At 40.0% G+C, this 71,114-nt stretch overlaps 2 protein-coding genes and 1 long non-coding RNA gene across 8 annotated transcripts in view; 2 read left to right on the plus strand and 1 right to left on the minus strand.

Moving 5' to 3' along the window:
• Positions 1–10,032: 10,032 nt before the first annotated feature.
• INTU (inturned planar cell polarity protein) lies at positions 10,033–49,432 on the plus strand. 4 transcript variants are annotated; one of them, XM_039551057.1, is made up of 16 exons: positions 10,033–10,173; positions 18,202–18,788; positions 27,590–27,675; positions 32,913–33,116; positions 36,820–36,938; positions 37,236–37,325; positions 37,721–37,798; positions 38,591–38,780; positions 41,138–41,191; positions 42,318–42,380; positions 43,388–43,609; positions 43,985–44,407; positions 44,909–45,006; positions 45,603–45,792; positions 47,540–47,694; positions 48,548–49,432. In XM_039551057.1, the coding sequence occupies exons 1-16, from the start codon at positions 10,085–10,087 to the stop codon at positions 48,657–48,659; spliced, it is 2,760 nt and encodes a 919-aa protein (XP_039406991.1). In that variant the 5' UTR covers positions 10,033–10,084; the 3' UTR covers positions 48,660–49,432. The 4 variants fall into 4 exon arrangements, with proteins under 4 accessions (XP_039406991.1, XP_039406990.1, XP_039406993.1 ...); XM_039551056.1 differs by lacking the exon at positions 10,033–10,173 and adding an exon at positions 14,429–14,574; XM_039551059.1 differs by lacking the exons at positions 10,033–10,173; positions 42,318–42,380 and adding an exon at positions 14,429–14,574.
• On the minus strand, positions 12,180–14,332 carry LOC104693697. The gene is made up of 3 exons (XR_752599.4): positions 14,043–14,332; positions 13,708–13,954; positions 12,180–12,269 (listed from the first exon to the last, which is right to left on the minus strand). It is a non-coding gene; the product is annotated as an uncharacterized LOC104693697 (long non-coding RNA).
• An 8,061-nt stretch (positions 49,433–57,493) lies between the features above and the next one.
• HSPA4L (heat shock protein family A (Hsp70) member 4 like) overlaps positions 57,494–71,114 on the plus strand; it is a 24,094-nt gene continuing 10,473 nt past the window's right edge. For 2 of the 3 annotated variants that reach the window (XM_039550493.1, XM_039550494.1), the window contains exons 1-12: positions 57,494–57,740; positions 61,110–61,167; positions 61,786–61,926; positions 62,839–62,961; positions 64,369–64,468; positions 65,351–65,484; positions 66,100–66,344; positions 66,430–66,506; positions 67,650–67,801; positions 68,298–68,404; positions 68,802–68,935; positions 70,162–70,364. In XM_039550493.1, coding sequence (XP_039406427.1) covers positions 57,634–57,740; positions 61,110–61,167; positions 61,786–61,926; positions 62,839–62,961; positions 64,369–64,468; positions 65,351–65,484; positions 66,100–66,344; positions 66,430–66,506; positions 67,650–67,801; positions 68,298–68,404; positions 68,802–68,935; positions 70,162–70,364 — 1,581 coding nt within the window. In that variant the 5' untranslated portion in view covers positions 57,494–57,633. The remainder of the gene's footprint in view (positions 57,741–61,109; positions 61,168–61,785; positions 61,927–62,838; positions 62,962–64,368; positions 64,469–65,350; positions 65,485–66,099; positions 66,345–66,429; positions 66,507–67,649; positions 67,802–68,297; positions 68,405–68,801; positions 68,936–70,161; positions 70,365–71,114) is intronic. The other variant, XM_039550492.1, reaches the window with a different exon arrangement.

The raw sequence follows: 71,114 nt of genomic DNA on the forward strand, positions 1-71,114 counted from the left end.
GACAGAGTGTGCCAGGGAGAGTAGATAGTAGATATTAAAGTTTATGTTGTTTGGAACCTGAAAGTTGCAGATTAATGTATGGATTGCTGTGGCAAGTTCACCACCAAAGAAGCTGAAATAATTTTCTGACTAGCCATAGATAGAAAAAAGTTATTCTATGATTTCCCACTACCTGGAATGGATGACAAGTAGGCACAGATGAACTGTGCAAGTTCTTAACTACAGCTGATTACAAACAGAAAAAATATTTGAGGGATAAAGAAAACAAGCTTTAAAGATGAATACAATGCCAAAACACAAGGTATTTCTGGTGCAGAAGGTGCAGACGCTGTACTTGAGTTCCTGAAGACCTCTCATTTAGTAACTTTCATCTCATCAAGGATGGGCTTTAGCTGATCTGCCAGCACCTAAATTCCCTGTCATAACAGCTGCTACCAAACAGCAGAATCCATGGCATTTGACACTGAACAGAAACACTGTCAAATCTTACAGTGCAATTGTTCTGGTGAAAACTAGAGCCAGTGGCCACTCCAGCAGTTTTTCATAACAAGAAAGAAAGCAATTCACAAAAGCCTGAACTGTCAAACACAAATCTGATGCTGCTCCACTGGAAAACACTACGGGACTTCTGGTCCTCAATGGGAAGCTTCCACTGCAGATTTTCTGTAATTTCCAAACATTTCTGTGTGACCTCAAGCCTCACAGATTTTTTATTGACAACTTGTGAAGAATGCAATAAGATGTCTGTTATTTTTGTAAGCCCCAGGGCTTACGACAGGTAGAGAGAGTCCATTTGATGTTTTCCCTTGCTGAAAGTTGTTCCTTATTCCTGTTGTTAGCAAATAAATATACAATATACTATAACCTTGCCACCAGTGTTCTCAGAGGTGATCACATTTCAGTTCTTGTTTATCTTGAATTACCAGACTTTTTGAAAGTGAACTTGAAACACTAATCCAGTGATGAAAAAAACTTCATTTCCCTTTCTTTATCCCTGAAAAACATACTTTTTTGAAAGGATCATCTGTATTGTAGTCATAGTGCAAAATTCAGATCCTCAAGTAATGTATTTTCTATTTGTGAAAGCATGACTTTAGTCACCATTACTTTATCTGCAAATCAAATGCTACATTCTACTCTGGATTTTGCATAAAAGCTTTACTCAAAAGAGAAGTGTTGTCTGCTTGTTGTCCTACTGCAGAACTTCCTAGGATTCCTCCCTATGTGTCCTCATTCTCTAATGGCAATATGCCTCTGCTGAGACTGGTTTAAAGTCATGGGAGGCAAGTTTCAGAGGAGTTGGCTTTCTGATTTTCTGATATCCCTGATAATGACATCAGTGTCTGTAGTATTCTAGTTCTCCATCTCCTGTGATTTTTCCAAACAAGAAAACTTGGTTAGGAAAATTAGTAATGTCCTTTTCTTCATATGAAATCTACAACATTCCTACGAACAGTTCAGTTGTGACAGATGCTGTTAAAGAGCTACATGGGCTGGGTAAGTTACCAATATGCAAAACAACTAAGGAAAAACATCCAGGCTTTATCATTTTTAGTTAAATAATAAAGCCTGTGACAGTGCACAGCTCTGTGCAGGTTTGCCAAGCAGATGGGAATCAGGGAAGCAGGAAGAGGCTGCCTTTCATTGCACCACTTTGGATCATTCCCTCGCCTCCAACACTGGGGCACCATTTGCACTTTCCCAAAAAAGCAAAACAAAACAAAGCAAAGCAAAATAAACAAACAAAAAAAAAAACCCAAAAAAAAAAACCAAAACAAAACAAAAACAAACAAAAAACCCAAAACAAAACAAAGCAAACCAACCAAAAAAAATCCCTAGAAAAACCCACAAAACCAAAAGACAAAACAAAACAAAACAAAAAAAGAAACAAAGAAAAATCCAAAAACCACCAAAAAACCAAACACAAACCTCTTTGAAGTCTGACACATGCAGACACAAACAGGCATCTAAAACAGATAAAGAGATAAGGGAGACTAAGAAACTTTTCTCCTCACAGGAAGACATTCCTCTGTGCATCCCATATGAGCAGTTCTGTCTCAAGAACTCTTTGCGTCCTTGGAATTCTTCCTGCACTCCTATTTCCGGGAAGAACAATCAGTGACATTTTATAGGGCACAGAAGCTTGAATTTTTGGCAGCAGAATCAAAGAACAGTCTTGCAAATTCTACTCCCATCACTGACTTCCAAACTATACCTAAAATCTCCCCTTTGTACATTCTGTCTGTACTTTTCTTCTCTTTATAAAAACACATGCGCAGCTTTGAACTCAGTTAAAACTGACCGTAGTGAAATTATCAGTATTTCTGTTAAATTTCAAACAGAATTTGTACAATGCATACGGGGGAAAAAAATATTCTACTTTTCAGACCAGAGATGGCTTGGAATATGTAACTCTGCCAGCTGCCAGTCACAAGTTACACAATTCTATTTGCAGAAATGGATGTACTTAACACAGTTTTGCTTCCATTTTCAGAGAAATCCATGTGCAGCTTCACATTAGATTGGTTTTGATGGTGGGTGCTGCGTGTGCTTGCTGACCAAAGCAAACACTGTATTTGTCATTTAAGTCCCACAAGTTTTTCTGCAGTCTGCAAATGGTCTCCACAGCTTTTTCCATCACGTTAGGGAGCTTTTATTAGTTAATCTGAGTTATTTATTAGTTAAGTGAGAAGACTGCTGTTACAGTAGAGCACTGCGGAGTTACCACACGGATGAGCACAGAACTTGCAATGCCCTCTAGTGTTTCTTGCCTGGAAATTAAAATGTATAGGGAAATTTCGTTAGCAAGCTTGGTTAGTTGTGCTCCTAAGTCCCTCCGTGGATACTGAAAACAAACCCATTGTAAATACAGCCACACCACAAAACACAGATCCTCGATAAGATGGAAGGCAAAGAAATAGCTGGAACTGCAGAGAGCAGAAGAAATTAAAGTTGCACTGCAGTTTGATTAGAAGTGAGTTATGTCAGAGACAGGGAGCGCACCCCATCCTAAACCACTCCATGATGGCCCTGAATTTTATGTGTGTACACAGTGAGAAACAGTCCCGATGCTGGAAGACAACAATCAAGCCAAGACATGACACAATGTATTTACAAAGTTCTCTCCCAAAACGGCAGAAATTATAAAAGCTACACTAACATCAGGATTTTGTCATCTACCTAGCAACTATCTAAGAAACAACAATTATTTTTGGAGCAGTGGCTGCTTTGATTTGACATGCAGCACAGCAGCAGCAATGTATCATTACAGCACTGTGCCCAAGCTAAACAGCTTTGATCGTTCTTTTATGTCCAAGCAACTCCCTCATACAGTATCACCCTTGTTCTGCAAGTTTCTGGCATGGTAGTTGAGATCACCCTCCTGCTGTGTGCACTCAGGAAGATATGTCTCTCATATCTCTTACTCCCAGTCAGCAATTTCTGTGTGTAAGTACTTAGTTCTTCTTCATTTATCTGAAGAAAGTTCCATTTTTAGTTGGTTTTCATACTTCAGACACTTCAAAATAGAACAGAATAAAAGTTCCAAGACAATGTTGTGACAAACTCCCAAGCTATCCCCTACTCATTTGTGAGAGTGTACCTAGTTATTGGTTAGTTTATTTTATGAACACACTGATGTTTATTCCAGGAATGTGTTGGCTTCATAATTTTTTTACTTCACAAGAAATGATGTGCAAATAATGTTTTAAAAGTAACATCAGCAAAACAGTGACACACAAAGTGGTGTTTGTGGGACAAAGTGATCATAATGTTACCATCAGTCGCTGAGGAGGAATGAATGGGGAACTTTTTTTTTGCAGATATAAATATTTAATGCTTAGAAATTTAATTCTTAGAGATTCATCCTCAGGCACTTAACTTCCCATTGATTTTGACAGGTCTTAGGCAGCTGAAGTCCTTTCAGGATATAGGGTTAGGGTTAGCATAACCTCAATTATGCTTTTATTTCCGAGCACCACGAAGACGTCCAGAAATAATTACAAGCAAAGAAAAAGAGTGGTGAAGTTCACTTTTAGCTGTAGTTTCTCATCATCCTCAAATCTAAACCAGCTGAAGAAAAGCCTAGAAATCATATTTTAATCAATGACTCTTTACACATATCCAGAACGTTTAAGCTAAAAGAAGAACTTTTTTTAGAAGTCCCTAAAAACTAGTAAATAATGGATAAAGATTTTGGGGTGGGGGGTGTGGAAAGGTCTATAAGAAAAGAAGCCAAGGCATTAAAAATAGAAATAGTGATAAGGTTATTTCTTTATCTGACCTCAGATTGATATTGTGAAAGCCAGTGGTTTATATGTACAGCAATAACCTCAAATTAAGAGATTGGAACTGATCGTAAAAACTTTGATCAGCACCAGGTGGTGCTATTTTGCTTTTTTAAAATCTTGTAACTTAGTAAAATATTTACATTTTTAAAGAATAACCTCTGATGAAAGCTAAATGAGTGAAAAGAGTATCTATTTTCTCATGCTGTAGGTCAGTTGTGATTGCTTTTGGTGTTATGCATTTATATATTTAAGAAGCAAAGGATTCCCAGCACACCTGATAGGAAAATTTTAGAAGTCTTTAGCCTTCAAAATAATCCTACTTCTCTCACGATTAAACCAGCTTTATAAATTGTTTAATTCATAAAAATTCTACATATGCATCTCTCAGATTCTCACACAAAAATAGAAAATTCATATTAATCCAAAAGTGCTGTTTTGTGAGGTGGCACATATAAAGTACGTGTATTTGTAAATTTTTTAATTACAGACAGGCAGTTCCAAAGCAATGCACCAAAGTCTGTGCCTCCAGAAACTCAGACAAGTCCAGAAGCTGGGGCTAAGAGGGAGAGAGAGCCTTGAAATCAATCCTAGAAAATAAATCTAGGGTCAAAATTCAAAGATTTTTTTTTTTATTATTTAGCATGTTTGCCACTTATACTTTGCCCAGATGTTTGTATAAAACACAAGTTGCGCCTTTTTATGGTTCTGATCTATTTCTCACAAGACCACATGACCACAAACTGTATTTATAGACAAGTTTACAAGAACTTTATCAGCTTCAGATTAACAAAATCTACTTCTGTTTTATCAGTCTTTGCAATATATCAGACATGCAATAATTTTTAGGGTGGCTTTTTCAGTTAGGTTTAGGTTTCTCATTGGTACAAAAACTGTCTTAGAGGAAGTAATAAGAATCCAGCAAGTCCTTTTAAAGGCCATGAAGTAGCCACGTGTTGCCAACCTATCCCCACTGTTCTGCAAAACAAAGAGTCTTTGGAGAACTGAAAGATTGATCTGAAATGAGTGACATCATCCTATGCTGCTCTTCAGCTTATCACTTACTCCTTGGATTAATGGCTTCCTCACAGACTATAAATTCGTATTTCCAGGGTTCCTGTACTGCTGACTTCACCAGTTCGACAAAAGCATTGCCTTTGTGGCTGCTTTTGAAGAGACCCCAGAGCCGTAGGAGATTTGTTTGACAATAAACGGGGCTTTCTCTCTTGCTGCTGGAAGGCTGGACTGAAGGCAGACCCTGGAATGCACAGAATGCTTAGTGCCCCTGCACTCTGAGAAGAGGAGATCACTAAACTCAGTGTAGCAGAGCTGTTCCTTCTGCTCCCTGCAGTGCAGTGCTGGTGTAACACAAGGAAGGTACCAGGACAGCTTGGGGAACCCAGCTGCCTCCATACAGACACAAAAGAAGGAGCTATTCTTTAAGTGATGCAGTAACACCAAAATCTCTGCATGCTTGGGTTTTTTCATATGCAATTAGCCTCAATTACAATAAAAACAAATCCAGAGGTGGATATCCATATTTGATTGTGTCAGAAGTGAAAACTAGAGTTTTCACTTTCCTCTGCCCCTTAGAATCTTGACAGCTGTTTGTAGACAAGAGACAGAGCCTGGGAACAGCTCCTTGGAAAAATACCCACCCATCCCACTCCTCAGTCTTTTAAACATGACAACAGACAGGCAGCAGCAGCCTGAGGATTCATCTTCTGGTGAGGGACAACCTACTCTGTTGTCCAAGAACAACAATACCCACTCCACAGAAGTGCCATCACTATCCACTGTTAATCAGCAGAAGATCAAGTCATACCAGAAATAAGCCACTACCGATCTGAGGAATGTCAACACTGAATGGCAGAACAGGAAAGTAACCTTGTACCCTAACAACCATTTCCCACGGCCCTTGCTTTGGGAACTGAAAACAGTAAGGTACAGTGTCCCTTAGTCACAGGTATGATCAAACAGAAAAAACAATAAGGATGTTTTTCCTTCAGTTGAACAAATGAAGCCTCTCCCAAAACATTCCAACTCTCCCCATGTGCCGATACCTCATGACTCGTGACATAAATGACACGTCATACATATGAAATAATAAGCTGATTTCCACCTTGTGCAGTCCATAAATGCTGGTTAATCTTTGATCCCTGGGCACGCTAAAACCCACCAGACAAGTCAAGGAGATCAAAAGTATTCAAATACAGCAAAAGTAGTTTTACTACCCCTTTTAGTCTTTCCCGAAAGGGGATTATGACTCAAAAATTTCTGACCATGTCAGCATAGGAAATAGCTGCATAATCTATTAGAGCCTAACATCTGCTGGAGAAAAAAACACAGTATAATTTCAGAAAGAGGAGTATGTCATAAACACAGCATCAGAGTATTTTGCTTTTTTTTTCTTTTACATCAGCAAGACCAGAATTGTTCTGTAACAAAGCAGACGGGTTTTCATAAGGCAGTTCAGCTGGCAGCAAAAGTGCCACAAACAGAAGGGGAACCCAGGCATGCTATAGTTATTTCGTAGGCAGGGTGTCTCTTAAAATTCTCTGTTGTTGTCATTTCTGTGTGTTTCAACTGGTTGGATTTCCTCCTTCCCCAATCCCTAGTGGTTTCGTTTTCTCGGCATTGCAGAATTTTATAATCTTTCTCCAACTGTACGTATTTCATTGGATTCAGGACAATGTTCTGTAGTACCATGTTCTCATTCATGTACAAATACATGAGCTGACAAACTTCAAATGGAATAGTGACCTTCCCTTTTTCGTGGCCTAAAACCTTGCAGAAAATACAATGAAATTGCACTTTGTATTTTAGTGAAACTTCAATCTATAAAACTCAATAAAGTAATTCCTGTAAATGTCAAAGGCTGGGGTATCTGCAGAAGTTGTTACAGGATTAATGCTAGCTCAGACCCCTGGCTCTTAACTTTAGAAACTTATGTGCAACTAAGGTAATGTAAACATATTCAGGAAAAAATACAGGTCTCTGAAAGTATACACTGTATCACTTTTGACTTTCTGCTCCTCTTTCATTTTCCAGTTGCATCACCCATAAGTACCGAGTCTAGGCACACTAAATATGGTAGAAGTTGTAACTCATAATTAGGAAAACATTCTATTTGATTTTAAAATTAGTAATTCAGCCTGCTTATCAGCAGTGTGGTGCTTCAGGAGCTGCCATTTCATAAGCTACACAAAATCTAAGTCACCTTCTCTCATTTTGGCACAGTTCGAGGGTCTCTATACTTATATTTACATGTTCCAGTTTTGCTGAGTTGGAAGCAATTCTAATGAAGAACTTCACAATCAATTTTAAACCCATGTAAAAGTAAAATACTACTAGCAGATGATATTACCATTAAATTCAGTATTAGGTCAGTAGTTTAAGAAGCACACAAAAAATGGTCCCCCAGTGAGAAGGAACCCAGGGAAAAAGAAAAGCTCACAAGGATCTTGGAAAGGCCTTCTGGACACACAGGGTGATTTCGATGGTAATGTTTGGGGGTTTTGCTGTTTTCTACCATCAAATTCCAGGCCCAGATGTGGGGTTTGTGTTGTCCTAAGTGAATTGGGAAAACACACCCCTGTTGTGTACAAATTAAACATCTCTGCTCCCTCAGGGCATAAAAATGGTACAAAGGATGAAAAAAAATACGGTAAAGTCTCTGCAGCCTTTTGCTCTGCTGCTGTTGCATAATGTTATTCTGAAAACCACACTGTACTGGACCAATGGGAACCTAGCAGGCCAGATAAGCTGCCCAAGTTCCAGATCTACATGACATTCTAGCCTAAAATGTACAGCCTCAGTATGCATATGTAGGGACTCTTGCCTCTGATTTGCTTGAGGAAAATACAGTGCTCTGCTTCCTAATCATGCTGCTGTCATATGATCAGCTGCCAAAAGCTGATTACATCAAAGAGGAAGTACCCATATTTTTTGATTGATCAGTGCTACCTTAAGCATCCTCAGCAATCTCTGCCTCTTTTAAATTTTAATTCAGCTTGTAGACAAGAGTGAACAAATTGCTTAAAATGACCTGTCTTGTCTCTCCCCCACATTTTCAGGGCTCGTTTACCATAGCAGACACACTGGGAAGAAAAGAAGCTATAGCTGTGAACAGGAGAAAAAATTCTCACCTTGTCATCGGATGTGTACCTCCAGGAACCTTTCTACATGAAATATTGTAAGCTTCAGATCACACATTGCTCGCTGGTGCAGTCACCTAGAAATACAGATGGTGCCTGAGTGTTTTTCTAAGGCAATGGTGACATAACCACCATGAATTTTCCATCAGCTTCCTGAAATCAAGATGTGGGTATTGCAAAAAGCTCTTTGCTCAGTGCCCACTGTGGAAGCATTATGCTGATTTTGATACTGTACATATCAAACTCCTCCAGTCACTGCTACTTAGACACAAAATTCTGGTGTACCTTCAGCTTCCCTGGCACCCTGGTGTCAAAAATCATGACAAAGGTTTTATGGTCATAATTGTTACTCATGCTGCTGTTGCTCACCTCAATGGATGACGGTGGTTCCTCATCTTTTACAGGAGTAGGATTCAGAGGGGATTGTCCTTCTCTTAAAATTTCATGATGGTATCAAAGAAAAAAAGAAAACAAAATTTTAAGAAAAGGAAAAATGTTAAGACACCTAAATATTCGAGTTACACTACTTGGTGAGAATCCTAGCCACAGACTCACGGTAATTCTGCACTCACCCTCTCCAAACTGAGCTGTTGCCACCATCTACTCAAGCCAAAATCTTCAAAAAAGCTGAAACTTTTGCTCCATGTAGTGGCCACCATCCCACGGAGTTGGGTGCTAAAATATTCAGTGGTTTCCAGTTTGCTATCCATTGTGTATCATGCCAGTGGTCCTCCTGTTATGGTCTTTCTGGGAGACTACTGCATTGCTGTGCTGCTATAATTACCTCAGGCACAATGTCTGAGGGAAACTAAAGCTGGTGCTTTTAATAACAGATTTCAAGACTTTATTAGCTGTTGCTCTTATGTCACCCTTCGGAGAGAACCTGAAGGAGAGGACCACGTCTTGAAAAATTCTCATCATTAGAGAAAACCGATCTCATAAAAGGGAGCAGAGAAAATAAATTATGGCAGTTCATGAGTAAGAAATAAAAACGGTGAAGATATGGGTCACGTCCCTTTTATACATCCATATCGCTCTTCATTCAATATACTGCATCAGAATTTTGCAGATAGGAACCCAGTAAGGAGTCCTGTGATCATCTGGAGCGCCCTGTAACTATTGTTTTGTGAAAGAGGGAACCAAACCGGATTGGATTTTGTGGGATTGGCAATTATTCATATTATTACTTAAGGAAAGAGGATCAACTGGGCAATGCATTATCTTGGCCAGCAGGAAAATGCATGGGGGAAAACTATTGTCTCACATAGCGGGAGCTCTGGGGGAAAGAAAAAAATAAATAAAATCTGCGGCTGCAGATAGGAAAGACTTTGCTGCATTTATCCGAAACTTGGGTTTTCACGGTTCGCAAGTCCCTGAGAGAAACACCACCGTGTAAGAGCGCAATCCCCGCAAGCCCAGCCGCGCTCTCCCGGCTGCGCAGGGCGCGCTTCCCCCGCGCCCCGCGGCGCGGCGCCGCTGGGCCCCAGCAGCGGGCGGGCGGGCGAGCGGGCGGGCAACGCGGCGGGGCCGGGCGGGCTGAGGGGCTGAGGGGCCGAGGGGCTCCCACCTGCCCGCGGCCGCCCGCAGTCCCGCTGCCGCGGGCCGGGCGATGCGGGGGTCGCGGCCGCCCGGCCGCCCGCGATGTTCGGGGCGGGCAGGTACAGCATCCCGCGGCCCGTCACCAGGAACCTGGAGGACCTGGACTCGGTGCAGAGCGTCCTGCTGCACAGGTCAGTGGCGGGGACGGCGAGCGGCTGCTGCGGCGGGGGGCGGCTGCCTGAGATCGCTTCCCGACATCGGGAGGCTCCGGGCGCCCTGGGAGACGCGGGGCAGGACCCGCGGGGCGGAGGGACAGCGGAGCTCCCCTTTCGCCGTGGCGGCAGGAAGGGCGAGGGGCCGCGTCCTGCCGCCCGGGCAGGGGCCGGCGGGAGCCGGGGCTGCCCCGGTGTGCATGGCAGGGGAAGGGAAGGGGCGGCTGCCGGCGGGTTTCCTCCCCTCCTTCCTGGAGAAGGGGAGGACGTGCAGGTGAGGGAAGCTACGGCGCTACGCCTGGGACTCCTACATGTGCAGAGAAACGTGCTGATACACTTTGGTACGAATTGATGCTGTTGCATCCATGCCATAAGTGTTTTGAACCCTTCTTTAAGGGGAGGGAAAAATGTATTCTAACTCGCACAGATCCAAGAGGGATGGGAAAAAATTCTTCAGTGGATGTACAGGAGGCACATTGTACGAGAAGCAGCTGCTTTTCCTCCTGCATTCATCATCCCTAACGTGCGATTTTCCACAGTATCCCCCCACAAAGACATCTCGACAATAAAATCTTGCCCAATAGGCCCGTGCAGGACTTTGAACGTCACCCTTAATGGCTTTTTCCATATGCTAGCTGAGAGCCGCAGAAACTTTACAAAGAAAAACGCATCCCATTCAGCAGAATCCAAGAGAAGCTCATCTCCAGTTCTGTTAAGTGTCCGCTTCCTGTTTCTCAGCCACGCTGGTTTATTTCCAGCTGCACAGAAAAAGCACACGGGCACTTCCAGTGCCAGCTCCAAGCAGCTCTTGCTATGGAAACTAACAAGTGATTAACTCCAGCTCAAGGCGTCAGACGGAACAGCCGTGTGAAATCCATTCCTGTGAGCACTGGGGAGGAAAACACAGAGCACAGCAAGGAGGGCACGCTGGGATCAGCCTGCTCCGGCATGGCACTCTGAGGCTGCTTTATGCACAGTAAATGTGCTCACATGCAGACAGACCCTCTGAAACCCTGCCCATGGACTTTCAGTGACTTAACAGAAAATTTCAGAGCCGGATTAAAACATGCTGCCCCATGGTCTTGCTTATATTAATATATTCTAAGTGGAATAAGGCTACTCATGCTTGAAACATTTGCATGTTGCCTGACTGCAAATAATAGTTTTCTTTCATGCCTGACATGCCTGCTATGTATAGCAGGTGATCCTAAAAAAATAGTATTTAAAAGATTTAAGGTGAAGTAAAAGCAGTAGAAAATAAATTGAAAATTACAGCTGCTTTTCATTCTAGAGAGAACTCTTAACTCTTACAGAGTGTTGTTCAAAAGGATGAGATGGATTGTACTGCTCTTCCCAGATTCTTCACGGCTGTCTTCCTGTTGGTTTTGTGTTCTTCTAAAATACCTTCTGTGATCAGAGTTGATAAAGAAAGCGTAAGAAGTCAGAAAGAACAGTCTATTTTATTTATTGAGGACTGGAGAGTTTGCTCACAAAATTTCTGTTCCTTTGGTCCCAGAGGTAGCCTTCATCCTCCGTGGATGTCTATATGTAAATATCCCAATTAAACTGACAGCCCAGTGTCACTCTTCAAGTCACGCTGCTTTGCTGTGGATAGTCTCTACGCAGTCCTGTCAGAGAAGTTGTGAACAGAAGGTTCTGTAACCACAGTCTTAAACGGTTTTATAGAAACCTTGTAATCAAAAAATCTTAACTATTAAGGAATCCTTGTGAAATATGTATTTTGTCCTTTAAGAAAGACTTTACAGGGCAGGGGCAAGTTGTGTTGTTGTCATTATTCCTTAAAAAAGAGGGAATTATTTCTGACATATTTTGCTCATGCTGTGCACTGGAGGAATTTTAAAAAATAGGAATCAATAGATGAAATATAATGTCACTCATATTTTTTGTTACGTTTTTCTTTCAGTAAAACAGGTGTTAACAAGAAACAGAACTGATAAACAAAGATGAAACAATTTTCCGCTTAGTTTTATCTGTAACGTATCATGTTTTATTTGCAGTGTATCATTTATGTCTGTCCAGTTGTTGGTAGAGCCTTCCTGGAAATATTAACTGATCTGAAAACAAGCAGAAAGGAAAAAATGAAACAATAACAAGTCACTTAGGGCCTTCTTGCCTCTTTATTACTAATGAAGAGCTGTAATTTGAAGTATGGAACCAGTATGTCCTATACCCTGTCTTCTTTTAACTTCAGTCGACTTCTGAATGGATCGAGGCAGACTGTTATTTTTAAAGCACAGCAGCTTTTGAAACAGGTTAAGCCAAAAAAAGGTAACAAGAAACTCCTGTTCAGGAAATAAATTTCCACACGTGGATTTAGTTCTTTGCAGGAACAGCTAATCAGAACAACCTTCAGGCTTTAATTATCCACTCCTAAGTGCTCATTAACCAGTTGTCCAGTGAGGGTGAGCAGTGCTATTGATACCAGTGATGCCCCCTGGCAGAGTTTTCCCATCTGCATGTTAAAACCAGCAATTTAGCATAGAAAGCTCATGGATTCCTTAGTGAGGAGCATCAGCCCCAGCTACTTGGACTAAGTGTAAAGTGTCTGCCAGAAGACAAATTATTTCAAGTCTCTTCCTAACATTTATGCCCAAGAAATGAGAGGCTTTCCTCTCAAGAGGGATTGTGTGGGAAAATCTGTGTCTTCACTAAAATAAGATCCTGCTGTGTGAGATACATGCTGCAATCTTTAATTGTTCTCACAGCAGCAAAAATTCCACATTCTTTTCAGCAAAGCATTTAGGTGGCTCCCAGCTACTCCTCTCTGAGGACCACAACCTTCCATCATCCTTCCATTCATGATATGTTACTCCTATAAAATAGCAAGTGGTGTAAGACCACTGCCTCCTTGAGAGAGAGTCTGTATTTCTCACTTAGTGAGCAAACAACTGGAACCAATTAACCAACTCTTGAACTCAGTGAAATTTAACTAACACAGCACCATCTGGCATTGACTATCACTTCTCTACAGAAACACTTCACTGTGGTGCTCGGTGTATTAAAAGTGCTTGCAAATGTAAGCATAATTAGGAAGGGCAGGACAGTGTATCTCACCTACTTCTAAATGAAACCACAGTAGAACAAACTTTTTCTCTTTAGATAGGAAATGGTTCTATCTCCCCCTCTGGATAGGTTTGTATTCTGTGCAACAGTAATTCATCTGTAAAATCAGGAGGTCTTGTACAGGGACTTCAGAATGGCCACAGTTTTTAACATAGGTATTTTTACTCCAGTTGAAGCCTTAATCACATGGATGTGAGTCCAAAACATTTCTGTCTGTTAATTCACTTTAAATCACACTTACTAATAAACGCTTCCCTAAAGCAGTTTCAAGTACAGGAATTTCATACCAGGATTCTGTCACCCCTACATAGCGTTCCAGCACTATAAAACCTCACTGCTGAAGCTATGCAAATATCCCACTGAGCAGAGATTAAATCCAGCACATTAAACATGTTCCAACAATTACTCTCCATCCCTTTCCCCACTCACCATGTGTGTCCTGATGGGTTTACTGACACAGCTACACAGCAAGTTGTCTGCAGGGCTGCCATAGGTCTTGTTTTTCACGGATACGAATAATTTAAATCCTGAAAACCGAGTAGGGGTTTGGGGTTTTTTTTGTCTCTCTCGACTGAGCGTGATTTTACACGTGTAGACTGCATAGGCTATTTTAAGGTACTTCTTCGGGTCTGTCACATCCTTGCTTCTCCTGAACCACACCGCTCTTCTGACAAACCTACAGAGAAGCTACTTTTATTTCTCACAGCTCATTAAATTTACATAATAGCACATAAAATAAAGCACAGAGGCATCCCATTGCTTACCAGTTGACCCGAGAATCACTTTTTACCTCGTCTTTCCCCTTCCGGATCAGTGTTTGCTTACATTGCTCTGAGCCTCACCGCAGGACACTCGAGTTCCACTAACGGTGTCTTTTATGGGACTGGTACTGGGACCTTGCAGTCAGACAACTCAGTAAAGTCTGGTTCTGCATGATGCGTCCCTGTTAGGCCACAGAAGGCCGTTCGAGGGACGGGCGAGGCTGGGCACAGGGAAATGCCCATTGCAGAGCGCGCTCTGCCCCCAGCGCGGCGGGACCGCGGCGCAGCCGCTCACGGCCGGGCCCTCGCGCTTCCCGCCGTCTCCATGGCGCGCGGGGCCCCGGCCAATGGAGGGCTCGGCGCGCGTCACGTGCGCCGCCGGGCGCGCGGCTGTCATGGCGTCCGCGGGGCCCGGCGGGAGCGGCGCTGCTGACGGGATGGAGCCGGGCAGCGGAGAAGGCGCTGAGCCCGCGGGCACCGGCAGCGAGAGCGGCTCCTGCGGCTCCTCCGGCTCCTCGCTGTCTGCGAGCTCCGAGTAAGGGCGGGGCCGCGGTGTCTTGCGGTGGATGCCGCGCTGCGGGGCTGGCTGTAGGAGCAGTGAACGGTGTGAGCTTTCTGACAGAGTCTCTCTGCAGAGCCCTGACGGTGACGCGGCGTGGGTTCAGTTGCGGGCAGTCCTTGCACTGAGTCCTGTATCCCAGCGGGACACGAGCTGGGAAGCAGAGGGGAAGGAGGGACTTGGCACATGCTTTAGCAAGAAAGGTGTAGTCTTTTAGTGTCCTGTCTTTTGGGAAATACTGCGTCAGAAGATAATTCTGTAATACTAATACGTCATTTTAAAGTTACAAATGCAATCTCCAGGGTTTTAACATATGTACATGTTGTTTTAATTTGGGTGAAATTAAAACTTACTAAACTTTAAAAATTTACTTGGTTCCGTGCATTAAAACAGCTCTGCTTGACACTTAAAATGTGTGTTTCAGGGTCTAATCAATGACATTTCATTCGGCGTGTTCTTTTCATCATGCTGTGCAGTGGAGGACAAAAAATATTCAAATGGGAGAATTTAGAAGTGTGTTCAAGTGTACTTTAGTTTGTAGTAGCCCTGTAACTCTGGCTCAGGGACAAAGCTGTTGTATGTACATCTATCTTACTTTATTCCTATATTTGTAAGTCAGAAGACAACTGTAGCATTTCAGCCTGAAGCCATGTGGTTTTGTGTTTTGTGTGTTTGGGATTTTTCCTTTCCCAAGTCTTTCATCTAAAATGCCTCTTTAGTGGCATTCTTTATATACATTCAGGGAATAAAGCTGTCTTCCACAGTTTCCAGCACAGAACACATGTCTAATACTCGTAATAATGTGTGTAATACTTTTAATAATTTATCTGCATTTATCCAGCAGAACTTGGATCCTTTCTTTCTAATATATCTTTCTTCCATAAATGGAAAATTTCAATCAGCCCAGTTTTTCAGACATTTGTTCCGAAGTGGAAATACCTGTGTGGGATCAGTGAAACTACTCTTAGGGAAGTGCAGGCCTTCAAGTTTTTTAGCTCCCTTGACTGAAACTTCCAGTCCTAGAGGCAAGTTGAGGTTATTGTGTAAGCACTTGTTTCAACACAGGGGAAAAGAGATAAAAATGAGATTTTTCTTTCTTCTTTTCTTTTTTTCTTTCCTTTCTTGGTTTAAATCTATTGTGACACTACAGCATTAGGGGGAAAAAAGCCTCTCATCCTAGGTGCAGACTTCTTGTTTCAGGCTTTGCTTTTTCAGATATCTGTATGGATCTTTATTGGGAAAGTGACAGTTTCTTTACACTATAGTTCCTTCTTGACTTCTCTCTGGCATTGTTCTCTTTGGGTAACCAGAGTAAACACATGCCCACACCATTTTTTTTCCCCTTGGTCCATATTGTTCTAATAAAAACAGACAACAAAGCTGGAGAACATGAGTGTATAAACTGACATCCAGGCTGAAATTTTGACATCTACCCCAGAGAAGAAGCAGCTTTTCCAAAAATCACAGTCTCTTTTAAAGAGGGAATAAAAATGCTATCATACATCACAGGAGTTTCTGCTAATTCAAATGTTATTTCTTTGTAAATTTCTTGTGTTTCCTTTTTTGTTTGGGTTTTTTTAGGGGCGGGGGGAGAGTACTGGTGTTGGTTGGCTTGGGGGGGTTGTGGGGGTGGGGTTGTTTGATGTTTTGGTTTTGCCTGATTTTGCTCACGTATGCCAGAATGTAGTACACCTTAAAAAATAAACCAAGGAAAAACTCTTGTCATGTTATTTCTTGCCTACCACCTTCTGAGAGATGTTGGATCAGATAATGTGTGGCCTTGACAGCCTTTAGGTTTTGTTAGCATTCTGATACTTTCTTGAGTAAGAACTCAAGATTCCCTGTAAGACTCGGCAGAAATTGCACACTTGGGTTTATCCCGGACCATCAGGTATAGCCAGATCATCACAAGTGGTGGTTCTTCTTTTAAACTATCTGTTTGGGCAAAAAAGCTAATAAATGGAGAGGAGGTAGGTGATGCTTTTTCCTGTCTGCAACATCCATAGACTTCTCTCAGTAGCTGGGCCTCCAGAAAGAGAGTAATGCCAGTGTTCTCTGTATTGTTAGTCCAGCCAGATCCTCTCATTGAGCCTTGAAGGTGCTCTGGTGCAGTGTCTTTTTATAATGTTCTCTGTTCAGCTACATTTTGAAGCTTTATCATTTATCTGTGTTTTCAATGTAATGCTCTATTTGAATTATTTAGTGCTAGCTTTAAACAAAATCATCACTCTTTATTCAGTAAAATTACTTCTAGTGTAAAATGTATGAATGCGTGTTAACTTTAAACAATTATAGTAATTATGATTTAAATCTCCGTTCTCGTTTTTCCTTTTATGATTTTTATGAAACAGCAAGACCTTTGTCATCTAGTCAGGAAGAATTAATTGGTCTTGTCTGTTCCTGAAAATCTTCCATACAGAACATCCCAGATAATTAAACCTCTGAGTACCCTCTTACTTTGGCCATTATTGGTCCTCATCCATCTGGAGTAACATTCTAAACTTCACCTTGAGGTTCATTTGGTCTGTTGCCTCTCAGCAGGCACTTTTTGGTTGTTTTTTTTTTTCTCAGCCAAAAGAGTATGATTCCTTCAGTCTCCTTCCCTTTAAAATGTGTTTATAGGCTACTTAGTATTTGTCTCTTTGCTCTGGCTATGTTCCAGTTATTACATCTTTCTTAAAACTCATTACCCAAAACTGGACGTAGCTGACACATCAGCGTTGCCAAATTAGGACAAAGAATTTTTTGCACTGTGCTGATGATGCTTCTGTTAACACATCCTGGAGCTGCTTTGCCTTTGCTTTGCAGCAGTGTCTTGCTCTTGCCTTTGGGTGATCCACTCCAGCTGCCAGATCTGTTTCTGTAGCAGTGGTGCCTCTTTACATTTTTAGTGTGTATTTCTGCCTGGAAGCTGGCATGTGCTATGTGGAACTTGGCGTTTAAAAACTGTTACCTAGATTTCATCTTAGATTATTTGGGGGTTTTTTTAATGTTAAATTTAAGTGATTTTTTAGATGTTAATCTTCTCTTTCCAAAGGGCTGGTAGTACAATCTGTCTTCCCATAGCATTGCAGAATATCCTGAGTTAGAAGGGGCCCACAAGGATAAACAAGTCCATCTCCAGGCTCTGCACAGGACCACCTCAAAAATCGTGCCGTGACTATATTACAAATGCATAAGGGAAAAAATAATGGGAGAGAACAAATAGGATGTAATTTTTTCTCTTAAGGGAAAGTCCCATTGTACACATGAATGTAATTACTAATTAAAAGTTTCATGTGAAAGAAATGTTGTTTGTTTTCTGAAAAGAGACTACTGCTTTTTGCAATGGATGTTTTCCTCTAAGGCATTTGAAGAAGCTATTTTAATATACGAGAGGGATGTTTTTCCTTGCCATATCCATCATTTATCTAAAACAAGTTCTAACCATCATGGCAGACTTAGAGCAGCTGAGCTTTCAATGTTCAGGAGGCAACTATATTTTTCCTTTTTTTTTTATTTAACCTTTGCACTCTGTCCCCTCCCTACTTAAAATAATCAGATGTCACTTGCACAGTGATCTTCCTTATCAGAGCTCACTGATCATTCTTCTTTCTTTTCCAGTGACCTTGAGCCTGAATGGTTGGATAGTGTGCAGAAAAATGGGGAATTATTTTATTTAGAACTAAGTGAAAGCGAAGAAGAAATTCTGCTTCAGAACAGCTGTCCAGAAATGCCAGCAGTGAATCATGTCAGGTTTCGTGAAAATGAAGCTGAAATTATTCAAGAGGGATCACGAAAGGAAAGAAAGTATGAACTGAAGAAATGGACCAAAATGCTAAAAAAGAAGAGTCTTTTACCAAAGCGTTCTGGTAAGAAAGGCAGTGGAAGCTGCAATGTGCACCCCACTGGTCCTACTTCCATATTGAAACACCAGTCTGCTCAGAAAATGGGTGTCACTGTTCAGCAAAAGTACAAAGATGTGTCTGTTTATGTAAATCCCAGAAAACTCTACAGTGCTGGGGAAGAAGAGCAGCAGAGGCTGCTGGAGGCCTTAGTAGGGATTGTCCATCAGTCTTCATGGAGCAGCAGAAGAGTGGAAAAACAAGGCAGGAGGGATAAAGCCACCAGAGGAGTCAGTGAAGAGAAGCTTGTGGTACATGGCTTGGTGCCAGGTAGTTCTGCAATGAAAACAGGTCAAATCCTGATTGGTAAGTAACTGAAGGAATAGTTAACTTCTAAACTCTTCCTTTAGCATGAAGATTTGTGGGTTTTTTGCTGTTAGAGGCAGCTGACTTGAATATTCCCAAGACATAAGCAATTACTCAGTTCTCGAGGGATTATTTTAAATCAGTGTCATTGCATCTGATGTTTTGTTACCTAGTCAGTTTTACTGCATTATTGGTTTTAAGAATATGTGGCATAATCTAGAAGGTGTTAATACAGTAAGGAGATGACCATTCCTTAGTGTTCAGAGATTGAGCAGCTTGGAGCAAGAAATACCCCCCCACCACCTTTAATTTAGGATTTTAACTGAGGATTTGCTCAGTAGATAGGTGGGACTGGAGAAAACGTATAGTCTGCCAGATACCCTATTTAGATTTTGTTCTTTTCCACAGCATCCCCCTGAGATAAAAAGCTTTACTGTATATACGCTTTAAATTGATTTAGTGCCATAAAAATGAGGAAAAAAAATACCGAGTAAGATACGTTCATATGTTATAAACTTTCTGCACAGCCTTGTTTGGTTATTTTTCTGTTCAGCAAGCCTAACAGCAGCTTCCTCAGTAGTTTAGATTTTGGGAGGCTCCAAATCCATCGCAGGGCTGCAGTTTGGGGAGGCAGTGAGCCCGTACAGCCTTTGTGTTGGTTTGGCTGCTTGGACACTTCCATGAGCTGATGAAACAGCCTGGCAGGAAACTAACCCAGAAGAGAAATTGGCAGTCTAGTATTTTGCTGGTGTAGTAAGTTAAACTTGGGACACAGAAGGTCTGACAAGCACCCAAATGTGAATAATGGAGGGGAATGAACTGCCGTGAGGGGCAATGAGGGAGCAGAAATACTCCCACTCCCAACATTGAGGCCACCAAAAACTTGGCACTCACAGACATCAGCCTGAGAGACAGTAAATGTGAGACAACTAGGCCACATCTGTAAAGGGTGAAAGATTACATAATTATCCTTGAAGCTGGTTGCTCACAGAATGGGAGAGCAAAGATGTGATGTTGGTTAGGAGATCATTAAAAATCTTAATGCTATAGTAGCACAAATCCCACAAAGTCAGCATGAGTGCTTTTGAAATTCCAGTGTTGTGTATGTAACAAGGCACATCGTGCTTTGACTGGCTGGTTGTTCCAGCACGTGTTTTTGGTAGAGATGCTAAAGAATACTCCAGAGGGAAAATTGGATAACTTTCAAATTTTACCAGCAAGAACTGATTAGTCAAGAAGTGGGGGATGTCGGCTGAGAGGGAGGAGAGAGCAAGTTTCAACTTGATCTGCTTAATGCTATTTAATCTCATTAGTGTACAAGTGGGTGTTTGTAGCCTGTAAGTTAATTTTGGGACACAGATTTGTATATAAGAGTTTTGTGAGAGCAGGTGTGAAGTCAGAACGGCGTAGGCAAGTACCAGATCCAGGAGATCAAGCTGACCTAACCAGAGATAGAATTTCATCTGCTGCACTTAATGCTTCCCAGAGCTAGTGAGGACAAAAACTGTGGGGGTTTTTCGTTTGTTTCAAAGAGAAGAGCATTTAGCTTAATCTAAGAAGAGTCTTGCCCTTTAATACGTCCTAGGCTATCATCAACCCTTGCCTTGTTTTTTTGCACATTGAAACTGAAATAGTTTTAAGCATACTGGGGTTATTCAACTCTTAAATGGGAAAATGAGCTGCATTCAGTGCCAACAGTGGAAAATATATAATTTTCATGTAAAAATACTTTCAAATTATATATCTATAGTGAAGCTGAGTACTGTGGAATTTTTATGTGGTGTCTAGAAATAGGGATGCTTTGCATAAATTAGATGTTCAGATTTCAGTGTTGTCTGCATAAAGAATATACAGGAAAAAATTCCTGTTCTTGTCAAAAATCTGTCTGGTTTACTGGTTCTGTACAGCACATCAGAGAATGGCATAGCTATGTTGTACACCCAAAGCCTGATTTAGAAGCAAATAGACAGCTCCTCAGATCTTCCGAGGAGCTGAAGTTGGAAACAAAGTTCAAGAGTAATAACAGTAGAACTTTGCCTTTCAGTCCTTCTTGATAAAAGTAGGTTTTTGGAGTCCTGTTGAGAATTGTGGAAACAGCCAGTAAAGGACATTTTTGTGGTCAGTCTAAAACTGAAGAATTAGCGCAAAAGTGAGCAGCTTCTTAAGCCATCACAAATGAGGAATACCTGATTGGCACAGCACAATGCCTGCTGGCTGGTCTGGTTATAACTTTGTTCATCTTCATTGACCTGTATGTGCATAAGCATTAACCTGTTTTTGTTTGGCTTTATAATATTTCAGTGGCCTTCAGTGGTCCAGATCAGCTTGGTAGTAGTCCTTTGTGAGGCAAATCCAAACTATATTTTCCTTTAAAAAGACATGCTTTAAAATGACATCTGGTTGTCTTCCTGGTAAGCAGTTTGCAGCACTCATTTTGACTCACAAAGTGGTTTATGCTTCAACATTTTTAGTAGAAATAACTTCTTTTCCCATCCTTAATAATCGCTTTCCTCAGGTGGCTTTTCTTATTTGTTTTGAAGTGTGTATCCCTTATAGCTTTGAACACTTAAAACATCTGTTTATTATTTGTGCAATACACTTTAATTTTTTGTTTTTAAGATTGCATATGGAAGTCGTAAGTCTTGTTGCTGTACTTTATTAACCAAGTGGAATGCAGGCGCTGACCATATGAAAGTAAATACAGCAGTTTTGCAAGCTAAAAAACCCCGCTGCTTTGTAACTCTAGAAAGATGGCACTCTATCCATGTGTTGCTTATCAGTTCATCTATCTTTTCTTTTTATATTTAGCAGGTCAGCATCCATCTTAAATTTTCAAAACAGAAAAGCCCTCATTGATTTTTAAACTCATTGCCACTTTCATTTTGGTTAAGATGAAATACAGTTGCTTCTATCTCATGCTTTTTAAGTGTCTTTTGTATTTTCAGCAAAATACTTTCCTTGCTTAAGTTAATTTGCAACATTATACAAAGCTTGGTCTGCAGTGGAAAACTTTGAGCATATCTTCAAAGAGGAGAAGCTTCTCAAAATACTCACGTTTAAATCCAGACAAATAAGGGTTGTGATAGGTAATGCCATTATAATTTGATTCCCACCCCCCTTCAAATTGAAACCTGTTGGATTCATGGCAGGGAAGAGTTCTTGTAAATGCTGGTGAGCATCATCTTTACCATAGTAAAAATAAAAAATTAATTCCAATGACACTGTAAATAGAGCAAAGCTTTTCTCACTGGCAGAGAGTACTGTTGTTACCTTCTTTGAAAGTATCTTATAGCTCTCATCACCAAATAGCTCAGCATGAGTCTTCTCACTTTATCAGTATGTACAATTGTCAAAAAATTGTGAAATCTCCTGCCTGACAAGAATTAATTGTGGAGGAAGGTAAAGATGGGTTATAATAATCCAGTTTTGAACATGTATGCACAAGCTACAGGCTGCTGGTGCAAGCTTCCCTTGAAAGGTCCATATCCTTAGAGTCCTATCAGAAATAAAAGCCCTTGAAAGGACCAAAATCCTGTGAGAGTTTGAGATTTTTATGTGGAATTACTGTAGATGGTGTATTTGTTGGAAAGACTCTCCCAAGTAGAGATGTTGGGCTCACAAGATGGGAACAGAGCTTGTGTAAGCTTTGCTTTGTGCTCACTGGGATGTTGGGGATGTTGCTTTTGTTCTCTTAATCTCCTCTTGAAGCACAGCAGCATTGGTTTGGATGAAAGCAGCCTGGTAACGTATAAAACAAGTAATTGATCTTTTCTTCAGTAGGAATGTGTTCCATAGTTTGCCTTTTTTGGAAAGACGTATGGGAACTTTTGTAAGTGCTCCCACCAAGTCATTACCAAGAATGGAGGAAACTAAATATCAGGACTCCATGACAAAAGTGTGTTTTGTCTCCATCCTCTCCCATGTGAACAACTTGATTCTCATGATTTCAGAAAAAAAATGTTCACTTCCCTTCACAGTATGGAAGTGGTGTTCACTTGCCAGTCAGTGTCCCTGGGCTTAATGCAATGGAGATCTGCTTTTAGAAATGGTGCATGCAGGTTTATCTCTAGGGAAGGGATGGTTAACAGCAGTCATAGTCTTGTGCCTCAAGTGGCGAAGAGATAGGCAATTCTGAAATAAACATTCTAGGGATGGCAGCAATGCCAAAGACTTTCCTAAACTTTGTCCTTAAAGAGGCAGGAATAATTCCATCAGCTGTGTGCAGACTGGGTGTTTGAGATCAACACACACAGGTCTTAGCTGCTGCTGACTGGATGGGAGAAGTCTCTTCTGATGAGAAGATTGACAGAACAAATAAAATAGGAAAAAATTCCTGCCTCGCCTCTTTTTGTTTCATCACTTAAGTACAATTCAGTCCTGCTTAACATTGTGCAGAGAACATGTATAGATGTCTTGCAGTTTCTTTGTAAACTGAGAATCTTTCCACAGTAAGTAATAGAATTCAAAAGCTTGATCATTCATTTTAATGGGATCAGAGTAAAGCTTACTTCATTCCTTAAAGAGAATCCTAGACTCATAGTACAGTTTGGATTGGAAGAAATGTTTAAGATCATCTAGTCCTAACCCCACACTAGATCCATCCAACCTGGCCTTGAACACTTCCAGGGATGGGCAGCCACAGCGTCTCTGGGCAGCCTGTGCCAGGGCCTCGCCACCATCAGAGTGGAGAATTTCTTCCTAATACATAATCCAAACTACTTTCTTTCAGAAGGACATGTATTTTTTCTAAAGAAAAATTTGTTGGCTTAAGGAATTATATCCTGGAGCTGCCTGAAGAAAATTCATTTCCTCTATTGTAGTGGCTCGCTGCGTTTCTAAAAGTGGAACTGAGTGATACTTTGTTCTGATGTTTCTCCCTATATCTGTAATTCAGTGATGTTTTAGTCTGGGATGGTTTGACTTATTCTGCAGACAATCGAGTTAGACCAACTTAAACAATTGCAAAGGCTATTTACACTTTGATTTCATTTAACCTGAATTGTTTAAGCATTAGGTAAGTGAAATTAGATTAAATTTCATACAACTGCATTGATTTTTTGACATAATTCATGTGTGTAGACGTAAATCAGTCTGTCTTTCTCTAAGTCTTTTACTCTGCTAAAGTGCAAGAAACAATTCTCAAATAAATGTAGATGTCAAGCTCTTACAAAGTAAGACTTGCATGTACAAACTCTTTCACAGCAGTTAATTATTACACTGAGTAAATCTTGTGGTCATGTCCTGCTTTAAAAATACTCAGGGTTTGTAATTCTACGTATCTTATTCTTTGCCCAGTGATGTCATTTATTCTCTTACTCTATTCTTTGACTGCTGTTGTGTGTGGCAAAAAGAAAAGAAGGAAAAAATGCAAGCACCCACCCTCACTGCCTCTACTCCCAATTCCGAAAAATCCATCCTAATCAGTAGAGATTTTCTCTGTTGTGGATCAAGTTGCTCTCTTTGATAGTGATGCAGCATTTTCTGGCAGAAGGCAGGCAGCCTTACAGGACTGCTTGGCCTGTGTGCTCTGGAATGCTGTTCCATGTATGGTCCATGATTACATTTTTACCAATTGGATGGAATAAATATTTACTGCTGCAATGAAAGTTTTACATGTGTAGATTAGGCATTGAATAAATAAAACACTTGGAGTATGTAGCATGTAAATACTGATGGCTCTTCTCCTTTTAAAGTGCCTTTGTCTATTCCACCCTGGGAGATGTGGTTCCAAAACATTCCCTCAAGTGCTAAGGTGTGGATGTCTGCACAAAGTGTGTGCAGCTCCTCTGACTGGCTTTACAACAGAATTCCTAAGGATCCAGTCAAACAAACAGAACACAAACAACTTTTGTTTAAATAGATGAGTTTAAGATGAGTACAAGAGCAATTTATGCTTTCTCTTGTAGTTGTGGACAATGATCTTTAATACAGTGTTCTTAACAAAGAACATAGTAATCCTGTTTATAATTCTTGTTATATTAGAGTAGCCTGAGTGCTCTGCTTTTCATTACTAATTTTCATGTCCTGGGGCTCTGGCATGGGCTTACTGAGTTCCTCTTAAATGCTGTCTAACTTTCAGCTTTTCTGTTTTTGAATTACTGTTGTGTTGAAGATTTGACAGGCTAAAACTTAACTGCGCAAGAAACACAGAGGTTAGGGAGAGAGCCATTTCTTGAAAGAGAAAAAAATTAAATATTTTTATGTGTAGAATAAAATGTAACCTTTTCTTGGTTTTGCATTCAGGAGGAGTAGGAATTAATTTTCCTTCAGTGTAAAAGAAGAGTGAGCAGTTGGTTATTGCCTGATGTATTAAAGAGGAATATTGCTTGCGTTTTGGGGGTACTCAGTATTTCCTTTCTGATGGTTAATTAAGAAGAATGTTCTTTCTCTTGTTGGCCTTGATGGTGTGTTGCACTGATTTTGAGGAATCTACTTTGTGCCTGGGAAGAATTCCAGTTGCAGTTGAAGGTATTTAACAACAAGGTAGAACATAGGAATAATGGTAACTGTCAGTTTCTTCTAAACTTGAACGTTCCGTGACCTTTGATAGATTCTCAGGGAATGGAGAGACCTTAGAGACTCAGGCTGTGCTTTTCCATAGTCTGCATGTCATTATCACTGTGTCAGTTTGAGCTGAGCAAGTCTTCTCCTGGAAAATTGAAATACCTACTGAACCTCACAGTGGGTCAGTGCTTTATTTCTGCAGTTGATCACATCTTTGTTGCCAAGTTGAGGCTTAAAATACAACTATGCTAAACATGCACATTTGCTGCAACTCCATATCCTTTTTCTAATCCCTTTCCACTGCCTGAGTGATGAAGGCCATGTTAATAATCTTGGAGAGGATGTAGAGGTACTTTTTAGGGGAGTCTTTGTGCAGCTCGAGAAATTGAAGCTTGGTTTTCAATTTGCTCTTTCAGAGGAGCTCTTGGTGTTTTTAGTTGATGCATAAGAAGGACCTTGGAATCGAGTCCCTTTCAGTGTTCAGTAAGAAGCTAATTTCTTTATTTCCCTTCCTACAGACAGAAGATACAAGCTAGAAACTAATCAAGCTTTTCACCTGACAGAAAGCAGAGACAGTTGAAAATGACATCAAAGAAAAATCAAGTAGAAAATAAGGCCTGTTTTGTTACTCTGAAGTTGAATATTTGCCTCTGAAAAGGAACCAATGAATCAAGTCCTGGCGCCACTGGCAGTCGCTTCTTACAGTTCTTGTCATAAATTTATATTGCCTCATCTTAGGTATTTTGCTCTAGGTACCCTTATTGGAAAGTTTTTTAGAAATTCTCTGGTTAGGGTCTGCAGAACCTTCTGATTTCCGCTCTGATTTCTCACCTAGGTTTTGCTTATCTTGTCTTTAACCAAGAGGTTCTTCATTTCCCACGGTTGCTACAGTATCACTTCTGTGTATATGATCTCATTTGATTTCTTGAGCACAGGTGAATAGGACTGTAAGGAGTACTCTGGATGGGATCACTCACCTACATTTCAAGGAAAGAACAAAAATGGTCAAAAAACCTTTTATTTTTACTTTCCAATCTCTATTCCTTTTGACAGGTCTGTGTAGTTTTATCTCTTGATGCTATTTTATGTTTTATAGCTTCACAAGTTGGTTTTCTTTTCCACGGGTCTCATATCCCTCTTGCACACTCCATGCTTAAACATGCATCTTTTTGAGGGGGATGAGGCATAGGTTACCAATTAGTTAGCACTGGGATACTTCTTGAGAATATTTTCCTTCACTTCATATAGAAATCCCAGTCTGATTTTTCTAGTTTAAACTGGAATGTGGATTTCAAATTTGTAAGCTCTAATTTGGTTCTGTTTTCTTTTGTAAGTGGTGCCTTTAATTTTTCAAACCTTTTCCACTTGTAGTTAATGACATTTTCTTTGGGACCGTAAGGGGTATTTTTTCCCCATTTCCAGTGATTGTAAGGGTGTCAGATGTACAGAGCACAAGATGCCATTGGGCAGGAAAAACTGGCAGATAAAAATATGGAGAGGAGGAGCCACAGCAGGGGCAAGGAATGGAAAAGAAAGGACTGAGTTGTGAAATCTGTTGTGTTTTCTGGTCAAGTAACAAGAGTGATAGAAGCCTGGATGGAGGGGAGAGGCTTAGAGAGTTATTGTACAGCAGAGCCACCAAGATGATCAGAGGGATGGAGCACGTCTCTCATGAGGAAAGGCTGAGAGAATTGGGGCTTTTCAGCCTTGAGAAGAGAAGCTTTGTGGTGACCTAACTGTGGCCTTTGAGTGCCTGAAGGGAGCTTACAGGAAAGATGGGGAGACACTTTTTACAAGGACATATATTGACATGGTAAGGGGGAAAGTCTTTAAACTGACAGTAGATTTAGAGTGGATATGAGAAAGAAATTTTTGACTGTGAGGATGGTGGGACACTGGAAAGGATTGCCCAGAGAAGCTGTGGATGCCCTGTCCTTGGAAGTGCTCAAGGCCAGGTTGGATGGGATTTGGAGCAACTTGGTCTAGTGGAAGGTGTCTCTGCCCATGGCAGGGGGTGGAACTAGATGATCTTCAGGGTTCCTTCCAACCCAAACCATTCTGTATTTCTATGATTTTTGTCAAATGATATGAGTGTGGCCATAAGGCCTTAAGAGCACTGAGGTAACAGACTAAATGTGGTAAATGTTGCATGTAGCAAATGTCTGTTTAAATGTAACAAATAGACATTTATGACAGCTTGAGAGGCATACTAATTTTTAAAACTAAGACTCTTTTTCTCTCTGTATTGTGGTGCAATAGCAACTGCCTTTCTCATTCCTTGTCTGTTCCACCTCCAGGAGATGTTCTTGTTGCCATAAATGATGTCGATGTGAATTCTGAAAACATCGAGAGGGTTTTGTCTTGCATTCCAGGTCCTATGCAGGTACAGTAGTTGAACATTTATTCCAAAAATCCTCTGTAAAAGTGAGTACTGCTTCTAGCCTTTTTTTCCTGAGGAAACAAAATTTAGGTGGCCTTTTTCTTAAAACTTCCTCTGTTACCTTTTGAATGCATTGCTTGACTTCAGTCAGAGTAGAAATTTCAGAGTTTAATTCTGGTAAGTTACATGAAAATAGGTAGGTGCTGATATCTAGCTTAAAAATAAACATGTCAGCAAAACAGTAATGGATTTTGTTCTGCCAATTACTGCATTTAAAATGGTAATAATTGCTCTGAAAATACTTAAATAGAATAATTATGTCTTCATCATTATCAACAAGACTCACAAACCACAAGAGAGTAAAAAGAAGCCTGAATTAACAAGTAGTGTTATTAAAAATATTTAAGAGCATTTAAATGGTGAAATGGGTACTGCTTTAATATTTAAATAGAATAATTAATTACTGGGGTTCTAAGAGATGTTAGATTGAAGACTTTTAAGATCTTTCAAAACTCAACAGTGATGAAATTGATAGAAGTCAGTAATAAAAACTGATAACCAAAAGAAACAATTCCAGAAAACCTGACCTGATGAATAATACTTCTTTCCCCAAAACCTACTGCAAATACCTTTTGTTCTAGCTGAATAGTAATTTTGTAGCTGTAATGAGGAATTAAATAAGTAATGAAGAATTAGATAGCTATTTCAGAACTAAACCAGGAGAGTGCTACTTACCTAGGATGTTAGTAGCATAAAATTTAATATTTTGAATTATGCTGCTTAAATCCACTTCCTCATGGACAGGAAGACAAGGTAAAAGTTGACACTTAGAGGTATGAGCAGGAGCAGGTTAAAAATTAAAGTGTCTCTTGGTAGTTTTTCTTCAGGTAGAATATATAAGGTGATGATAATAACTGAACCCTTTTACAGTCCAGAGATTTTAAAAAGTGGAAATTTACTGTTTTCTTTAACACAAAAGCTCTGTTTGCAACTTACATAGTGCAAGTTCCTGTGGAAATATATCTGCAGCTGCAGTGAGATTGAGTACTGGGATGTCAGTTCAGGAAGCTTTCCAAGATATTTGACAGTCTGAAGTTTGCCTGAGCTACTGGAGTTGTGGTCAGGTACTGGCAGAGCTCCATGGGAGAAAAACCTTCTCTTGTCCATCTTTGACCAAATACGGAGTTGCTGTAACTGTTATTAAACACAGAATGATTAAAAAAGCAGAGATGATCTAGTTTGTGTAATTGTATCCTTGCTAGATTAGAGGTATTGCTTGTTGCTAAAAGGCAGTGCAGCCCTTTAGAGAGCAGTTCCTTGTGATGCTGTGTTAATGCTTGCACTGTCAGTAAATCTGTCAAGCGGGCAGCGATTACTTGAAATGTGTAACAGTTTGTCATGGTGGCTTTCCAAATCCTTTCATAAAAGTGCAATTATTCCTTTTCTACTGTGCAGTTTGAGTCAAGCTAGACGAGTGATGGCTGGAATAGACCAGTGGAGATTTAAATACAGAGTTCTGGGGTTTTTTGCAATGCAGTACACTGCAATCATGCTGCTGAGGGAATAGAGGGTTGTTGTGTCTGACATTTTGTAGTACAAGCAAAATTGTTACTGTGTTCTCATTCACCTTACCTTGCAAAATATCAAAAAAGATGCCATGTAAAAAGCCTTTTTACTTACATATGAGTTATTTCCATGAGTGAAGTCCCTACTCTTCTGGGTTCATGTTAAAAATTGCTGAAATTAATTTCAAAAACTTAACTACCTAGATTTTCTCAGTTGCACCATGTGACATAACATCTCATTACTGTATTTCCAGAATTTTGTTTTTCTTACCTCAGTTTAGGCAACTAGATCTAGGCTTGTAAGGGCTAGTTTAGTGCATTTGCTGAGCAATACAAATCCAATGCTACATTAGTCCTATTCGTTACATTTCTGTAATCAAAATAGTTGCTGTTTCCTAGAACCACAAGACAGACTAGGAAGGGCAAGATACGCTAAAAGAATATACTCTTTTTTGCTCTGATGCTCAGAAGTTGCAGAACCATTTTACACAAAACTTTCTAAAAATATTCAGCCTGAGGCAGACATTTAGAATCAGAAATTTCAGCCTGAAATTTTGAGTTACAGTTGTGCAGACCATAAGCACATGGCAAACAGATACTGAAAACAGGAAGCAACAGGCAGTCTTTAAAAGGCAGACAATGCCCCCAGCTCTGTCTGCAATAAAATCCATATTCCAAGCCATCCAGCTTTCTTGCAGATGAAATCATGCCTTTCTGGGGCATGTAGTCTAACAGCTACATTTTCTCTTTTGACACTGAGAAATGTGTAAGAGTATCGAGAAACAAATAAAATACAGAGTGACCGTCCAATCATTGCTTTCCAGCTTCCAGCAGTTAATAGTAAAGGACCTGTAAAATCAGTTAAGGGTTTCTATGTTCTCCTTTGTTTCTTAAAATTCTTTTGACCTCCACAGCATCCTGGAGCAGTGATTTATGTAATTGATTTGTATTATGTTAATTATCATTGGTTTTCAAATTGCCATCTAATCAAGTGCATGTCATACCCCCATGTTCCTGTGTTATGAGAAAAAGTTAACTGTCCATGTCTTATCCTTCCATGGCTGTGGAGAGCTCTGTCATGTTCCACTTCTGTTACGTTTCCTAAGCAGAAAATTATAATCCATGTCCCTCAGGGTTTGCTGTTCCTGACACCTTCTTGCCATTTGATTCAATTCTTTTGGAGAACTGTTCTAAGTATTGAGAATGCGTGCATGATACGTAGAATGGAATACTAATGCTTTTCCCATTCTTCTTGTCATTTTCTTTGGTGTTTTCTGTTGTGCATTGAACTGTTTTTCTTCAGGAGAAATGAAATCAGAGCTGTGGAAGGTTTCGCAGTCAGTACTTATAAAAGGGGACTTCAGTAGTCATATTTAATCAGATCCGGTGCATATTTAATCAGATCAGCTCAGGATGGAGATTCATCTCTTCTCCACAAAAAACAAACAAACAAACTAACCCAGTTTTTTAGGATATGTAGAAATGCAGTCTCTTGGTCCTTTTCTATTACAGTTGTGTGGGAGGCAGCATGGACGACTCCAGGTTGAAATAGAATTAAAGTGCTGGTCAGTCCAGTTTGTTCTGAGCTCTTCCCTGGAGGATCGTATGGTTGTGTCTCTAAGACAGGACAGAGTTTGTTTTTTTAAGAAGTGGAGAGACTAAAAGATAGACTGCAGCAAGAATGATATCTGTGTGTCATTAGTGTAGAGACTGTAGCCTAAGTGTCATGAGTAAATGTCCACAGACAAGATGCAGTAGAAATTAAGAGAAATAACTATTGAGCCTTGAGGAAATCTGTAAAAAGTTAAACAGGGTATGAGGAAAATGTTCGGAAATATATGCAGATGGCGTGACAAAGAAACAGAACCGAGTCTCAGAACGCTGGAGAAGAAAACATACTCTTATGAAACTGTCAGCTATCAAGTTACTGGGTCTTGGAAAGCAGCTGCTTCTTAGTGTTCCTGCTCCTCGAGCCCTGTTCATGTGCAGTGTTAGGAATCAAAACTGAACTGATGAGGAGAGGGCGAGGGATGAGTTACTGTCAGAAGAGAAAGGGGTAGTACAGGACAGGAGAACAGTGCTGTACCAGGAAGAGAAAAGAGAAAAAAGGCTGATAGCAGCCCAAATAGGAGAGGAGAAAATCAATGGAAAGTGTTAGGAGAGGGAGTAAAGTGGAAGGGGAAGGTGGCAGCCAGTGACACAAATGTAGCTGTAAGAGCTGACAATGGCACTTCTCTCCAAGCTAGTTTGACAGTCAGTGGGTGTTTTAAAGCATCATTATTTCTTGCTGGCACCCCTCTCTTGAAGTATGTGTACACACATAGACAATTAACAAAAAATATCTGGCTTTAAATGTATGAATTACCTCTGCTTGGCCTTCTCAAAATTTATCACAACTGGCAAAATATAAATGGATTTTTTTGCATCAGTCCTCAGGCTAAACTGTCACTGATTTTAGCAAAGAAGCAGGATTTGGTGTGATGTGTTATGTTCAGAACTTCCCAGTCAATTAGGCGTGTTACAGGTATTTCAAGGCAGACAAACAGTCTTGAGTAAAAGCATGTGGAAGGGGGAACTAAGAGCATGCCTACTTACACCAAATATATCTTCATCCAAGAAGATAAATGAATTTTTTCTCCTTGGAAATTACAACTTTATGCTCAGTCAAGAGGTAGGTGTTTCTCACATCTCCTCCTTTCATACTTTGGATAATGTGTTCATTCACAGAAAACGAAAAAATCACTTATGTCACTGCTGAGACAACTAACAAACATCATTTTTGTAAGTCAGGGCTTAAAAAAGTAGTTCTGTAAAGCAGATTTTGAAACATATTTCTGCATCAAGTTTGGATTATGTGCTGCTTGTGTGTCGGGAAAAGCACATTTATTCTAAAATTCCTGGGGTTTAATTTATTTGGGAAATAAGGGACAGTAAACATGATACAATTTTTTGACAAAATAAGCTTTATCATCTAAACTTTCGTAGTTTTATTTAAGAGAGGATGTTCTGTTTATGTTTTGATCTTTTTTCTTCTGAGGACATAGCACAGTAAGGGATGTAAACAATTTTAATGCTACTTGGTAGTCGTGTAAATTGTTAAATACAGCAACAAAACCCTTATGAAGGTGGAAGATTGAAAGAGTTGCTACTGTGGCAATTTAACAGACTTCTGCAGCCCAATGTAAATTTAAATGGATTTCCCTGTGCAGATGTGTCAGTGCACTCAAAATGGCAAAGAAATGCTCAAGAAAGAGCCTTCAGGATATGTACTTAGGAAACTGCTGACATTTTGAAAGAAGTCAAATACTGTGTGTGTTTCAAAGGCACAGTAATGGGGTTTGTGTTCAAACAAAGCCAGAGCAGTAAGTGTATTTTTCCATTCTCAAAACCATAAGAATTAAGTATGAAAACACAGCAAACCACATGCTTACTCGCATGGTTCATAGAGCATGTAATAGCTGGCTTTGTCCTTTGTAATAGATGGTTATGTAATGCTGAATGTATAATTGGTTTTCTTGAAACAGCAGGAATTTTATATGCTTACATCTTCATCAGTAAAGCTGAGGCTGAGAAAACCTGACCTCTTAAAGGGCTCAAGCTGCATCTGTTTCATCTGATACTGGAATGCAATTGTAAGTACAGCCTCGTTTTCACAGTAATTAATTACCTTAATAGGTTAAACTGACATTTGAAACCTCAGTATTTGAGCCCGAAGGAACTTCTCAGCAAAGGAGCAAACAGGCGCAGTCAAGTATGAACAATCTGGTTCGGCTCCTGTGGGGAGAGGACAGCTTGGACCTCCAGCAGGCTGTGCAGGATGTGCCTCACATTGTCATGTTCCTCACGCTGAAACTGGACTCTGAGACGTCCAAGGATGAGGTACGTGGCTGACTAAATAACGCTGAGCTGAAAGGTAACAACTGGCCACAGCAGCTGCTACGACATTTGATGTGAAAGGATAAATAAAAAATCCTGCTAATGGTTTGGAGTTGTGAATCATTCGTAAAATACCCATTTTGGCAGAAATAAGGCCTGGAATTCCAGGGGGGAAGAAACAGAACACTGTTGACAGACTTTTAATTGTACTTGAGCTCAGTTGAGCGCTGCTGAGCAGCAGCAGGTGAGGAGCAGGCCAGGGTGGTGATTGCACAGCCGAGGTTCGTGCCCCAGTGCCGAGCTGTCTCTCGGATGCTCACCGGGATGTTTTCAACACGCCTCTCCAATTTGAATTACGAGATCTGCCTAGTCAAAAAATTCCATCCAGCAGGAGCTATTGGCAGTCCACATCCATAATCTGTCTGGCTCCTCCTGTTTTGAAATGCTAATGTGTCTTTTCTTAGAGGGCTCTGGCATGTCTGCTGTTAGCAGGCAGCTGCTGATTCTTGCTTGGGCAGCATTTTAGAGCTCTGAAGTACTTCTCCTTTGTCCTGTGAAGCTTCCTTTCACATCTCTTTCCTTTTTGTGTTCTTCAGGAAAATTTTGCCAGTGTACATGTAAGCCACTGTAAGTTTGTGTAGATGTTGTTCAGGATGTAGCCATAGCTACAAATACTCCTCTTCACACAGGGACGCAGAGCTGAGGTTGGCCTCTTGCCCAGTCTGGAAATGACAAGTGAACAAAGTGGACTTCTTAGGAACAGACATTTAGAAAAGGACTCTTCTCCCCTTGTGTGAATTCTCAAATTTAGCATTGTGTCCCAGTGATCTTATATTATTGCTGGTGAGGAGACGTCAAACAAAGCATAGGTTTTTCCAGTCCCCAGGGACTGGGATGACAGGACAGTGATGGAGTGGGGAGCAGAAGGAAAACATTTTGCTTTCCTTAGATTGCAATACCTTTCCTTTATTTATACTGTTTTTCAACTGGTACAAGTCTACGTTCTGTTGGTGATGTGTAATAGAGAAAAAGTGTTTCAGCTACACAAAGTGGACTTCAATTTTATTTTCTTGAGACAGGGCTGGGGAGAACCCTAGAAAATTCCATGATACCGTAATATGTAGTAGCCAAGACTGGTGTGTTGTATGGATAGAACACTTATGGACAGTTGCTGTAGACTTGAAGACAAGTGTTTTCTTGACCACGTAAACTTTATGAAATATTAAAAAAAAAAATTTCAGGGCCTCTGGCTCCTCTCTGACACATGTAAATGCCTGATTGCAATTCCTGCACTTCACAGTAAATTGACTGCTGTTTTCTTGCCCCGTTGTTTCTTTACACTCTCCCAAGAAACGGGATTAATCCTGAGCATTGAGCAGAGGTAAAAGAGGGATTGTAATGCCCTTGTTGTCCCTTCACAACATGGAATAATTGTTTCCTGAGGAGTCTTGGCTGTTATGCAGCCCCAAATATGTTGAGAGATTCTTTGCTGATATAATCAAGCTCTTTATAACATTTCCTTACAAAAGAATGCTGCCTTCTTTAAGGCATTTGTCTTTAATTTCATTTTCTGAACTTCAAGCAACTTCTATCCTGTAGATGTACTGTCCCAGATTTTATTTAAACAGTACTTTAAATGAGTAGTGAAGTTATGGTACACCAAAGCCATCCTGCACAATAAAAATAAATGATCCTTTAATAAGCTGCTTTACCCATATCCAGAGGAGGCACAGTATGCAGATCACATCTGTGTAAACTATGGCAACTAGAACTTGTAAATAATTCTCCCACTTGTGCGCTTTTGGCACCTAAAATAGAATTAATGAGCTTTAAGACTTGTAAGCTCTGTCTGCTCAGCTATACAGGGAAGTAGTATTGGCAATCATTTGGGATGTGTGTATGCCTGTGAGGGGTGTCCCTATGGCAACAGTTTCTCAGTGAGTAAGGTCAATCCTGCCTGGGTTTATATTTTAGTTTAAGGTGGGTATTACAATTATACCTTATTTGTAGCAGTGTACAACACTACATCTTTGTGTTTGACCTGGTTTTGGTGATAGCATGTCTTAAAAGGAATAACGTTCATGTTCTTCCTACTGTTACTAGAAGAGTCTGTCCAGGTTTGGGGGGTTGGGTTGAGGGAGGATTTACACTTTAAGAAATGAGCTACTTGTCATTTATTAATTCCATTGTCACTGGCCTGTGACCTTTGGGCTTGCTTTGGAGACAGCTGATCTGGTGGCATGTCCTGGCCCTTGCTAAATCACTATATCCATACATGATAACAGCTCTGCCCTTTCGTTACAGTTGGCTTTTCTTTCCCTGCGAATGTGTTCAGATAATTCACAAACAAATTTTGTGTAAAGGCCCCAGTTCATAGTGAGGAGGGGGGAAAAGGCTCTTTCTAGCCCTTTGCAGTGCTGTAATTAGAAAGAGCAGGGTTTCTTCAGTTGAGGGATTGACTCCAGAAAAAAAGATCCTTGTCACTAATGAGTATTTATGGAGTTAGTTAAATTGGGTATGAATGAAGAGTTTGTCAGGTCCTTCTGTAATGAAACTTTGCATTCTTTTAGTCTTGATGAAGGAAAATTTTCCAACGGGCGTTGGCACTGGCTTAATGTGCTTAGTGACATACACAGGGAAGTTAATCATGCCTGGGTTTCGTTTGTTTGTGTAGAGGGATAATTAACTATAATCTTGGTGGTGGATATGCTTAATATTACATGCGTTATTTTTGGCCCATCATTATTTGGCAGAAAGCGATAAATGAGGTGGAATCATGTTTGCTTATTACTGTATTTTTATGGTTGCTGAAATAATACAAAATTTTTGAAAGTACTTGCATAAAAATTATTTTAAAAACATTGTTAGAAAAAGAAAAACAACTTCACAAATATTTATCTCTATGGAGCTTTAGTTTCAAGATAGCTTGTATAAGAGTATGCTGGTCGGATGTTTTGTGAGAAATCTTAATGGTGTATTTTAAAATTTGAGCATATTCATCAGTTATGTTTTATGCTATACATGTAAAGCAGCTAGGTAGGGTTATACAGAGAGACTGGAGTTTTCATATTCTTATGTCAGTTTTGAAGAGCTGTATGTCTGATGATGATTTAAGTCAGAATTTGAATATTGAAAGAACTGTACAAATACTTGAATCAGAGAATGACAGAATGGTTTGGTTGGAAGGGACCTTAAAGATCATCCAGTTCCTACCCTACAGCCATGGGCAGGGACACCTTCCACTTCCCATCCAACCTGGCCATGGACACTTCCAGGGATGAGGCATCCACAACTTCTCTGAGCAACCTGTGCCAATGCCTCAGCACCTTCACAGTAAAGGATTTCTTCCTCCCTCTTGGCAGCAGATATATTAACTGTGTACTTAAAGCTCTAAATGCAGTGATCGCACTGTTTGTCATTTTACATTTCTCCATGTAATGATGATTCTAAATAAGTGATGCTTTTCTATAAAATAGAGAATTTAAAACTGTCAGAAACATTCATGTGCATTTTAGAACTTCCCAGTATGCCCATGCAGCACACTGCTTGTTTCAATATCATATGAAAGGATATGATAAAAGATTTCATGTTTAAAAAAACCCCAACTGTTACCACAAAAAAAAGATCAGTATCTTGGTTTCTGTGGGGATTTTTTGGAGGGGTTTTGGTTTTGGTTTGCTTAACTAACAGCTAACTTTCTTCACAGCAAGAAATTCTTTATCAGTACCCCATATCTGAAGCATCCCAAAAACTGAAAAGTGTGAGAGGGATATTTCTCACACTGTCTGACATACTGGAAAGTGTTACTGGTACCGAGATTATCAGGTAAAAGCATTTGAAATGTAATTACTGTTTTATTACTTTATACATAGATGTACAGCAAACATGGGTCATGCATCAAGTTCTAGACAAAACAGAGCAACTCAACCTGTTAAGGCAGTTAACACTTCAACTACAACAGCATGCCTGAAGTTGGACTGCTCAGCCTGGATGTACATTGATTTGGGGGAATTTCTTTGTAGTGGGTAGCAGTGACTAGGATTTTTAGTTCAGTGAAATGGTTTTCAACTCCTTTATAACTTCATCGTGTTAACAGAAATACTTCTGGTTTCATTTTTCTAGTTCCTCCCTTTTCTTATGTGACAAACTGGTTCAAGTTGTTTACTGGAAAGAATCTGACAAGTTGCTCGTAATTGGCCTTCCTGAAGAAAAGTGAGTTTCAAATGAAAGGTTTTGTTTTCCTTTAAATTTTGTGTCCTCAAATCGTACTTTTCTAACAAAAAAGGCAAGAAAGGGAGGGCTTAAAGCATACTCTTTTTACTGTAACTAGTTTTTATACCTGTGATTCCACTATTTTGATTGACTTTATTCACATCTTTTATATATCCATTGTTGCAGTTTCTTTTTCATTTCCTCTGAAGAGAATAAAATCCCAGATATATATGTAAGTTAGAAAAGAGTGATATTCTAGGATTTGGTAAACTCAAATACTTTGCAGAGACTGCTGAATAACATCACTAATATTACATATTTTACACGTTCTAGGAGGACTGCTTATTCATGGTAAAGATGTTGTAACCATAGCTGTATGTTATAATTTTTGTTAGTGTGCCACTTTCTCAGCTGAGGAACATGATTGAAGATGTTGTCAGGACCTTGACATTCATGTACAGTTCTTTGGACAGGTGAGTTCTTTCAAAAATATTTTCTTTTCAGTCACTCATATTTCATTGGTGCTCACTGAAAAAGACAAATAGTAGAATTAATTTTAATGTTTCCAGGGATTTTCTTTGCATCTTCCTTTACAGTTGTATAAAAAACAGAATTCCGTTCTTTTTGCTTTTTGGTTTCAGTCTTAACAGTAGTAAGACACTGTTTAAGCAGTCTTTGTTACTTCAGAAAGTTTTGTCCTTGATTAGGTTAAATCATTCCCATCATCTAAGTCACTGTGGATGTCAGCAGCACTCTGCAAGTGTTATCCTCTGTGTCTGTAAAACATATGTGTGTATCAGTGTTACATTTTTTACAGAGTAAACACTCTGGACTCCTCAACTCCATTTGGCAGAGTGAGTGTCTTTCTCTTCATTTGGAAATCACCCAGGAGATTTTCAGTCTGACTTTTACTTAAATAAAATTGCCCAGGTGGATTTAGTCATATTCTTGCATTTAATTCAGGGTTAATATGTGTATGCCATAGAGAAAGATAAAGAATAAATCTCAGTTTCCGAAAGGATGAGACTGATGTTTCACTCGTCTTAAATTGCTCTAAGACATCTACTATGAACTAAACCATACTGGTTTAGTTTGCTCTTTATTTGTAGGTACTGCCTGGGTATCAGTCTAGTGTTTTTTTTCCTGTTAAAAATACATCCAAGTGTAGCATCGTGCTGCAAAGAGACTTGTGTAGCACTGAGGGTTATAGAAACAAGCTGCAAATTTCTCGGTGTTATTCTAACTTGGAGTTCATGTTTGTCCAGTGCTTTTTGCCAGGTGGAAAATGTTTCTCGCCTGGATCATTTTTTCAACCTGTTCTTCCAGCGTGCCCTTCATCCTGCCAGGCTCCAGTCCAGTGCCAGCCCCAGTGCTCAGCACCAGGATTCCTGCAGTGCCCTGTTCCTAGACAGCCTCCCAGGCCTGCGCTGGCTGACACTGCCTCAGGACATCAAGGTAGCAAGGACATCCTTCTCACATCTCTCCCGGAAAACCTGTGCAGGAGAGGCCAAAAAGTCCATGCAGCTGTCTTCTGCTGCTACTGTGTGATTTACCCAAGTGCTTTGCCCATCCCAGACCATCCATTTTCCTATAAAATTCAAGTTTGGAGCTACACTATCATTCCCATAGGATTGCCATTGTGAAGGTAGTTTGTAGTTTTGTAGTTTGGTGACTTTCAGAGTTATCTAGGAAGAGTATATGCAAAGCAGCCCCTGGTATGTAGCTGTATGTTTGATTTTGACCATTGAAGTATTTTGGCAGGCAGGAAGTATTATTCTAGAAGCCCATGTATTGCTCATAATTTAGGAGAGATCTAAATGGCTGTTGCAAAATCATAATAAATACCCACATGTCATTCGTTGACACCAGACAGGCACAGCTTTTCTGCACCATTTCACTGGGCCAGGTTACCTCCATGTTAGAAACCAAGTTGTGCTTTAAGCAGGAGTAAGACAACTGGTAGGTCATAGTAAATAACATTATAGCTGCCAGTTGTAAACCTCACTTACATTACTTTAATATCTGTGACTCCAGTTTAATATATGTTATTTTTGTCATGGTAGAGTTTGTTTTTTTAATGAGTATCTACTGTGATTTATTGCAAATAAAACAGCTGGGAAATTTTAAATTCAGAGTTTTCTTTCATGGAGAGACCCAAAATATTTGTAAGTTTGTAGATAACATAGTTAAGGCTAATTGTAATTATTAGAATATTATTCTAATCTGAGCTGACCATAAACTCCATTATCCAAACTTATTTCATCAGCAACAACAACAAAAGGAAAGAACCTTGTACTCACTGAACTTCGAGGCTGCCTGATGGAAAATTAGAATTGCTTCTCAGAATGGCTCTGGGAAAGGCCCAAGTTTGGATGTTCAAAATTACCTTTCTTCTGCAGTGGCATAATTCTGTAATTTATAGGTCTTTATTTGAAGATAGCATTAACTAGGACTTTCCTGCATTTCTGATTTTTATGTTTAGTAAGACCTCAGTGTATAATTTTCATGGGAGTGTTTGGGGGGAAAGGGATGAAGGGTTAAAGTCTCTCAATTTACTATTGACAGGGTTTGCAGAATGATTTCAGGTTTGCCATGATTCAGTAAGAGTTGTCAGGGATGTTACAAGTTATAAACAGATTTCTCTTTGCTAGTGTGGCCTTCTCCCTCTTCTCCTCTAAAGGAGACTTGTCTTCTCCTTTATCTTTAGTCACAGACTGACAATTATTTAGTTCTTTCCACCTTGCCCTGTAGTTTTTTTACTATTTGTTGTTGGGGTTTTTTCCATGCTTTTTTTTGTCTCTCAAGTTTCTGTAGAGACTCTGTTGCACTTTGGTCTCCAGTTTAGCTTGCAGACTGCTTTTTTCTTATAAAATAGTAAGTGTTAAAGGGATTTTGAAAACAGCATTGCTGATACTTACAACACAGACATCACTTTCCAGAGTTCTTTGAGATCATTCACATTTGCCAGAGAACTGTTGCTGTTGCAGAAGACATTTTCAGTTAGCGTTTTGGTGAAGATCTTTATATTCTGTAAGGACTATAAAACTAAAAATGTCAGTTCTTCAGGCAGAAAGCCATTTAAATTTTGACCGAGGAAAAGCTGAGAGGCTGGTTAGTTGTTGAGTGCCAACAGGCTTGCTGACATTTCTCTGTTTGAAAACTGGCTGTATTTCAATTAGAGGCAGCCTGTTAGCACAGCCCAAGAAGTTTGTAATTACGGGATTTAGGTTCTTTTCATTAAGCAGCACATTTATGTCATGAGTTTCAGTGCCTAGGACTAAGGAAAATACTCTTAGTAAAACTTGATTTAACCAACAGCTCTTGCAGTTAGAGAAATAAGGAAGCTTAAAGCAGTTTCAGGAGAACAAAAATAACGTGTGAGAGAGTTTTGGCAACTTCCATAGGGACAAAAAACTTAAACCCATTGGATAAAAGATCTTTCTGATAACTCAGTTGGATGCAGTAGTGAGCCATGTTTGTTTCTAGACCTCGTGTTTTAAAGCACACTGAAAGTAAGAGTGATATCTCCTTTGTACCAAACACTGGGGTCAGCAGGCACACAAGCAGAGAAATTGTACAGTTCCAAAGAACAGGGGAATTGACAGCAATTAGGAAGGATTTTTCTTCAGTCTGGTATCTCCAGGTGTTCTTGATATTGGATGTTACTAATAAAAAAGAGGTGCAGATGTTTATCCACTCGCTTTGTACTTGTGAAACCCAGTCTGAGACGAGCAAGACAGAGCAAGCTGTGCTATTATTGGAAATTATTGTGTTGGAAATCTCTATTAAAAAGTGGGTTTTGAATGTTTCAGATGGAAATTGACACAGCATTGAGTGATCTGGAAGCAGCTGACTTTGCAGAGCTGGTAAACATTTTATTTTTGTTTGTATTGCAGGTATCTCCTTGTTGTCATATTCAGTGGTTTAAACAAACACTATTTTCAAAATCCATCAACTTCTTTTAATCAAGTGGGAGTCAAAGCAGTTTATCCTGAATTTCTCTCCATGCTTAATATTTTAACATATTATAATCCTATAGGATTAGTCACTGAAAGTCCATTATTTAATATAATTGAAGTCCATGGGATGATGTCTACAAAAACGCTAATTTCAACAGACGTGATTGTTGTTACATTTCATCTTTCTGTAAATAACTGTCTCTTTCTCAAGCAATTGTGAGTAAACTTGGAAACATCTATGAATCAGAATTTAATTTTCCAGTTTACAGAAAGCAATTACAAATTCTACTTATTTTTACTACTGTTAAAGGAGGTAATAGTAATTTGCTTAAGTAACTGGTGGCTGTGCAAGGTGTAACCAGACTGACCATTCAGCTTTACTTTGTAATGAAAGAGCTCTCCTGAGCTCACATTCCACAACAGTTACTTTAAACTTCTATTCCAAAGAATCCCTGCACTAAACAACCTGGATGATTATTTACAGAACTCAGTGTTTATAAGTTACAGTTAATTGTACAGAAATTGATTCCACCTACTTAAAATACAGTATATCCATATAAAAATAGTGCTACTAATGGGAGAGCACTGAGCATTAAAAGATGAATGAATGAATGGGTATCTTTTGGGTAAAATGTCAAAGACTAGAAAAAAATGCTTTAAGTTTTACTCTAGGAGGGCCCCTGGTGTCAGTAGTTATGCTAAAAGCTAGTTTGCTATTAACTGTGAGAATGAACATATCCTAACAAAAATAGTTTATGAACACAGAATAATTAAATAGGAAACTAGTTATTTTGAGCTGAAATTTTTAGAGAAAATTGTAATGACACGAAATTCAATGATGAAGGCTAAAAACTTGGTATTTCCCTTAACTGCTCGGTATTAACTGCTGCACTGGTAATAAGAGGTGGTGAAATATGAAAGTGTTAAATAATACATTGATTACAATTGAGCAGAATTAGTTCACTTGCAATTGGTAAATAAAATAAAAATGCTGAATTAAAAATTATACAGTGCTTTTTTTTCCCTCCAACAGTCTGAAGATTATTATGACATGAGAAGATTGTATGTGATTCTGGGCTCTTGTCTCTTTTACAAGGTAGTATTAATGATTAAGGCCTAAAGATTAGGAAAATGCATCTAGAAATCTAATTTAGTCTTTCAGAATCTCACAAATCTGAAATGAACATATGACTGGTTTAAGCATGTATTTCTAGTAACAGCCCTAAAACTCAAACACCATAACAGAAAAAAATCAGTGTTGGGAAATATGTACTGTATGAACAGTAAGAACAAAAATACTTCTTTAAAACTGGAATTTCTTGGTGTACAATCCAAGGATTGGAAAGACAGTAATAAGAAAGCAATAAGAGTCAGTTTAACTGACACTGTAGGATATTCTAATAGGAACTCTTTTGTTCATTCCCATTTTTTTACAGCAGGTTCTCTATTTTTAATCTGTCTTTAAATCCAAGACTTGAGAAATTGTATTGACAGCTTTTTTTCACTTTGGCCTCATTCATAACTTTATTTATCTTTGGTAAATATAGACAGTGCAATCAACAGTATAAAGAGGAAGGTAACAGCCTTTGCTGTAAGAAAACTTGCATTTTAAGGATTTTATCAGGCAATTGTTCTTTGTGCTGGGAGTGTTATGAGAGAAGTGGAACTGCACAGTATCTACCATGACAGCACTTCAGCTGTGAAGCCCTTAGTGCTGGCACCACTGTTATTCTGTGGATCTTCTTTGGAAATTTTATTAATTCCAGTAAAAGCACACTATTTTTGGAGAGGGAATTAAATGAGAATTCAAGCACCTTAACACTGTAGCAGTTTTGCAGGCTGGGAAGGCCCAGCTTGCCTTTGGTAACTTGCATATATGCTGATGGTTTTTTTGTTTAGTGTTTTGATTATTTAGATGTAGTGCAAAATCTCGGTGTTGTCTGTTGTACAACTGTACACCAAAAGGAAAGTCTGTGGCCAGAAACTTTAGGATCTCAATGCACGTGGAGCAGGGATATCTCTGTATGAAAAGTACTCTGAAGTGCCACATGGTGGTGGTGTATTTCTCACTGAACACGCTCCCTCTTCTGTGTTTAATTAAAGGGTTACTTGATTGGTAATCACTTGCCAAAGGAAGACCTTGTTGATGTGGGTTTCTACTGCCGGCATTACTGTCTGTTACCCCTGGCAGCGGAGCAGAGGATTGGGCAGTTGGTGATTTGGCGGGAAGTGTTCCCACAGCATCACCTCCAGCCATGTGAAGAGTCAAGTTTGACAGGATACAGGGAACCTGAAGCAAGATATTTCTTACTGATAGTTGGTTTGGTAAGTTAACAGCTGCAGCATGCCTGTTCTCTGAGGCTCTCTTTTGCTGTTGTGAGTTGTCTGCTGTTCACCAAGATCAACACTTTCCATGTCTTGCACTGGGTAATTTTGCAAAATACTCAAATTGTAGCTGTCTTGTGGGATAGAACTTCCCAGAGAGTAGCATTATTTATACATCTGCAAAGCTTGCAAAGTTTAATATAAATTCTCATTATTTTTATGCCTTTTCACTTCAGTTGAAAATGTTTCTACCTTCATGATCTCACATTTTCAGACAACTCATGTCAGAAATGTCTGGTTCTGTTCTTTTAAATGTGGACTTTCTTTAAAGCAAACAGCTGATGAGTTTGTAAGCAATCTTGTCTGTATTTACAGAGACACTTCGTGCTGTGTGTCCTGCTGGAGGCAGGGGGCTGTGCATCCAAAGCTATTGGGCATCCAGGGCCAGACTGTATCTACGTAGATCAGGTCAAGGCAACCATACTGCAGCTGGAAGGAATAGACGCCAGCATAGAGGAGAGGCTGGATTCTCCCTCCATTCCACCTTTAGCCTGTGCTGACTGGTTCCTTCCTGCAGCACGGGACAGGCTAGACAGCTTGAGCACCTCACCCATCCTAAGCAAGCTGCAGAATTCCTGCAAAGCAGCGAGCACTCCGGGGAGCAGAAGGAGCCTCTTCGGGGACTCCTCCCTCAGCACACGGAAGCAGAGCCCCACGAGGAGCAGCGGAGGGGCCGAGCAGGGCAGCGAAGGGCCCGTGGAAGAGGAAAGCACCAATCCACAGCCTGTGGTGGAGCAGGTCAGAGAACAGAGGCAGAGAGAATTGATAAAGTTCTGGGGGGCTTAGGGGAGAGGGCAGTTTGTTCAAACTCAAGGTAACTTTTATAAAAAGCACACTATAAAAGAATACAGTCCTTGAACTCAGTAGAAAATACTTCTGTTGCCTTGGGAAGCTCTGAGTCAGCCTCAAAACCATCACACTTTTTTATTTTATCATTGCTTGTAAATATTTGGGGATTTCACATGACTGAAGTGGGCACAGCTGTGTTAAAAAAAAAAAGTAGCTATAATTGGAGAATATCTCCAAAATAACCGATGAAAACTAATTGCTGTACAGTTGTACAACTGCTTCTAACCAAGTTTAGTCTAAAATAGGCTGTAAAATACATTTATATAAACTGATGTAACTGTTTGGGCCTTATTAAAAATGCTACATTGTCATCTTCTTTCTGTTGGTTTGATTTTGTTCTTTCTTTAGCTGTGTGTTCTCTGTTAGTTCATCTATCTGCTTGTTTTTCAGGCCACTAGGAGAAAACACACCCTGCCAAACCCATTGCATTCAGGAAACCTTAAAAAGAACCCTTCCGAGAAAGATACAGAATTTCTTAATTCTATCAAGTAAGAAATTATTTTTTATTAAATATTTCATTTTTTAGGCCATGCTTGGATTTTTTTTTTTAATATACACAGATCACAGAAGTCCCCACATTATTTTATTCCAACCAAAGCTTTGTTATGCAAGGATTATCAGAAGTGAATCTGTTAAACTGAGAGCTTAATTAAACATTAAAATTTGAAATAATACGATGAAAGACAAATGTTTCTGAATAATTTGTCAGTATTGTGCACACATCCCACATCTGTGTGACCTTGGAATTTCAAACAGAAGTTTCTGGACCACACATATCCAAACCTTGTGCCTCCGTATTGCCTTTAGGTAGGTGTACAATGAACAAAGCTTTTATTTCTCTTTCCTTTTTCTTTTTTGGAGACATCTTTTGAGAACACAAGTGTACCACAGTTTTTAATTTGTTGGTTTTTTAAATTGACAGTCAAAATTAGCAGGATTTCCTTGGTGTAGAGGTAGGAACCTTTTGAATGCCTGCATCCATTTTGTACTCTACTGTAGCTAGAAAAACAATTCTGTCTTAAGAAACAGAAGTTGTAAATTATTTTATATTTTTTAATTAAATGAATTCCCCAATATTTTTAAGGTTGACATCTGGTCCTGAGAATACCCTCTTCCACTATCTGTCTTTGGAGACGATGCAAGGAATCTTTATTACTCCAACTCACAAAGAAGTAGCACATCTCGGTGGCTCCATCCACCCCCAGTTAATTGAGAATTTCTACCAGTGCTGCCTTTCAATTCGTTCCATTTTCCAGCAGTCCATGAAGAAAGAGGTAGGGAAACTTGGATTTCTCTTTGTCCAATCACATTCTCAACTCAGTATTTCAAGGTTGTTTTCACTTCATTATTTCAGTGGTTCATGAGCAGCTGTATTTGCATGTCTGCAGACTCTAAACCAAAGTGGAATACCGTCTGTCAGCTGTATTTTTTAGATCCTAAAGTGACAATTCAAGTGAGTTAAGTGAGAAAAGGGGAAATAACAGTACAAGTTGAATGAAGGCAAGTTTGCAAATAACAATATATATAATTTTTCTCAATGTTTCTTTGATGTTACTGAAGAAGACATTTCTGGCTAGACCCATGTGCCTCGTAAATCTAGGAATTTTTAAGTGTTAAAAATATGTGTTGATTTGGTGGATTGGTCACATGACACTGGGGTTTGACTGAGTAGGGCTTTGGCAATGAGCCATGTATTTTGGGCATTTCTTTTGGGAGATGCAGAAACCCAAAAGCAAGCAGAGAGAATAAATGAGTATTTCTTACCGTCAATTGCCTTTGGCTACAGCCATTAAATAGACACTTTATAGCTGAAGCCATAAAACTGAGTTCATTCTGCTCTGAGAATCAGAAATAACTGATGAACACGTCTCTTTCAGTGAAATTTGGGGTAGTCTTTTGCATATTGGCTCCAGCAATTAATGCTGAAATTGGCAGGCTGTATTATGGCACAAGGAGAATGTAAAAGAATAACCAGAAAATTGCCTTGTTCATAGTGCATGACAAAAAAATCAAATACAGAAATGTACTATTATATTGCATATTCTTTGTCATCTGGTAAATACTGTTATGGTTTAGGATTCAGAGAACTGCACCAGTAATGCAAAGTTACTGTAAACTGATGAATAATTAATTTAGCCTCACTTTCTGACAACTGAAAATTCACAGTTAAACTTCTAAACATGTACAGGAATCTCGAATAAATCTTAAATTGAGCAAAAGTAAGCTCTGTAGTTTTAAACCCCAAAATACAATGTTTTGACCATCTTTTCCAGATCTTCAGCCCCCACACCTTCAATATTGTAGGCAGATTGAACGATGTGGTTTCTGCTTCTGCATATGGCAGACAGAAGTTCCTTGAGTTGTTTCCTAAGAAAACCTTTTCTTTCATCTTCGAACCAACTGATTGTAGCAGGAGTTTCCCTGGCAGATCCACAGATGAGCTGGAACTTTTGCAAGGTTTATTCAAAAGCTCTGTACAAAACAGAGCTCTAAAAGCTCGAGAAAACACAAAAATGTCTTTATTTTCTGTGCTCTTATGTCCTTGTACTGGTTAAGAGTCAGAAAATGCTCTGAGCAAAGTGCTTCAGCTGTTCATTTACAAAAAGAAATTCCTGCCTGGCCAAGTTTATTCAATAGACTCTTACTATCACAGTTCTTAATTAGGGAGGCACACAGAGGAGGAAAGGTGAGAGCTTTAGCTGTTGAAACACACTTTTTTAAAGACCTGTAGTATCTCAGATGTCTTTTTAGAAAAACAGTGTTTAACTAGAAGGGAAAAAAAGTCAAAAAAGGGAGCATGTGTCTAATTCCAGCTTGTGTAACAATGGAAAAGCCTTTTGATGCCAAAGTAAAAAAACTGTGGAGAAAAGAATCATGAGAGCAAGTTAGTTGTTCTAAGCCTGGCTTTTTGACAGCAGTATCATCCATCAGAGAGTCCTGAAGAAATCACATGGTTATCTTTGCTCGTGTTTATGTCAGAATGTTTCATTCTCTACTAACATTTCACCAGTCATTTTACAGAAAAAGAAAAAGGCAGGCAGTGGGATTTCAGAATTGAGTAAGGCAGCTGAGGACCCAGATCTGGTAAGAGAACATGGACTTCTATTTGAGTGCTCTCCTGAAAACTGGACTGACCAGAAGAAACCACCACCAACAATGAACTACTGGGTTGTGGGGTAAGTTTATAGAAAAATTTCACCTCCAGTTTTTCATTTTGACTGTGCCACTGTGTTCTTTAAAGATAAATTTAACTGTAGCACATCACAGGAATACTTGAGCTGAGTGACTGAGGTAGCTTTAATTTAAGGGGACTGGGAAGTTGCATTGGTGTGAATTTCCACCTTTAACAATTGCTGAGTCAGTGATACAAACAAGTGAGGTGAACAGTTATAATTACTGGAGAGGCTTTTCCTTTGGGAAGGAAGATGTTTAAAGAGAAAAAAGAAAAAAAATTGTTTCCCACCCTGAATGTACATAGTTGCAGTTTGTGTGGGAAAAATTAAAATATTTAATTAAAATATTAAAAAATGTTTACGCTACTGTTGGTATCTTTTGAAAAATAATTATAATGCTACACAAGGTTATGCACAGGTATTAACAGCTTTTCTATTTTAGCTCTTTCCCTAGAAGAGCTCATTGGATTAATATGTGGGAATGTAACTACCCAGATGTTATTAAGTTTAAAAATCAGTAAATACATGAATCCTGGGGCTTGCTCCCAAGGACCTTGATTTCACCTTGTAGACCAGACAGACCAGTACCACAGAAGATGCTGAAAACCGGGAGATTTTTTTCTCTACACAGCCTGAAAAAAACTGAGTAGAGAATAGCTTGATTTAAAAATCCAACGTATTGAAAGAGGTAAAGTAACACAGGACAGACATCGAAATTTGCCAAGTGTCTTACACAGCAGCTTGTTTTAACTCCCTACTGAAACCTCACAGTACAACTAGAATCTACCATTTGAGGAGAAAAAAATAACACCTGTGATGGTTACCTTCTTTTTGTTCTTTCTTTTTTTCTCCCCAGGAGACTCATTCTCCACCCCAAACCTCAGGAGTGTTATGTCTGTTTCCATGACTCCGTGACAGAAGCTGCTGTGGAACTGGCCTTTAAACTGTCCTTCGGCTTAGCTACATAGATGAGCTTCCTGCACACTCAGGCATCCTGCATGGGGGTGTTAATTCTTTAGAGCATCCCATATAAAGGGAAATGAACTCCCTTTGGGTGCCACCATGGGGTATCTTTGAAAAGCTTTAAAAAAATCAAATACCTTGTGGTATGGCTCAGTGTTTAAAAGTTTAAAATGAAATTTAAAACTTCAGTGGTGATTCTAATGAGCTCATCAGTTGAATACTTAAAAATATTTCAGAGAACCAAAGTTCTTATTTTTATATGCTATCACTGTTTCTTATCCTGGTCATAACTTTATTATATGAAAACACCACATAATTTGTGCATTCACTGCTGTTCAGTGTACAATATGCAACATAAAATGGTAAGCTGATCCTCAGAGTACTCTCTGAACATGGAAATTGGATGGAGGAAGAAAAAAGTTTTCCAATTAGTTAAAATATTGCACCTCTGAGGGCCTGAAAAATACTGAATGTTTTCAGTAGCATTGTGTTAATAAAGCAGAGAGAAACCTTTTCGACAATTCCTGGCACTTAGCCTCACAAAACTAATGGCTTATCATTTTTGCTCTCCTGCACACTCGAGGACTATAGTGTGGCTGATGTTTACTTGACTCCATGAGTTTTAACTATAAATAATACTTTTATTTGTTAAAATGCAATTTTGAAGACACAAAGAAGGATGGGGGAGGGCAGGGTGGTTTTAAGACTTATGCATGGACTTGGCATATTTTATATTCGTAATTTCATAATAAAAATCTATATTTGTTAAAGAATAGTAGAGCATTAACTTTGTATTCTTTTTTTACTTAATGCATTTTCTCTTTTGTTTTATTATTTTATTCTACTTGCTTGTCATGAGTGCTTTTCCTAAAATGCATACTAGACTTGCATTTTAAACAATGGGATCAAAAGGTTTAAGTATTTGGGAAAGCAAATTCAATTTCATGGCTTCTCATGACCAAATCTTTAGATCTTGTTTTCACTAGTAGATGACACTGTTTGGGGTGCCTCTAAAACAGTCAATCAAAGGCTTGCAGTGCTCACAGAGTGATTCACAGCTTGTCTTGATCACTCAGCAGTTGCTTTAGTTCCAAGCAGCAGAAGTCTGAGGCCTGAAGTGCAAGCATATGATTGAAGACTTAGCTAATCAGCTTTCTCCAGGATTTATGGTTCCTAGCAGATGAGCAATAGTAGTTCAGTCTGAGGCGTACAAACCACATCAGTAATGTGTTAGCTGTGTTCCCCCTGTATAAATCAAGTGATGATGCGAGAGTTACCCTGTTACACCTCTTAAAAGTCTAAAATATGTGAGGTTTGGCTATTGGATTTCCTGGTAGATGGAAGAAGGAACGTGGAGGAAAGCAAGCAGTCTTTGCTGCAGCGCTTGTAGCTGTTTATCTTGGTGTCCAGGAGAACCCTTTCTTTCATTTAGAAGAATACTGTAATTTTTAAAGTGCCACCAAGTTTGTAATACCTGTATAAGCCATCTGGCATTGCTCTAATATGGAGTGGGAGCACCCTCTCTGGCAGCCAAAATGCTTAGGGAGGCTGCTTCAGGAGAGCCATGTCTGCACAGTCCTGGAACTACTCTGCTCTCTTGCAGTTTCCATAGGTATCCCTGGTCCTAGAAATGGATGAAGTAAGGAAGTTAAAAATCTGAGCTATTTCTCATGTTACTGATGTTTCACTCGTAGTTTGAGATTTTTCTAGAGCTAACACCAAATTCATACGCTGTTGGTAAATTTCAAGATCAATCTGGATTTCCAAAAACAAGTGCTTGAAAAAGAAAGGTCCTGAAAAGAAAGATTTTAGGCCTTTGTTGCAGCTCATACCAAATAGAAGAGATATTGTACAATATTCTTGGTTTAGTATAAGCTTTGGAAATTTTAAAATCTCTAGTTATTTTTAAAGTTCCATTTCTTTCTCTGCAGAGTTTTTGGCATTGGTGGTCTGGCAAGTGTTACACAGTACTTCTCAACACAAGCTCTAAAGGTTTCTTTTAAGGACAAATGCAAATACATTTTTGTGTCCAAAGAGGACAAAGGAAAACAGGTAAAAATAATCTGCATATTAGTTTTGATAAACAAACTAGATCTGGTCAAGAGCTGTGCAGTTCTTTCCCTCAGCATGCTTGGTAATTAGGGGTGGTATATTGATAAGGTTTTGTAATAAGCTTATTTTATAGCAAGAGAAAGAGGCAGGTTTGCTGTGTAGCTTATTGTTGCAGGAATAAAATCTGGGTTTTGATCTTAAATGATAAATGTGACTTAGTGCAGTGCCTGTAAATGTCCTTCCATTCAGATGGATTCTTGAAAGGCATACAGGTCTACTCCCATGGAATTAATTACAAGAAATCTTGGTCTTGGAATAGGAAATGTTGATACTGGCATTTGGCAAATTACTTGAAATTCATTCATATCAGCAGAATGGAAAATAAATTCTTCATATCTGATTTGTTTAGTGTGAAAATAGATGGAAAATCTGCTTCATTTGTCTCTGTCTTAGGTTATCTCTTTTAGGATTTCTTTGATTAGGTTTTGATAATGTAAACATAATCCAGTGTTCTGTGATTTCTCTTGCTGACAGTTCTTTACTACAGTGCCAGAAAGTTTTCTTGCCACAGGCTTTTCTGGTAGTGCTGACCAGGAGGAATTCTGTCAGTCACTAAAGTTAGATTAATCTCCTGGTATCACATGCAAATTCTTAAGCAGTCCTTTTTCAATTACAGTCATTTTTTATGTAAAGAGTTTAAGGTTATTTTCTTTCTTTTCTTACAGTGGAAAAAAGTAAAACAGGTATTGTTTAAATAACACTGTTTATAGTTCTTAAAATCTCCCTCCTGGAAGTGCTTCCAGATGCCTCACATGTGTATGAGCTTGTGACTCAAATTTTAGAAACATTCCATGAATAACACTCAAGATTAATTTCCTTAGAAGTACAATATTTAGCAAAGTGGCATATCCATTGTTGAAGCTCAGGGTCTTTGGATGCTTTCTTCCATGTTCTGTTCAGGGCAGGAAATGGGATACTACAGCTGCAGAGTTGTTACCAAAGTGGCAAATAAGAAGTGATTTTGGGTACATCCACATGGTCTGCATTTACTACACGAGATGTAGCCCTGATGCAGTTAAGGCCAACACAACTAAGTCAGATATCACCACTACAAATTTATGTCAAATGGTTCTTCTACAGTGATCAGCTTTTACAAGTGAAAATTTAAAAAACTATTTAAATTTAAAAAATTAAATTAAAAAATTTAAAAAAATTTTAAAATAGCTCAAGTATAGGAATTGCTCTGAGACTGCCACAAGATCCACTGAGATCAGCTCAGAGCATGGTGCTAATTCTGGGAAGGCAGTGAAATCTCTGAAGTGGCAGTGCCAGGTTTACCTGATGTGCCTCAGGTATTTATATTTACTTCATTCTAAAGGCAGACCAATGCACAGTAGTATTAGAATAGTTTCTGTTACTTAAAAATTTACAATTACAACCATAAAAGGAATAAGAAATATACAATCTTCAAAGAAGAGGATGGAGTAGAGGGAAAGAAAATTCTCTGGAAACAGTGCTGTAGCATAGCTCTCAGTTCTGCATTTGTTTAGACTCTGTAGGGAGAAGTTTTAACTGCATTTTGCCAACTTGGGGTACAGAAACCAGAGGAGTTTGGTTTTTTGCTAACTTAATGGCATTACGGGGTGTCATTTAAAGAGTTAATGACCATCCTTGTTCTGTATCAGGAGTATCAGCTGAAGATTTTCTCAACTGAAGATGATTTTTGGGTAGTTTATGTCTCTTGATACATTTCATTCATTCAAATAGGTGAAATTAATTTCCTGGAAAGTGTGTCTGGAAGGCTTGGCAGTACAGAGGGGAATCTATGGCTCTTGGCTTTCCTGATTTTCCTGTAATGGACAACTTAACTCTGGTTCTTGTCTGTGCAAGGTTATCCCAGGAATTGGCTGCTTTGCTTCACCTGTTGCTCCCTATGCCTTGTACTTGAGCTGAATTAATAATTTTGTGATGCCTGTGGTATAAGCAGGTGTGCAGTTTGTAGCTCTTCCTTCAAAGGTTGGTTTATTGCCTGCCATGTTTTCACCTGTAAAGAATCCCAAGAGATGGAAACTGATGAAAAATCTACACATATAATTTTAACTTTTTTAACTTCATCACACAGATTTTTTAACTTTTGCTCCACGCTATGGAAAAGCTGAAACAAGTAACGCTTCTCATACATCTGAGTAAGAATGTGTGGGGAAGAAGTGAAAGCATGGTATTTTATAGGAAAAATTCTTCCCAGAGAAAGGGCAAGAGAATTCATACATAAGGGTTCTGCTGAATGACAGCAGCACTGGAATGGTAGTTATTTGACCTGGAAAGTGTTTCAGCAAATGGAAGTCACTGAATGTTTGAATACAGTCTTCACGTCTCTATGCTTTGTTAATAAAGAGACGAAGCAATGATCTCCTCTGTTTAAATGCTTCAGTATGCAAGCAGTTTGTACTGAAAAGCAGGGTGTCTGCAATGCATGACAATGTGCATACATTTCTTTTCTATTAGGTGCTGCTGAGCAACAGTTCCAGGAACTGGGGACTGCATTATTAAAATTGCAAAGACAGATGGACTTCCTGGCCTCTACAGGGATTGAGTGGTTCAGTACAGGGAATTGTTGCACACCAGGCCTTCTGTTTTGGATGTTATGACACCATTAAGGTAGCTTTTACAAACAGAAATGAACACATTTTAAATCTTTATCATCACATTTATTATGAACTAATGAGGGTGTTAGCTACAGCTTTTCCATTTACAGTTATTTGTGCTCAACAGACTATTACTGAAGAGCCAAGTCATTCTACAGTAGGATTAACAGAACAGAATTTATCAAAATTACATTTTTTATCTACTGGATTTGATGTGCGTTTTACAGAACTTGTAGAGGATTCCACTTTTGTTTTGTAAAAGTATGTTCAATTCACAGCTTGGTGAAGGCTTTCAGTAGAAAACTAGGATTGGTTTTCCTTTTCCTACTCAGAGCCAGATATTTGGAGTAGGACAGGTTTGTGGGTAGAACAATTTAACTAAGGAGTTCAGTAGCATTTGAAGTACATATAATAATACAAATTCTTGCTGTGAAGATTATCTTCAAGCAAATAAAAAAGCACCACAAAAATGCTCTTGAGAAACCAGGACCTCGTTCCCTGCATCCCTGAGGAAGTTCTGCCATCCGATAATAGGAAAGAGTTGTTAGTTCCAAAGTGTTTCTATGCTTTGTTTCAAGGATCTCCTCTCGGTATTCCAGGAAGTCAAAAGAAAATCTGAATAAATGTTGGCAGAGAACTTGCTTAGGTCATTTCAAAAAATCCCAGGGATACTTAAATTCTTACATAATGCCCTGCATACCTCTGGTCATCTGCCCTAAACACCAGAAACCTTGAAGCTTGCCCCATTAGCACTACTGATGTCTTCCTTCCAGACTAAATGTGATTTCACTGTTTCGTGCTTTATCTGCTCCATGAGCAGCAGCCCTGCAGTTCATGCTGGTTTTACTTCAGAGTGCTGTGCCTCTTGAGGCTTTACCAAAGAATTGCCTCTGTTTCTGGTCATCAGCTTACCACTAGGATGGAGAAGAGTATCAAGATGATTAAAAACATAAATTGTAATAATTTTGAGTAAGAGAATGGGTTTACTAGCACAAAAAATGAGAATGAGAGGATTTATCTATTTTGTGGATGTATAAAGGTATTTTGTGAGTGATCCTTGTTTCATGTTGTTCTGAAGGTACAAATTAAGCTGATTAGCACGATTTTAACAATTTCTTATCATGTGGCTTATTCTGATCCAAGTGGAGGCCTTGAATTAAATATAGCACCTGTTATTTCTCCAGTTAAGACTGTATTTTCCAGATGGGATAACTTTCTGAAAAAACAAGCATACTACAGTTGCTGCTTTCAGCAAAACTGGTTTCTGTCAGCTAAGCAGCAAAAACCATTATTAAATAGCCTTTCATTTGCATATATTCACATTGATCCAAAACAAAATATGCTAAATGCTCTTCAGCTATGTTACTACACTTATTTATATTGATCACGTGAACATACATTTCATATGTTTGAATCACAATGGCTTAAAATAGACAAGACTGTCTTTCTGCCATTACGGAGAACCTAGAACCTTACCTTGACATTGCAAGTGGATTTGATTTCAGATGTGGCTAGGTTAAATCTTCAATATTAGTTTAAAAAAAAAGTATCTTCTCTCCACTAGAATTTGACATAATGAGAGGGATTTGGATTTGTCTCTCCCAAAAAAAAGTGTGCATGTTTCCCAGAAAAAAGTGTACATGTTTTTGCTAGTGAAGACAAAAAACCAGTACTGGTTCCTAATACAGCCTTAGTATGTTTTAGAGGACTCTATTGATCACTAGTGAACTGCAATCTACTTGGTACAAAACTATTTCAGTCATACCAAAGAAGGAAACAAAAAATGAGCTGTGCAATTTTTAATAGCATTGAAAGAATTCAGAGCACCCTTAGCACTGGAGTGACCTCATTTAATTCCTAAGCCTTCTACTTGCCCAGTAGAGCTTAAAAGAAGCATCAGAAGAAGGATCACAGCCTTTCTAAATTTAGCCATTGGTACCAGCTAACAGAGCGTGACACCAGATAAATATTTACTAGTCAAAAGATCACTCCTTTGGAGTGATCCATTAGGAAAAAATGGTGTCCTTTACTACAGAAAGACCAATGAATCCAAGAAAATACTTACTTGCCTCTTGTTTGAAATTCTCAATGTTTCCATTTTGTTCATACTAAAACAACATTGAAAAGGCTCTTACCTGGCTGGCAGCATTTTAAGCCAAACACAGCCCAAAAATATAGAGACCCAAGCACTTAGAGATCTGGAACACTTAGTGCAGTAATTCTTGAGCAAATTAAAAATGGCTGAGGATTTTTCTCAGTACTGAGGCTAAATCTGAGCATGTACATAAATAAGAAGATTCTTGCTTTTATTTCTGAGGTAATAATTTTCAAGAGGGAAGGACCAAGCTTTGTGGAGTATTGATAACTCAGGATCCAAAAGAAGCATTTAGGAGGCCTTTATTTAAATGTCTGGTTTCAAAGAAATTACATAAGTAGCAGCATTCCTAAGATTTCACTTCAGCCTTTAAGTTTGACAAGAAACCCTTAGCTCAGACTTTGTACAGATTTTTTTTTTTTTTTGCTTCTGAAAAATCAGATGTGATCCACAGGCCAGGAATTGGAAAAGACTCAGTCCCAAGGTTGCTACAGTGGCAGTCGATGATGAGAGGGGGGATATGCTCAGGCAAGTCTGTGGCTTTCTCTGAGTTTTGTTCATCCTGGCAGACGGGGCATCAGCGTGACATTGAAGCACACAGACAAGACTTCTATGAAATGCCTCCAAGAGTTTGGCTTACCCTGTTTGTGCTCTCATCTCCAAGTCTTGACAACGCAAATAAAAAGTCCATTGGCACTCTGGTTGCTGTCAGGAATGCCTGCACACATCTGCTCCTGAGTGCAGCTTCAAACCAGCTGGCTTGGGTTGCACAACTACACAGGAGCATTTGCATTTAATCTCTTTGCCCCCGAGGTTTCCATTCAGTCAGGAGTCAGCCTCAGGTGGTGCTGCCATACCTTGAACCACTGTTTTTCTAACAGGGGTGGAAAGAGCAGAGCAGAAACTGGAGGCTGGGGATCTGCCTCCCTGGCTACTGTCGATGGGACTGGGCCTGGTTTGCCTTTCTGATCCTAGCCCTAGCAGGTAAAGTGAGATAAATGCAGATAGCACAACAGTAGCTGTGTTACAAATAATTCTGTGTACCAGTGGTTTCTCTTGCTTCTGGAGGTTTTACAGGAAAAGGACATGTTTTCACTAGGAAAATTCTGGTTGTTTAGTAGACCATTGAAACCCTTACAAATGGGAGAGATAATCAAACTCTCTTGACAGGGATGTTAAACTAGTTTAGTCATTTTGTGCGTATTTTTAATCTCTCCAGTGGAACAAAACTGCAGTGCAGTGTCACATGCTGTGTCACAAAGACGTCACATTGCTGTGTGAAACAAAGTGTCATTTTTAGAAGCAAATAAATACTTAGGGAACTTTTCCAGCCTGTACGTTTGTTTTGTGGCGTTTCAATCCACAAATACTCGATACCCATGAAACGCGGGGTACGTAGAGATACTTGGGATTCAAGACGATTTTCTTCCCCAGGAAAGGAAGACAAACGAGGTTGTTTCTGGAAATACACCGGTCCCAACCCCAACCGGGGACGACTCTTCCATAGGTGTTGGCAGTGGGCGGAATGAAGGACTCGACGGTCCCAACTCTGCCTGACCCTGGCACCAGCAGGCACCAGGAGCCATCCCCACCTCAGTGCCGGACACAGATGCCTGGGCCTAACTGGGCTTTCACCACAGGGCTCATCCTGTGCCTCGGCCCTTTAGGGTTCTCCGGTTCCATCTGCTCCAGGAGCCGGGGTCTGCCCCCTCCTCTTGGCAGGTCCGTGGCGGCTCACTCCAAGCACGGCTGTGCTAATGGCCCCGATCGCCGCTCCGCACTAATTGCTCCGGATCGCTATAATCCCATTAACTCGGCCCATGTGGCAGTGACAGGAGCGACAGCCGCGCTCCCCGGACCCTTTAAGTCGTGCGGGGCGGTCCCTCCGCAGCGCTGACGCGGGCGCGGGGCGGCGCTCTGGGCGGGGCTGCTCCCTCCCCGCTTGCCCGCATCCCTCCCGTTCCAGATCCTTCTGGAAGGGCAGCGCCGCCCGAGCCCTGCCGGAAAGAGCCGAGGCGGCGCCGGGGCCGGGCGGGCTCCCGCCGGCGGCGCCTGCGCACGGCGGGCCCGCTGCCGGTTGGTGCTGGCGCTCCGCAGTGGGGGAGCGGCGGGCGCGGAGCCGCGGCCGGTCCCAGTTCCAGTCCCAGTCCCAGTTCCCGCGGCGCGCGCGGAGCACCGGGCGCAGCCATGTCTGTGGTCGGCATCGACCTCGGCTTCCTCAACTGCTACATCGGCGTGGCGCGCAGCGGCGGCATCGAGACCATCGCCAACGAGTACAGCGACCGCTGCACCCCGTGAGTACCGGCGCGCCGGGCCCCGCCCGCCGGGGGCTGCCCCGCGCCTTCCCCCGCGGGATCCCCCTCCCGCCCCGGCGCCCGCGGCTGTGCCGGCCGAGCCGGGAGCCGGGAGAAGTGCTCCTTCCCGGGAGTGCGTGTGCTGGGGAAACACTCGTATTTCTGTGTGCGTCCCGGCTCCTGGCGGTGCGTGTCCTTGAAATCCCGCGCCGTGCTGCTGGAGGAGCCGCGCGGCTCCACGGGCACGGCGTATTCCTGTCTTTGCAGCGCTTTGGTTTGGGGTAGCCAGAGATCTCCGTGGAGTGCATGTGTTTCCCCAACTCTGGAACGGCTGCCAGGGCTGGGAGCGTTTCCATTAACAATTACATGAGTGGTAGCGAGACTGGCGAGGAGGAGGAGGAGGAGGTTGATTCAGCAGGGAAGCGGCGCGATGAGTTAGTTCCCTCTCCTTAAACCTGTTCTTACTTGCACCGCATCTGCTGGCCCTGGAATACCGAGGTCTGGCGAGGAAGGCGCGGGGGGGGGAGGGGGGGCAGTGGGCAACGTCCGTGATGATGGGAGACGCAAGAGTAGGTGGAGATTTTGCTTCTCTGTTTCTATGGGATACGTCTAAGATTTTTACAGCTCCATCTGTGCATAATTTTGAAGGAGGATTCAGGAATTCGTGTAAAACTCATAAAAATCGGGGGCTGGATGGTGCTTTCCTTTTTACAAAGCGACTTGTAGCCAACAGAGAAAGCTGTTTCTGCTGTGAGAGACTCTGTAGTAACTCCGGCACTGCTGCCCTGATCCTGGAAAAATGTAGGTGTAGGTTTGCTTTCTAAAAAGTTGTATTTTAAAAGCGCAAAGAAGTTGATGGCCAAAATGCATGGCGTCTGTTTTAGTGGGAATACTCTTTAAAGTTTTTTACTATTTAGAAAAATATATTTCTCATATTAACTCTCGGGGCGTAATTATCCTCTTGTACTAGATATGCAGTGAAGAACTGAAATTCTGTGGCCTTTCAAATGCAAAGTATCCCATGAAATTGTTGCCCAGAGAATCCTCAGGCAGCTGCAGTTTCCTTCCTCCTTGTGACGAAGAGCATTTCCAATTCTTAGCTATTTTTGGAGTGTGTTCTTTGCAGGTAGGCTTACCTGCATTTAATGTTTTTCACAGTACTGTCTGATTAACTGTACTTTCAAGATACTTGCAAAATGATTATGAAATAGGTTAAGTTAGCAATTACAGCATCTGGAGTGCACATGTACTTAAAGACAGTAGCTGTCACACTTAAAGTAGTATTTTCCTTGGCCTTTTCTGTCTCAAAATGTAGTAATACAGGAGAATTTGAGGAATGTCTTTTCTAATATTATTGTCTTGAGACAAACCAAACAAAGGTAAAGGGAAATGTAACAGGTTCATTACTGTTATGTAAGTTTATCATAGTAGCTAAATCTTTACTTCAAGTGGGATTTGAGTGGTGCAGACAGATCCAATTCTTAAATCAAAACTTCTCTTACTGTACATAGCAACACAGTAAATGAGCCTCTTATTTAAATGTTCCTATAGAGGTGCTCACATCGTGCAAGGACTTGAATTAGCTTTTAGTTAACTACATCCTATAATCCAGTGCTTGGGATTGTCAGTGTTTGTAAAACCATGTATCATACCGGAAGCTTTAGCACAAATACTTTACAAAAAAAGGAAAAATGTTCTGTCAATAAGCCATGCATTTCAGTAGAACTTGGATGTTTCCTGGCTTTTGGCCCTGTATCTCTTTGAAAGTTTACTGACACTTGACTTCTCCTGAACTGGGAACTTCAGCAGATCTGTTGAGCACATTTCCAGCGCTTCTGGCACGTTAAACTCATGGCAAATGGCCCTTTCAGGTGCTTTGCCTCACCACTGTGGTTTTGTGGAAAAACAAGACAGTTGTTGATAGCTCATAAGTTACTTCAGACCAGGTGTAATTAATGTGATCACTCGCTGTAATTAAGATGATGTAATAAGGAATCTTGGAAACTACTGAATGGTTTGAAGCCAAGGAGGGCACATGTATTTTTTTGACATCTCTGCTTCTCAGCGGAGGGAGGAAGAAACCATCCATCCCTCTATGCTGGAAGTGAGTAATTGAAGTAAACCCTGGCAGGAGCTGTGGTGGCTCTGAGTTGGTGCTTCGTGCTGTGCATGTGGTAATGTACAAGTAATGCTCTCTGTCGGCAGAGGCAGATTCCTGCACTGAGAAGATGTGATGCAATAGCATTGGTGTGTAAGCGTTTACTTACTTTGGAAATTGCTCATTTATCCGACTTTCCTTAATTATCACGAAGAGTAATTGGCAACTGTAGTGTTGTGACATCAAAAATTGTAAAAGTTGTTTGTGGAGGCTGAACTACGTGTTTGAAAATGTAGGGTAATGCTTCGTGTGTATGCAGCAGTTAAATCCGGAGAAGGTTTTGGATGTCAGAGAGAAGAGGTTGCTAGAAAATACTATCAAATTGCTGTGCCCTCAGTGATGGAGAGAAAGCAGGAAGCAATCTGCTAGAGTGACCTTTATATATTCATCAACGATTGCATTTGAGCTGTGTGAAATCTGCGTTCCTCTGTTGCTTACTCCTGAATGGTTGTAGCCAGATCGCTTGCCTTTTAGGCAGGCGTTGTATTTCAGGTCTGTGATACAAAGGTGTGGTGTTAGTAACTTCCAGGAAAAAAAAAAAAAGAACATTTCCCAAGGCAGTGATGAGGGACCAGATGGTGGCTGGAACCTGAGGCAGCCTTTGCTGATCCAAGAAGCTGCAAGGAGCTGTGGATTTCAGTAGAGCTTCCCAAGCCCTGGGTGCGTGGGAGCTGTCCCCAGATCTCTCCCCTTCTGCCTGTTTGCGGCATGTGCCTGCTAGTCCTCAGTAGTGGATGCACTTAACAGCTTGTTCAGCTCCGGTGGGCTTAGATGGTTTGTGGGCTCTTTAATTGTTGTCTTAGGATTGTTGCTAAGAGCTCTTAGAGTGAAAATGTGTCCCTGTCTGACTCAAGAGTTGTTGAGTCGAGAGAACCTGACTGCTAAAGTTCAGGGGTTTGAATTAAATCTTATGTTTTTACCTGTGACCCAGAAGTAACTATCAGTGCCTTTCCTTCATGATAAGATCTGTAGAACATACAAGCTTTTTTTGCAATTAGAATGACAACAGTTGAAATTGCTTGCTGTTTCTAAACTAGTTTACAAAGAACAAAATAACTAGAATTCTGCTTCAGATTCTGGTGTGTCATCCAGTAGTGCTGTTACTTAACACATCCATGTTCGGCTGCTTGAATTCTTGTGAGTGTTCTAAAGTACCATGGAACTATTTTACAATGTTTTTTTTTACAGCTGAATTTTTTTTTTTTTTTTAGAGCATGTATATCTTTAGGATCCAAGACCCGAGCTATTGGGAATGCAGCAAAGAGCCAGGTAAATGGATCAAAAACTTTTTAGGCTAGTAAACAAGTTCATCTTGGAGAATATTGTCCTGGAGTAGTTTCTTCTGATAGCTTACATACTGTGTTTGTTGGGATTTGTTTTCATCCTTTCTTTAGTTAGAAGCTTGTCCTGAAAATAACTAGGTTAAAACACTGATGAGAGAATAGGTGTGGGGAGGCTTTACATCCAGATGGGATCTGAACTAGAGGAGAACTTCAAAAGGAAGGGAAATGTCTTAATTTGTTGAAGGTTCATTTAAGGTTAATGTAGGTAATAGCTTCATTAGTTCCTGCAGGCAGCCACTGCAACAATACAGGATCTTAGATATTGCATGCTGTAAAAGAAAGCTCCTTTAAAATAAAAAGTACAGTGAAAATCGATGGCAGCAAGTTGATAGATGTTACAGAGAGAAGTACATTTGAATTTTTTTAATAGAGGCCATAGATTAAAAACTAGATGATTCTTTCTCTTTCCTCACACTTTGCTTCCCAGCGAATGTGTGGGGCTTGACAGTGGTCAGTGTGTGCGTTAAGCCCAACATAAGAAATGCCTTTCTGCACAGTCCTCTTTATCAGAGTTTCATGGGTAATGAAAATATCTTTGCCACAGATCATCACAAATGTAAAAAATGCGGTACATGGTTTCAAAAAACTCCATGGAAGAGCATTTGAAGATCCTTACATACAAGCTGAGAGGGCCAAACTTCCCTATGAACTTCAGAAGATGCCAAATGGCTCTGTTGGAGTAAAGGTGAGTGAGAGCTTTGGGTGGAATCTCTCCAGTGGTAGGGATGAGCACTTTGGGGCTTTGTCACTTCCTGTGTGGTCACTTACATTTTCCTTAAGAAAATTAAATACATTCCTGTGACATCCCTGTGTCTCTACATAAGTCCTGTACTTTCTCCAAGAAGTCCATTGAGGTTTCTCATCAATCATACTAGTTTCCATAGTCACATTAGTAACTTTTCACTTCACCTTACTAGATTTACCTTCAAATCTGTATAATTACAGTGTGAGATTATTAGTTCCCATCAGACATTCAGAGACTAAGTGTCAGGAAAACAATATAACGCTCTGAATATGAAATTTGAAGAAATTACTTTTAATTTGCTTCCAAACGAAATGGCAGGAGTGCTTGGGATTGCTGGAGAAATGGTAGCTTGTTAGAAATTTGGGACCCACAACCTCCCATGAAGGCTGAGGACTCAACTGTGTTCCCTGAGCAGGGCAGGACTGTTGGAATTGCCTCGTTTACACCTTCCCTCCCTCCTTCCCTGCTCCTGAGTGACTGTTGCAAGAAGCAGATGTTCCTTGGGTTTGCTCCAAAACTTGTATTTTTAGCTTGTGTTATAGGACAAAGTGATCCTATGTGTAATGTGCTTTTTTGTTGTTGTTTTTTAAATTTAAAAAATACAGAAATACCGTATCATTGTGAATAGTCCCTTGGGATAACTGAGGTGTTAATCTTCCCACAAAAAAAACCCAATCTGAACTGTTCAAGATTTGTTGCAGTAAGCACAAATCAATTGATAGGGAGTTGCTTGTGTCTAGAGCCTGGTGTTAAATGGGTCTCAATGCTCAACATGTCAAATAAAGTCCAAATGGCACATCTTGAGAGCAAAGTTGAGATGATTGATCACAGAATCCCAATGCTGTGTTTCAGGTGAGGTACCTGGATGAGGAGAGACTGTTTGCAGTGGAACAGATCACAGGAATGTTGCTGGCCAAACTGAAGGAGACTTCGGAAAGTGCTTTGAAGAAACCAGTGGCTGACTGTGTGATTTCAGTAAGTTGTGATATAATTATTGCAATCCATAGACAGCTTTATGCAAGCTAGGACCATTTATTATACCATGGTGCAATGGTAAGTGGTACAAGTAGTGGATAGAAATCATATCCCCAAAAATGGGCCTTTGTTACAGGTTTTCCAAATGAGAATCCTTCTCGAAGCACGTGTGCGGAGATGAAGAAGTCGTTAAACCAAGAGTGGGTTTTCAGAAAGAACATAATACTTAAGCTGGTCCAGTCTGTCTGTCTCCAAGGGCTACATGCAGTATTTCTGATTACTGCAGTTTGTTCCAAATGGGAGCTGTCCTAGGGGCAAACATATCCTCCTTGCTTCCAAAGAGCCTTCCTACATTCGTGTTAAATTTCTTTGTTACATGGCTGAGCACTGTTGTAGTGCAGTTGAATCGCCTGAACTTAGGGCTCTGAGGGTCATGCTGATAATTTGACAAGCCCAAACTAGTTGACTTTTTATTTGGTTGGTTTGCTCATGTTTTTTTAGCTGGTGTCCTTACCCACGGGGTAAGGGTGGAGCTTGAAGATGTTTTGTTCCTGATACAAAGTCTTGTGTCTGCTTTTCACATGGTCTTTGTTTACTGGCCCTGGTGAGAAGTTTGAGCATGAAGGATTGCAGTTACCCCTTCTCTGTCAGAGGGAGACATGGGAACTGGAAAGCTGTGTACTTCAGCTGTTAGAAATCTGCTTTGATGTTTTTCTTTTCTTCCTTATGGCATACAAAGATACTGGGAGAATACCTCCCACACACAGGGATCCCTGGCAATGCCCCACAGTGGTAGCCAACAAAACACAAAGTGAATGGAGCTCTCCATCTGCTGAAGAGGTGCCAAGTGATTGCATCCAGATCCTAAATGGGCTCTGATTGTGCTGTGGCTATTTTTGGTGGCACTGAACCTTGTAGCACACTGTAAGCTGGAACTGGTGAAAGTGATATCTGAAAAATGGATACAGCTTCAAGTTTAATTCCAGCATTGCTGCATTGTTTCTGCCATTGACTTACTTTGAGGCTATGTGTGAATATTTGTTGGGTTGACTTTGTCCTGCACAAATGTTTCCAGAAACTGGTGAAGATTTTAAGATGACTCATCAGAAGAATCTGAAAAAGCATTTTCAGGATATTTTTTTTGGTGTGTGTTAAAATCTGCTTTATTTAAGACAACCCTGGATGCCACTTCATTTTTGTCATATTCTGAACTTTTAATTAAAATATGCACTAAAATAAATTACCTAGCTATTTATTTTATTCAGGCTGCCTTATTAATTTGAGGGTAGCTTATAACAGTTTCTTGTGGTAATGACATTTATAGGGTAGCTTGATGGGCAAGTCTAATTTCTTTAAATTAAAAAATCCATATCCCGTAATATCCTATGTCATTATTTTTGGAAACAGGTCCCTAGTTTCTTCACTGATGCTGAAAGAAGGTCTGTAATGGCAGCTGCACAGATTGCAGGATTAAATTGTCTGAAGCTGATGAATGAGACTACAGCAGGTAAAGGGCTGGAAATTTTTTTGTCCTTTAAGGCCATTCAGGCTGTTGAATGTGAGGGTGATGACACACTGCTGTTACACAATTAGGAGCTTGGGAGAGAGCTGTCCAGGCTAGTACTGCCCAATCCAGCTTGGGAACTGGAAACACAGCAGTGGGGTGGTGTGCAGCATTCAGGAGGCACAGTGAGAGCTGGGGTTTGCTAACCTGAACACAGTCACACTTGGGAATAGCTTTGGAAATAAACCTGGGATCTGTGCTTAAAGTTGTGGCAGTCCTGTCAGCTGTAGCAATGGCACAACTGTTTCTATAAAGTAATTTACTTTCCTCTTCTGTGGTTTTGGTGAATTCTAGGGTAGAGCATAGAAGTACGTAACACTTCATGGGAACTAAAGTTGGAGGTGCTTAAATCAGTAATTTTTATTTTTCTTGATTCTCTTTGCTTTTAGAAAGTCTCAGGCAGCTTTCCAAGTGAGTGCTGGCAGTGAAATCTTAGATCGGAGTAAATTAGTCTTCCAAAACATTTCTTTATTTCTTGGGCATGCTTGAATTTTGCAAAGCTAAGGTAAAAAATGCTGAAAGTAAGGCAATTCAAGGGAGAGTCTCAATCTGTGCAGTTTCACAAATTGCGTAGTGTTAATTTGGGTACAAGCACAACTGAAATACAGGGTGAGTCTTTATTAGTGCTAAACCTTCACTTGACATCTCTTTTCCTCTTGTCAATGAAAAATGTGTTCTCAACGTGTTTGTGGCATTTGAATAGAGTTATGAAGGTGTTTAGAAAGGGTGAACGTGGGTAGTGTCTGTCTCTTGGTAGTGCTTTCAATGTGTGGTCTGCAGCTGTGTGTGGCTTCCCCTCACCTTCCATGGGTTGGTGTTTTCCAGTTGCATTAGCCTATGGAATATACAAGCAAGATCTGCCAGCCTTGGAAGAGAAGCCAAGAAATGTGGTCTTTGTAGATATGGGGCATTCTGCATATCAGGTTTCCATCTGTGCTTTTAACAAGGGAAAACTGAAGGTAATCTTTCAAGTCATACATTAAAAGCCTGAAGTATTTAAAACTCAAAGTAGTGCTCTGTGGAAAGATTAGTTTTTCTAAAAAAAAAGGTCTGTAGAAAGTATTTTTTAAAGACAAATACAAGTAGAATACAAAACCTCTCTGTTAAATTTTAGCTATCTCAGCAAGTCAGTTTTTGTAAAATGCAGAAGTGAAGCATCCTAAAGTGTGTTTTGGAAAGTGCTTGATAATTAAGCATGCTGCAGAGTTTTTGTGTCATGTTATATCCCTGAAATATTTGCATATTCAGGGAGCCTCCTAAGTGTTGTAGATGTGCAGCTGACTCGCTCGTGGGAAATTCTTGAGCTGTCTTAGTCGCTCCGAGATGTTGGGGTTCTTTTGTGCCATCCATGACAGTTCAAAGTCTAAATCCAGTAGGATGTGAAGTAAAACTGAGCAGTCTTTGTGCTTCCTGGTTTGGAGACTTCTGCCTGTGACCTACTAATGGCTGAATGCTTTTGTGGACCTGTCTCTGGTAGCCAAATGTCACCTGTGGCACCTCTTGCTGCACTGAGTAAATGACACAGAACAAGCAATGTCTGATAACTTCTGATCTCGTTCTTTGACTCCTGCCAGGTCTTGGCCACGACCTTTGACCCTTTCGTAGGTGGTAGGAATTTTGATGAGGCTTTGGTAGATTACTTCTCTGAAGAATTTAGGACAAAATACAAACTGAATGTAAAAGAGAATCCCCGAGCACTGCTGCGATTGTATCAGGAATGTGAGAAGCTCAAGAAGCTGATGAGTGCGAATGCGTCTGACCTTCCACTCAACATCGAGTGCTTCATGAATGACCTGGATGTCTCCAGTAAGATGAACAGGTACTGGCTGCTGTTGCCACTGAGGGGCAGGGGTTTGTGGTCTCTGAGCAGCTCGGTAACACCAAACACTCTCCCTGCCCTGCAGAGCTCAGTTCGAGCAGCTGTGTGCTGCCCTTCTGGCCAGAGTGGAGCCTCCTCTAAGAGCAGCCATGGATCAAGCCAGTAAGTAGAAGTAACTTGAGGTACTGCTAGTAATCCAGTCATTCTTGATCTCTTTAATGATTAACTTTTCAATGTATTTTTGTATTTATTAGAATTGCAAAGCTAAATACTGAAAAGTTAAATGTAAGTTCCATTCATATGCTTGCCATGAATGCATGATACCATTCCCACCTCATTTAGTGCACATGCTACTCTGCAACCTTGATTATTGACCCTCGTTCACCCTGTGTCATGGAAAAGGTTGGGACTCTGAATTTATTAAAAAAGCACAAAACAACCAAAGCAAAATGATGATGGTAAAAGATATTACACTTTACTGCAACCTTCTGGCCAGCCTGTTCCATGTGATACTTACATGTCCTCACTGACCTGGTAATTCGGCAGTATATTCTTAAAATGAATTACCTAAAGCATGTGCAAATAACAAAGTAACTTTTTTTTTTTTTTTTGCCTAATGTAGTGTAAAGGAGAGAATTAGACTTTACTAGGAAGGGTTTTACCCCCAGTTCCAGCAGCTTCACCTAAAAGAGAGGGAAGAACTCTGCTGATCACCTGGCTTGGCTAGATAGCGGGTACGGGAAATAAAAACCTGAGTAACTGCTGAGCAGAGCTGTTCATGGACTGACAGTTGTTTGAGATGACTTCATACACATACCCTGATTTCAGAATTAAAAAGTTAACCTTCAAGTACAATCTGCTATTTATTAGATATACTGACCTAAAAGGTTTTCTCTTTTGGCAAGCAAAATTAAGCCAGACATAAAATGAGATCTACTTGGGTTTCGTTTTGTTGGTTTTGTTTGGGAGAGTTCAGGTATTGTCCAGTAGTGCAGAAGACCGAATTTCACCCTTCTGGAGTTCATGCACAGCAGAAAGGGGATGCACATGGACAACACACTTTAAAGAACAGCTGTTTTCATTGATGCTTGGCTTCTGCATTTCCCACGTTTATGCAACTAGAAAACTTTGTAGCCTACAGGAGGGACAAAAAGTTACAAAGATCGTGTCAGCCATGAAATATATTTATTGTCACAGTGTCTAGATAATAAGAGAACTTTTCTCTTTTTTCCTTTTTTTTTTTTGTCCAAAGATAGCTTTTTGATATCTTGATGATAACTTAAGGGCATGCACTCTCTTTTCTAGAACTTCAGCGTGAAGATATCTACAGTATAGAAATAGTAGGTGGGGCTACTAGAATTCCAGCAGTGAAGGAACAGATCTCTAACTTTTTCTGTAAAGAGATAAGCACCACGCTAAATGCTGATGAAGCTGTTGCAAGAGGCTGTGCCTTGCAGGTATAGTTTCTGAAATAAAACTTTAGTATCGCTTCTTTAACATCATGTACTAATGAAATACAGCTAACCACAAGCAGAAGGTACTACAGCTGAAACAAGATATGGAGGGTTACTTGCTCTTTAGCTAATTCATGACAGTGACCATGTCAGAAACCAGTCTGTTGCATTCATTAATTTGCTGCTGTGTCATGTTAGAAGGATGGGCTTGTTAGAGACCTGTTAAATTTGAGGACCCAAATTCTGCTGTTCCACTTCTGTGTAGTCACTGGGAACCTTTGCTGGGTATCTTTACTGAAAATCACTGAGGAAGTAACATCTGTTACTTAAATGGTTCAGTTTAATTAACTGCAGGAAGTTTCTGTTAAAAAAAAGAATTCTGTGATAAGCAGAACCTCCATATGACCTATATCATAAGTCTTAATTCTTGTACTTGCTATTTATTTGACTATGCTGAACATATGAACATAATAAAACTTCGGTCTTTTTTTTTTCCTAGTGTGCAATTCTTTCTCCAGCTTTTAAAGTGCGTGAGTTTTCCATCACAGATGTTGTTCCTTACTCTATAACATTGAGATGGAAATCATCTTATGAAGAAGGAACAGGGTAAGTTGTACAGTGCCTATAAAACAGTGTGTTTGGATATAAAGAAAAGTGTTGAGCTGTGGAAAAAAACAGGCCTCAGGCTTTGAAGCTGTCATGCACTTGAACACTTGAAATTTCAATTTTCTTCTTTTGCATTTTACCTTTTGGGTTCCAGTTACTGCTTAACAACTGGAGATACAAGTAATTAAAATGTTGGAGTGAAGTTGCCTAGTTCTTAGTAAGTGTGACATAAAATGCTTTGACACCGAGAGACCTTCAACCTCCAACTCTTGTTAAAAACTGACTTAAACTACATGATTGTTGCTTGGTTAGCAGGGCTGCTGATCTTTAACATACCTTGACTTTGATTATCTGTGAACTTAGAGGTTTAATGGTACTTAATGTTTTATTGCTTTAGTGAGTGTGAAGTCTTCAGTAAGAACCATGCTGCTCCATTCTCAAAAGTAATTACTTTCCACAAGAAGGAGCCTTTTGATTTGGAAGCTTACTATACCCATCCACAAGAAGTGCCTTATCCTGATTCCAGAATAGGTAAGGACACGAATAAAAACCCCATCCCTAACTCCCACTGATACAGGAAAAGGGGGTTCTCCTTTCTTGTAAGATATGTTACTTCCATATTTTCTAGCTTACAGAAAAGCTTAGGCCCTTTAGAAAGGCTCAGCACAGGCTTGTTGGTTTAAATGTAGTGATCAAACCATATTGACATCTCTGACAGTTTGTAAAAAAAATTCTGCATTCTTCCTTCTGTCTATCTTTACAGTTTCTGAATGCTTCAAAAGAAAGAGGCACAAAGAGTTTAGTGCTCTATTGTCTGGTTCTTTCAGTCTCTATAAAATTGATAGGGATCTTATGTGCCTGCTAGCTTCGATTTTTCAAAGCAATTGGATCAAAGGAGCTGTTGCCTGTCTGGACAGATAACTTGTCTAGTGCTATCTGTCATGTCTTTTTCTGTTAATCTGAGAATATAAAAGATAGGTGTTTCCTCAATTTAAGCATCTGTAGTAGAGTCTAAGGAATTAGATGGTACAAATAAGTTTCTTGGTAGCTAATGCTACCTTACTTGCAGTTATTAGTAGACTCCTTGGGGTCTTTAATTCATAATTTTATTCACTGATTTATGAATCAGATACAAACTTGGTGCTGTCTGTTGGGCTGTCTATGCAAGAAGTCTGTGGTCTTGAGGAAGAAACATTCTCCTTTACATGTGCACATCATCTACACTTAAATTTTCAGCAAGTTGCAAAATAAGTATCAACCCCACTGCTTTCAGAAACCGTGCTAAGCACTGTTCATTCTCCAAAAGCTGTAGTGCAGCCATGTTACCAAATTCAAACAGAATCTTTTCTCTCTGTTAACATTTTAGTTTTCAGTGTGAAGTTTGAGTTACGTGTACAAAAGAAACCATTTGAGATTAATCAGAGTAGTTTCTCTAGTGTGATGGTTACAGAAGGCAACAGAGAAGTAGAACACCTAGTAAAGTACTGTCTTGTTTCTTTATGAAATACAGATAAAGCAAAAACATCTTACTAATTATCAGTGAACTGATAATAATTGGGGAACCAGCTTTTAGTTTATCTACCTGCAGCTTACATCGTAGGATTGTCAGCTAAGTAGAAAGTTTCCAAATAGTTTCAGTTACATGAAGTCACTGTTTAAATTAACACCCTTAAAGGAATGTGGAATGTGTTTGGCTTTTTTTTCCTCTTTCTCTGCTTTTTGGGACAACAATTAAAGTCACCTCTGTTGTTTCCAAGGGCGTTTCACTATTCAGAACGTAGGTCCCCAGCACGATGGTGACAACTCCAAGGTGAAGGTGAAAGTGCGCGTCAATATCCACGGCCTGTTCAGCGTGGCCAACGCGTCCATCATAGAGAAGCAGAGCTTAGAGGGGGATCACAATGACACACCCATGGACACTGAGTCATCAAGTAAGAGCCAAGGCAGAGATGAAGAGCTGGTATGTAAAGCTTGTAAATATCTCCACTGTCATTCTGACAACAGAGCCGATAATTGCAGGTTAAGTCACTGTGTTTCGCTTCTGACAGTTACTGCTTCTCCACCCTTAAATTGCTTCTTCACTTGTGTAACACATTTCTTCATGTTGATTACTAAAGTACTGGTGAAGTGTGGCACTAAGAAAAATGAATGGAAAAACAGATTCTAAAAAAATTAGTTAATTTTTTCATTGTTCTTTATCATCTCTCTACTACTCTTAGCATTATCTAGTGTTGCTAGTCAATGGCAGCATATTTAATGAGATCTCTTGACAGATTAATTCTAGAGGTTTGCTTTTCCTCACAAACTGTTTTCAGTGAGTAAAAAACACATGTTATTTATTTATATATGGAAAACTTCACTGTCTCCCGAGAGTAGCTCCCTGTGAGGTGCAGCTGTACCCCTTGGCAGTGCATAGTTGAGAACTGGATGCCAGGGAACCCTTTGGAGCTGGAAACAGCAGTAGCAGCGCTGGCCCCAGCAGCCTTTCTCCTAAGATTTGGCCTTAGCTTCTCCCACTTTAGTTGGATATCCTACAGGAATTAGAGCAAATGGTTACACAACTAGCATTACATAATTGATATAGCCAACTTCTTAAATACTACGCTGCTTTCCAGGAATGTGAGCATATTTGAAATGCTGAGCATGATGCAGTTCCTTGTGGGCAAGTGCTCCATCTGTGGCTTTGTAATCAAGTGAGCAAAGGTTGGAA

Source organism: Corvus cornix, chromosome 4, assembly GCF_000738735.6.
Source record: "Corvus cornix cornix isolate S_Up_H32 chromosome 4, ASM73873v5, whole genome shotgun sequence".
NCBI classification, from domain to species: Eukaryota; Metazoa; Chordata; class Aves; order Passeriformes; family Corvidae; genus Corvus; species Corvus cornix.

Coding starts and splice junctions, on each gene's coding strand:
- INTU (XM_039551056.1), top strand. CDS start 14,435: ATGGCGTCCGCGGGGCCCGGCGGGAGCGGCGCTGCTGACGGGATGGAG. Junction 37,326..37,720: donor ATTGGCCTTCCTGAAGAAAA/GTGAGTTTCAAA, acceptor AATTTTTGTTAG/TGTGCCACTTTCTCAGCTGA. Junction 43,610..43,984: donor TCTTACTGATAGTTGGTTTG/GTAAGTTAACAG, acceptor CTGTATTTACAG/AGACACTTCGTGCTGTGTGT.